At 37.0% G+C, this 72,089-nt stretch overlaps 2 protein-coding genes across 3 annotated transcripts; one reads left to right on the top strand and one right to left on the bottom strand.

Moving 5' to 3' along the window:
* The first annotated feature begins 18,113 nt into the window (after nt 1-18,113).
* LOC131165276 (uricase-2) lies at nt 18,114-49,622 on the top strand. The gene is made up of 8 exons (XM_058122914.1): nt 18,114-18,719; nt 19,822-19,914; nt 25,713-25,788; nt 30,206-30,315; nt 37,848-37,939; nt 38,102-38,275; nt 38,398-38,491; nt 49,316-49,622. The coding sequence occupies exons 1-8, from the start codon at nt 18,513-18,515 to the stop codon at nt 49,397-49,399; spliced, it is 930 nt and encodes a 309-aa protein (XP_057978897.1). The 5' UTR covers nt 18,114-18,512; the 3' UTR covers nt 49,400-49,622.
* A 1,340-nt stretch (nt 49,623-50,962) lies between these two features.
* On the bottom strand, nt 50,963-56,085 carry LOC131165275 (receptor-like protein kinase BRI1-like 3). 2 transcript variants are annotated; one of them, XM_058122911.1, is made up of 3 exons: nt 55,889-56,085; nt 55,669-55,778; nt 50,963-55,368 (listed from the first exon to the last, which is right to left on the bottom strand). In XM_058122911.1, exon 3 carries the CDS (start codon nt 55,083-55,085, stop codon nt 51,450-51,452), a length of 3,636 nt encoding a protein of 1,211 aa, XP_057978894.1. In that variant the 5' UTR covers nt 55,086-55,368; nt 55,669-55,778; nt 55,889-56,085; the 3' UTR covers nt 50,963-51,449. The 2 variants fall into 2 exon arrangements, with proteins under 2 accessions (XP_057978894.1, XP_057978896.1); XM_058122913.1 differs by having other exon boundaries at nt 55,903-56,052.
* Nucleotides 56,086-72,089: the final 16,004 nt, after the last annotated feature.

The raw sequence follows: 72,089 nt of genomic DNA, 5'->3' as shown, positions 1-72,089 counted from the left end.
GACGATCATCATCTACACTTCATTGCTGCGTTCACCTTGTGATTCAAAACTTGTACTAAGGACGGTGTGACCTAACTACATGCGGAACAACATCAAGTCATCCAAATCAATCCCTTGGTAACTTCAGTACTTGTGTTTGAATCCTTTGCTATATCTTGTGAACCCTGCTAGTAGATTAAAATCATATCTTTGAATAACCCATTTAATCCATAGATTGTAATATTCGTACTTGCTAGTTAAAATCAATTGTATGAATATTAGTTTGCTAGAACTTTTATTCTTGAATCTTTGAAATAACAACTATTCAGCATATAACTTGATTTTTTTTGTGAAAGAACCAATTGGGACTTAATTGTTAGACAAGTCATACACCTTTTCAAAATCCTTGAACATGTGAAATAAAGCATGATTTATTGTATTTATGTTCGGATAATTAAATTCTTAAGTTAAAGTGTTTAAGTGTGTATGCTTGTGTGAGGGTTGAATTCTAGGACATAGGTCGACCATTCCCGTCCTACATCACTTGGAAGCTTATTTGAGACCATATAAGCTCTTCATTAATCTGCACACAAGATTCTCGTTACCTTTTACCGAGAATCCTTTTGGCTGTTGCATGTAAATCTCCTCATCAAGATCATCGTAAAGAAATGTCGTCTTCACATTCAACTTATAACGACTTGCCTAATTTACCACATAAATTTTTTTTCTTTCCATAATATCATTTAATATAATAATCCTGTTTAACTATTAAAACGTAATCAACCGGGACCCATGGGTACCAGGGATATACCGGAACTACAACTCTAATACCTAAGTAGCATGAAACATAATTTACAAACATACCATACAACCAACCAAAATACCAGAGTCCTACTAAATCTGTTATATATACAATCATCTACAAAAGACCAAAAGTAGCCTAGGGTCACTTGCCAAAAATAAATCCAACCCTAGCTTTACAACTTACCCTTCCGACAGGGTAGTTCCATCGAACTCTATTATCGTGGAGCTCTATCTGCTCCTCTACCTGGATTTCTTGAAATGTTTATATAGCTGAGGTGAGACACCTCTTGTCGCAACGTCTCGGACCCGGCCCAGAGAGAGAATCGCTCTCTCTCGGCAAGAAAATGTGGGTTCCGACTGCGAACAGGGGAAAATGGAATGTGTGGTTTTGAAAATGTGATTTTTGTGGAAAGCATGTGTGATGGAGTCTCCAATGACCTTTTGAAGTGCGGTTAGAACACTTGATTGCTATCCCGTTAAGGGGAGAATCAGTCCACGTCACCAAAGTCGGGTGCGGGAGTATGGTTACACGAGGGGAAGATATTAGCACCCCCTACGCGCCCGTTCTTACGAACAGTACTAGATTAGTCAAAGATTATCCCTAAAATAAACTTTATAAGCCTTTCAAAACTACTCCCTTTCAAAAATCAAAATAATGAAAATATTATATAAGTATTCTCTCATAACCGGGGCAATCCAGAACTCCAAAGAGTCTATGCCCTTGGTTGCAATCATCGAGAAAGAAAATCCAAAATAGGATACAAAATACACTCCCGGGGTTTGGAAATCTATAGGTTTTTCTAAGTAGGAAAATACTATTTCGGGAGGTTTTTTGAAATTTTTCGGGATGAAAATGATTTTCTGTGCCTAAGAAATATAATGTGATTTTTCCTGAACTTCAAAATAACACACAGAAAATCAATGGAAATCAAAGTGTAAAAATGTTTTTAGGATTTTTGAAATTTTTTTGGTTTTTATGAATTTTCTGAATATCGATAATAAGAAGCAAATGAAAAGGAGAAAACCGGTGTGAATCGATTCGGGGAAGGATGATTCGGTCAAACGTTGATCGATCCAGGGAAAACCAGTTTAAGGTCTTGGTCGAGACCATTCTTCCGAACGAAATTTGAAGCGAAAGCCATAAAAGTTAGAGTTTTGAAAATATGACTGGGAATTTAAAACATATTTTTTTAAATTTTGGATATAAGGAAACAATCCTAACATGTTTGGAGACTCTTCTCGAATTTCCTTCAAAAAATTTTAAGTGAAAATCAATCTTGAAGCTTTTAGAAATTTTTGGATTTTTTTTTTCTGAGAATTTTCCTAAATTTTTATGTGTCTTTTTGAATTTTTTTATGGTTTTTATGGATTAAAAATAAAGACGAAATAAAATGAAATAAAATAGACCGGCAGAAGCTGGTTTGGAAAGGGGGTTGGACCGGTTAAATGTTGATTGGTCCGGGAAGACCTTTTTTAGGTCCAGGTTCGGACCAAATGGAGGGGGGGGGTGCCACATGTCGACTAGTGGATGGATGGCACGCGTGGATGGGATCCGTGACCTGGTAACATCCTCATGCTTGTTGGGGAACCTTGATCGAAGGGTCGGGGAACGAATAAAGGGCATTAAATGCTCTCTGACGGATGCACCGCGAGTCTCGCCGGGGGTGGTATGCGTTTGCGGACGGTCATTGATTGAGGGGTCAGACGGGGGCGCCACGTGTAAACGCACGGTGGCTTTGTGCAGAGATCCCTAACGCCTTCAACACGGCTCGATCAAAGCCGCTGGTGTTGAACGGCTGAGATGAATGGGGATCTCTAGAGCATTCAATGTTGTGGGACGTGCTCACCACGTATCGAAGTCTGAGAGGGGTGCTTCAGGGGGTCTTTGGTGGGACGTGATCTTGGCCGTCCCTTGGAACATGTATCAAACGACTGAGGTGGGTGAGGGAAGTACACATGCCAGCAGCAACCCAAAGCTTTTGACATCGTGAGATCTCGACCGTTGATGCTGCACAGAGATCCAACGGCAAAGATTTGGTTTGCACAGATCACTGTCGTGGTGTGTTCAGTACTGATTTCGAATCAAAGGTCTAGATCTAATCATGCACTAGGTTGATCCTGGGGCGATGGATGTTCCACGTGTCAAAATCCTTTGGTTCCTACACCGATCATATAAAAACCAATAATTTTTTTTCTCTCTCTCATTTTTTAATTTTCCCAAAGTGCTTTCAGTTTCACCTCTCTCCTCTCTTCATTCTTTGGCTTCCTTCTTCTTTATGAAAAACCCTAGATTCTAGACCTGCAAGGACCCCCTCTAATCTTTCTCAAGGTCTCTCTATTTCCCTCTGTATTTCTCGTGAACAGAAATCAGACCCTGAGGTTTGATGGTTCAGTTGACCCTAGAACTGAACAAAAGGTCCAAAACCAAACACTCATTTCCCTCGATCGATTTCCCTCGATTCCCCCAACCAAACTCACTAACACCTATACTTTTGGACTCTGCAGCTTGCCATGAGATTGGAATTCTCAATCTAAACACCCGAGGCTGCTCTTAGAGATAAGGCCTAGTTATGGGCTTGAGGTTAAGATGCTGGTGGCCGATCCTGATAGCTAAGTCTTCTCCCTCCCTCTAAAACATTTTTTTTTATTTTCTCTTCTTGAAATGTGATCGTCCTATCATGTTGTTGTGTGTGAAAACTGGTTTATGTGGATGATCTGTGATGCTTAGGTTGATGGTGAAGTGTTTGATTGGGTAAGGTTGTTAGGTTTTCATACCTTTGAGTGTTAGGCTTCTGGATCGAGATGGAAGACAGGATAACTCACCTTGACTTAGCGGCTGGATGTCGGCTCGACTTGCATAAGTCAACTCGGGCGAGTTGGGAACTTGGGTGAGTCCGAGTGGGGCTGAGATGTGTGGGGTGAGACACATATGGATGGACCTGGGCCTTGAGTTGGGCTTAGGTTTTTAGTGGACTTTGGTCTGAAAACAGGGCCTGGGTCATTTTTAGAAACAAAGTCGGCCCAATTCAATTTTAAAAACCAGGGCTTGGGATATTTTAAAATAGAGGGCTAGACCACTTTCGATTTTAAAACAAGGGCTGGGTTAGTATTTAAAATGTAGTATTTTGAAATGGGTTTGGTTTTGGTCAAAAGATGGCCCTCGGGTTGGTTTTCAAAAAAAGAGCCAGGGGTTTTACGTTCAAAAAAGGGGGCCTCGGGTTTAATTTGAAAATGGGTGGTGGGCCTATTTTGAAAAATGGGTAATGGCCCAGTTTTTGTTAAAAGCTGGGTGGTGGGCTTCACTTACAAACTGGGTTCAAGGGTTGATAGGGTTTGAAATGGGCCTTGGATTGTTAAAAAGGCAGGGCCAGACTACTTCATTCTTAACAGGGCCTGGGGTCTTTCAAAACATAGTCCAAGGTGGGTTTTAAAAAACAGGGCCCTCCTGAGTTTCTTAAAATGGGCCGCCCCGAAGGGGTTTTAACACGAGTTTGGATGGGTTAACGGTAAGGATCTAGACTTGAGCTTGGGTTTAGGGGTCGGGGATCGGATAGAGACTTGGTAATCTAGATATGGAGGCTTCGTTTTCAGGTCTGGATTCAAATCCGAGCTTTAGGAGGTCGAAGTTCAAGTTCACATCAGAACCTAAACTCCAAGAAGGGGTACCTGCATTGACAAATTATGCACAGAGCACTTTACATTTTCTTTGTATTAGGGATGAGAATAAGGATTTTACCTGAAACCTCTCACTCCTTCTGTCACGACCTGCTCATTTTTCACTTTTTTTTTTATAATATTATCAACATCATAAAATCAATACTACATATCCCACAATCCAGCTCAGCAAGTCACCATCCACCTGGACCCGTGGGTACCAGGGATATAACAAAACATACAGCAGAAGTCTATGTAGCGGAAAGTATAAAATCATATACATCTCATCATAATGTGCATAACACATTCTAGAGTCACTATAATCACTATCTCACAGTATATACATCCCAAAAATGAAATCTAGGGACAATCCCCACAAAACCTAACTGTCCCTACCAAAAACTTACCCTTCCAAAGAGGGCAAACAATGGATTTAGATCAGCGGGGCTTTTCCCGCTCTCCTATCAGGGGCTCCCGAAAAATGTATAAGATTTAGGGGTGAGACACCTCTCAGTAAGGGAAATAAACTAATACTAGTGTGTGGCAAAATGAGTATTCCGTGTTCTACATATACTATACATAACATATTCAATACTATTTATCAAGATCTGGGAAACATATGTATGTTAAAACATGGCAGAACATACTGCATTTTCATAAGCATATCTTATCTCATATCATTATAATATTAATATAAAACAATCCTGGTAGGTTAGCTGACTGTTGTCATGTATTACCCCCATATGACTGGGTTGTGTGGCCCGAAGGCAAGACCTGACAATGGTTGGCCGACCACTGCCAAGTCAAACAGTAGTCTGTAGGTCTGATGGGTCTACCCAAACTGGTCCGTGCACCAGGGGTCCGTACACCAGGGGCAATAACAACACACTTCTTGAAAATAACCACATCAACCATCCACTCTCACACCACTTCGTACAGTGGTGTTAACACAGATATCATGATCACGAGGACCATGGACACATAGCAACGGTACCGCGTAAGTGCTAGCCTAGGCCAAGCCAACCAAGTTCTGATATCATATACATATACTAAAAATCGTGATACATGGATATCTCATATCAATAATTATCAAATTAATCATATCATTTTTCACATATACATATTTCATGAAAATCATCGGCCCGTACGCCGAAATTACACATTTTATCATAGTTTGGCCCGTACGCCGGCAAATCACACACACACACACACACACACACACACACACACATATATAAATATCTCGGCCCGTACTCCGGTTTTCCATCATAGAAATCCATATCATCCCCATTCACAGAAAACAGTATTTCACAACATTTTTTATACTCATGCCACACCGAACAAATTTTCCACATATTCAACATATCATCATTTAAATAGTATTTTCCAAATATAAATCATATATATAAATATATTTATTTTTCCTGAAATCAGATGCTACATATATATATATATATATATGCATTTTCTCAAAAACAAAACTAGTTTAGTTTATCCTCTTACCTGATTCCTGAAAAGCCCCTAAGAAAATCTTCCCTGTACCTACAGGGTTCTCAACTCAACACCCTGAAAATGAAAACTCGCACAATTAAAGTTCAGTATTTTTATACGTACAACATTTTCTATAACTACCACTAAGTCAAATTCGGCTTAAAAAGCCTTACCTCAACTTAGGGATGATTCCTAACGTTCCCAATCAACACCCCTGGAAACGAAAACTCTTAATATTAAAATTTAATATTTCAACGCGTATAACGCTTTTCTCAACTGACACAACTTCAAATTTGACTTAAAAAGTCTTACCTTAACTTAGGGATGATTTCCAAATTGCTTTCTCCAACGATCCGCTCTGACAGATTTGTAGAGAATTTCGCCAGGAGCATCGTGGTGGCTTCGGTTTGTCGATCTGGCGTAAAACTGGCTCGGAATTGAAGAGAGAGAGAGAGAGGAGAGAGAGAGCACTTTCAAAATTGAAGCAAGCTTCTTGGAGAAGCTTGCACTATTATGTGTGTGTATATATATATATATATATTAATATCATGATAACTATTAATTAAACAAAGCTTCTTGGAGAAGCTCACTTTAAGATAACTTTTATATATATATATATATATATATATATATATATATATATATATATATATATATATATCATTATTACTTTTAACTTATATGTATTACATATATATCCTAATAACTTATTTATATATATATATGTATATATATATTTTCCTTATCATACTATTTATTTTACTTGTTAATTTAATTAATTTATTTTATTTTATTATTTTATTATTATTATTTTTTTCTAATTTTATTTTTCTCGATTACTACACCTTCTGTCTTCTTCTCCTCCTTCAATGTGTCTGTCTGAGTGTTCTACGGGCAAGGCTCTGAGTGTCTGATCTCCCGCTCCTCTGCACTGAGGACTGTAGAGCCTCTCTCTGTTTTCTGTACTGAGTAGTATAGAGTTTTTTTTTTTTTTTTAATTCTCTCTAGCTTTTTGCAGAGCTTCCTTCCTCTCTCAATTTCTGCAGACTTCTCTATTCTGCAGAGCTGCTCTTTTGTGACCTCTCCTTTTTTAATTTGGCAGAATCTCCCCCCTCTCTCTAATTTTCTTTCTCTTCCAATTCTTGCAAAGTTTCTATGCTCTTTTTTTTTTTGGGGGTCCCTTGCTACAGTGCCGGGACTCCCTATTTATAGGGAGTCCAAGGGTGCATTTTAGTGCCAATTTTCTCAGTAATTCCCCATTAACGGCCTTTGTCAGGGAATAATTTTCTGTGGCACGTGTGACTGATTTGGTTTTTGATCCTGGTTAACCAATTCTCGCCCTTCTGTGCGTAGGTGACTTTCAGGGTCTACGTGGCCAACGGGGAATGGAGGGCATTTTGAATGTTTCCATATGGTAGCATCGAGATGGAGGGAAAGGTATCTTTGATTTATCTATTTTTATTTTTATTCTCTCCTCGTGATTTCATTTTGCTAACTACCTGTCCTACTCCTTTCTTTTACATGCAGGTGACTCTCAGTTTGGCCAGGTGGTGCTCAAGGAGAGGAGAACTTTTAGGAGTTCCAAGTGGAGTGTGGGAATTGGCGGGGGATAGGAACGCACTCCCAAATGGCTGGCAGGGATAGGCTCAACATTTTTTATTTTGTATTTCTTTCTTGATGTATGTGTACCGTCCCCGTGTTACTCTTTTATTATTCTTTTCTGATGTATGTGTATCAATTTTGACCATTTATTTGGCTAATTTTGACCTCAGTCAAACAGGAAATGACTTTAATCCTTGAATGATGTTGACTTTTAAGAACAATACCTAATCCGAGAATGGATAGAGACTATGGTTAATTAACATGATTAGGACTTTAAACAACCAAATTAGCTCATTGGGAAAACTAAAATCAGACCTTAAAGGATAATATTGAAATTTGGAAATTTTAATAGATGACTCAATTTGCTGCAAGGGCTTCAACTCACAATCTTTGGTTTTGAACTTTGCAATCCCCATTTTATTAAGAAAAGTAGAATGACTCCTCTTAATTTGGAGACCTTGGGACTTGGGGTTTTTAGTTGTCAACCTTAATAATCAGAAGATTTAAAAACTTTGAAGGGTAAGCCACTATGAGTTTGAGAAACTTTGGGGACTCTTATCAAAAGAAAATTGTCTTTTGAGATTGACTAATGAAAGGCACTCGACTTTCAACGGGGTCAACAATCCTCAAAATTTTAAACCTTTAATTCCATCGAGGGGGAATCATCTTTGTAACTGAGAGGAACTGTCAACGACAGAAACCCAATGCTTGGCTTGAGAACCAAACAAAATTTGAGTCGGTCATCGGTGCGACTCAACCTTCATTAGGGCCATTCGGGGCTTAAAGTCAAATTCTGTTCCGTTGGTTTTCATTGGGGTAGCCTAGTTAAAATTGGGGCGTCGACACCTCTCAATAAGGGAAATAAAATATTATCAGTGTGTGGCATTATGAGCATTTTCATGTTATACATATAAACAATATAATAAACATACTTGGTAAAATCTATCCATAGCAGAACTGAGTAAAACATGATTGTCATATCATAATAAAGCATACTATATTTCTATACATGAAAATCATCTTATATAACTGTACAATACTGAAATAACACTCAGGATGGATAGCTAGCTGATATCATGTCTTACCCTCACATGACTAGGTTGTGCAACCCGAAGACGGGACCTAGCAATGGTTGGCCAACCATGCTAGATCAATCATAAGTCTGTAAGTACGATGGGCCTATCCCACCTGGTCACGGACTGTCAGGGGAATAACTCCACTCTACACTGAAGCCACATTGACTGCCATCTCCCATACTACTGGTCGTGTGGTAGCACTATCATAATTATGAACATATAGCTATAGAACCGTGCTCTTGAAAACTGAACTATCATACCATCCGGGTTCTTATAACATATAATATGTTTCATATACTGAACATAACTGTTTCGTATTTCATAATAATATCTAACATGTTAACATTTCATAAATTATGTCTTATCATACATGATTATGACATTTGTGCCAACATGAATCTTGGCATTTGCGCTGGCATAACATAACATGAATCACGACATCTGCTTCGGCATATCATAATATATTGAACATAATTTTTCTGTACTATTAAACATTATATTCATAATTGCCTTGAAAACTATCACATCATGCTTGATATGGGAAAAATATTCTATTCTGATATACATAATTATATGGAAATTTAAACTCATGCCATACAGAAATGGGTAACTTCCTAAATGTAAAATCTGTTCCCAAAGATAAAACGCGTTTAAATCATATCCCTGTTCATAACAATGTTTCCTAAACATAATTATATAATATACGTATTTTCCTGAAATTTAATACTGTAAAATAATAAATAATTTCATGAAAAATTTTAACTTAGTTTGTCCCCTTACCTGGTTTACTGAGCCCCCAAAACACTCAATCCAACACTTGCAGTGTTTCCAGCACAACACCCTGAAATTAATATTTCCCCCCCTGTTAGCTTTACCTTGATCCTAAGAGGGGGGAGGGTGAATTGGTATTTTTAAAATTTAATTCCTAGGTCAATCATCTAACACCAGTATATTCACAAACTTATGGTCAATCTACGTGCAGTACTTTATGTCTACCCTGATGTAATCAACTCCTTTACATCAATCACACACACCAAACAGTAAAGAGGGTGCACAGATATTTATCGAGGTTCGGCTCAATTGCCAACGTCCCCACCTTAGCTACAAGCACAAGGATTTACCACTAGACTGCGCATGTAAACGAGTGGAGCGACACTGATACAAACCAAGGCAATTACACAGTGCCGACCTCAACCTTTCCAAAATCCTTACCGAAGCTGGATTTAACCCGCTCCCCCTTAGGCACGCCTAGAAATCACTCAGATTTCCATCAAATGGTACAATAGAACAGTGCTTCATTAAGCGATTTGTCCCAAATGAGCTTCAGTCACATACACACCAAAAATGATTTTATAATACGTAAAGATAGTGTGGTCAAATAGTTTCAAATCTCTCAATTATTTTCTATATCGTGAATGAGTACGTGCGAAGTGTCAACAATCAATCTTTGTGTTTCAAGATGTTCTCATCAAGGTGGTCCAAACAAAGATATTACTCAAGTGTCCGATATTCCAAAGTGCAGAATATAGCAATCCATGTGAATATGGTTCTCTTTTGGTTTGCAAGAAATTGTTCTTTTCATTCATCAAATGATATATATTTGAATAAATATTGCAACAAATATTAATATCACAAATACAAATATATTTTCACAAATATATCAATGTAAACCTCACAAGATATTTGAGTAAGTTTTGAAAATGTTTTTGCAACCCAAAACAAATACAAGCTTCCTAAGATATTGTAATATGAATGCAATACTCAGAAACTTAGGAAAGTCTTCTTAGGATAGGCTTATGAGAAAAGCCCCCTAAGAACACTTAAGTTTAGTTCTCAATGAAAATCGATTGAAATACACAATAATGAGAGAGCCAACCTTTTTGTATAAACACTCAAAACACTTACAGACGATTTAGGAACTTGAGAAGGTAGGCTAGAGTGCTTTTTAGAAAGAATATGGGTAGTAGAGAGTATTTTACTTGAGAGAGAATTTTTAATTTGTTTTCTTAATCAAGTTGCTAATTTTCACAAATGAAGGGGTATATATAGACACCCCATGAATTAGGACCATTGGGGACAAGTATGGTATAATTAGAAAAGATTAATGACCTTTTTAATTATCTTAACCCTGTTTAAAAAATTAACCATGGTAAAAAATTTAGGGCAACCCGAGAGGCCTATAACCAGAACACTTTCGGTCGACCAAAGTTCATATGGCTCGGTCAACTAGGACATTTTTGAACTTGGGACTTGGTCGATCGGAAGTGCATGTCCGAGGTGATTTTTCAATTTTACCGAGATTCGGTTGACCAGGCATATTTGTACTAGGTGATTCGATCGACTAGACAGTTGGGATTTCTCCCGAGGACCCTCGATCGACCAGACAGTTGCAATGCAATTTGGGCTTGTTCGACTAGGTGGTTAAAATGTTGACCTCAGGAGGTTTCGGTCGATCGGAGTTATTTTAACTACAATGATTCAGTTGACCAAGCTGAGGTCAAATTGTTGACCGGGCTAAGGTCAAATTGTTGACCTAGACCGAATTCGATCGATCGGGGCAAAATGAACTGTATGAACTGGTCGACCGAAAGTGCACAAAGTGTGCATTTCAGTCTCATTTTGATTCACAAACACTTTATTCAATGTGTCTAACATTTATGAGTGCAAAGGTGAGTGTCCTATGATCATTTCTGGGTCCTTTTGAAGATACCAAAAAAATCATGTGTCGATCGACCTTCATTGACCGAAGGGTAAACCATAAGGTCTTTCCAAGGTCATTTGTATTATGAGCTTACGTATTTAACCATGCATGTGATGTGTGTGATTATTACATACAGAAAAGCCCTAATTACTATTACAGACCCTTTACATGAATGAATTATAATACAACATGAGAGATAGGGTCTTCAAGCTTCACTTGCTTTGTGTCCATTTTAATCTTGACAATTTTAGTTCTCACACAAAGCCTTAAACACTCATTAGATACAATGAGTGTTTGTCATAATCAAAACCGGGCGTGACCTATAAGGTCAACACCCCCAAAAAAAATTTAGTATAAACCCATCTAAAACCTTCCTTCACCCAGAAATACCAAATACTTTAATAAATATTAAAATAATCAACTTACCCAAATTTTGGTATGATTCCCAAACTTCCCAAATTGAATTTCCGCTCCGGCTATATTATAAAGAATCTCCCCAAGATCACCATGGTAACTTTTGATTGTCAAACTGAGGAGAATCGAAGTCAAATTTCTAAGATGAGGGAGCCGAAAATGTGTGTGTGTGTGTGTGTGAGAGAGAGAGAGAGAGAGAGCGAGAGAGAGAGAGAGAGAATGGTTTTGCGTGAAATTTCCTCGCAAGAATCGGATTTGAGCCTATTTATACACCAGCCTTCATCGATGAGGCCAAGTGGAGAACTTGTCGACGAACACTTATTCATCGTCGACGAATTTCAAGCCCTGAAATAGCCCTCTCGGTAATTCCTCGTTGACGGGACACATGTCCCCGTTGACGATCCCAATAAGTCGCTTTGTCGACGAACTCTTCACGTTCGATGACGAGATCCTGCTGTGACCCCCTTTAAAATTTCCTTTGTTCTCACCTTTCTTTTATTATTTAATTGTTATAATTCATTGGGTATCTACACAACTGTCAAGATGTAAGCCCTCTGAGGCAACAATGCTCAAGAGTGATCTGATGGTTATTAGCTTCACAACTGGTGCAAAGATGTTGGTATAGTCGATTCCTTCCTTCTACTCGAAACCTTTGACTACCAACTGAGCTTGGTATCTTTTAGAGCCATCATGCTCCTCTTTGATCATGTACATCCACTTATTGTGAAGAGCCTTCTTACCTTTGGGCAACTTAGTTAGTTCCCACGTTTTGTTGGAGATAAGGGACTTCATCTCGTCCTTCATCGTAAGCTCCCACTTGCTCGAATCGCTCACCTGACATTCTTCATCATAGAATTTGGGTTCTCCTCAATCTATAAGAAGTAAATAATAATATACCTTTTATTTGGTATATGGAGCCAAGAAGATCTCTTAAGCTCTGGAGCTGGAGTAGGAGGTGGTGGTGTGATGATCTGCTCCACAAGTTCCTCCGCCTAAGGATTCTCAACATTTTGTTGTTGTGTCTCCTTCGCCTGAGGATTCTTGGAGTTTCGGTGTTGTGTCTTGACACCTTGTAGGACATCATCTAAGTCTATATAGGTTGTTTTATTCTGAACTAGTTATGTGGGTTATGTCGTGTGTCTATCCCTATACATCACATTTTCATTAAAGATCACGTCTCTGCTTCTGATAACCTTCTTGTTGTCATCGTCACAAATGTGATACCCATACTCATCTTAACCGTAACCGACGAAGGTGCATTTCCGGGACTTTGGATCAAATTTGTTTTTGACATGATCATTGACATGCATATATGCAACATAACCAAAAACTTTTAAATTTGAAAGTATCACCTCTTTTCCACTTCATACTTCTTCTAGTAGACTGTAGTCCAATGGTACTAATGAACTTTTGTTAATCAAGTATGCTATTGTGTTGACTGCTTCTGTCCAGAATGCTTTGGTAAGCCTGACTAAATACGCATGCTTCTGGCTTTTTCAGAGAACGATCGGTTCATCCGCTCGACTATGCCATTTTGCTGGGGTGTACCTGATACAGTTCTTTCCATTCTGATATCATGCTCATAGTAGAATTTCTCGAACCTGATGTCTTCATACTCACCACAGTTGTCGGTTCTCAGTTTCTTGATTTTTAAACTAGTTTCATTTTCAACCATTGCTTTCCAGATCTTAAAAGCATCAAATACATCTGATTTATATTTCAGAAAGTAAACCCATACCTTTCGAGAATGATCGCCAATAAATGTCACGAAGTAATTCCTCCCACTTGTGGATGAGATGGTCATTGGTCTCCATACATATGAATGGACTAGTTCAAGTCTCTCATTATTTGGGGTACCATTGTATGTCTGGAAAATAACCCTCTTCTGTTTCCCGAGTATACAATCCTCACACATGTCAATCTTTATTGACCGTAGATCACTCAACTTTCCCTTTGAGTGCATCACCCTGAATCTCTTCTCATTTATGTGACTGAGTCGTTGATGTTAAATGTTGTTATCATCGTTTCCTGTAGCAACTGAAATAGACATGTAGGCATTAAAGGTCACATAAAGTGTTCCACTTTTCTTACCTCGTGCAATCGTCAGTGCACCCTTTGAAATCTTCCATTCATCGCCAATGAATGTTGTGATGTATCCCTCATATGCTAGTTGTCTAATTGAGATCAAGTTCTTTCTCAAGTATTAAATATATCTGATATCCTTCAGCTTCCATATGGACCCGTTCATCTTGGTATTCACAATTCCCTTGCCGGCTATGTCGCAAGGTTGATCATTGTCAAGGTATACCTTACCAAAATTACCTGGTGTATACTCCTCTAGGCAATTTCTACTGCAAGTGACATGAAATGAGACTCTAGAGTCTAAGACCTAAGAGTCCTTCTTGTTCTCTAAAGAACATATCAACATATCACCTTTTTCTGAAGCGACATTTGCTTCTATCTTCACCTCATATTCTTTTCTTGAACATTTGCATTGGTTTATGTAATGCCAAATCTTTCCATAGTTTCAGCACTCAATGTTCTTTATGCCCTGGGAACCTTTGGTATTTTTGGATCTGGACCGCCTGGACCTAGATCTGCCGTGATTGTTTGATCGTCCATGCCTGCTTCCTTTCCATGAATCACTCCTTCGACTTTCCATGTTCAAGGTTGAACTTGAAGTGGAAGCATTTTTTGACTGCATCCTAATCTCTTTCGTCAAAATTATGCTGATGACCTCGTCATACTTCAACTTTGATTTTTCTGCGGAGCTACTAGTCATAGTAACGATACCTTTCTAACTCTCGGGCAACTGGTTAAGAATCAGTAGGACACGAATTTCATTGTTAAACTTGATTTCAACCGAGGTGAGTTGATCTAACAACTCGTTGAAATTGTTCAAATGTCTACTAAAACTTTCATCTACGAACACGTTCATGGTAAATAACTTTTTCATTAAGTGTACCTTATTGGCAGCTAATGGTTGCTCATACATGTTGGAAAGCGCACCCATAAGAGACTTGGTGGTTATCATGTGCTTGATATTGAAGGCAACAAACTTTGTTAGCGTCATCTTGACAGATCTGAGAGCTTTTCGGTCAAGCAACTCCCACTTATTCTCCTTCATAGATTTTGGCTTTATCTTCAATGATAAGTGCAATTCCTTACCAAATAAGTAGTCCTCAATTTGCATATTTCAGAAACCGAAATTGGTGCCGTCAAACATCTCGATCTTTGAGTTCTTTTCGTTTGACGTATTGATTTGCCTATCTAGAGATGGAATCAACTCAAACTGACAACACAGTTGGATCTAGAACGGCTGAAAACCTTAGAAATGGTTTAACTTGTTCGAAAAACGAATCTGAAATGATTTCAAAAACTTAGTCAAACTTTTGGTCAAATTGGTCAACTTTCTATTAAACTTAATGAAATATTCTCCTCTTTAACGGAATATACTGACGCTGTTACTTGACGCCATTTGCTGATGTGGCAAAGGTGGGGCTTAGGCGACGTGGCACGGTGGTCCCAACTGCTGACGTGGCACGGTGGGTCCTAGCCACATGTCAATCAGCGGCAATCCTTATCGTTTAAAACTCACTGGACCATCCAGCGAGTTTCGGGACACATCAAAGTAGGAAAAAAAATTACCACCGAACTATTATTTAATATTTTAATATAAAAAAATTAAAAAAAGAAAAAAACTCTGATTTGAGCCCCTTTGAATGCTCGACTAATCCATTAGAAAAATTGATTCGTCTCTCTATTCTTTTCTATTTAAATACCAATATATTGTCTAAAACAAAAAATCATAATCTAAGACTTGAACTCAAACCGTTTTTAAATTTATGATTATTAAAAATATTTACTAATTATATTACTATCTTACATTTAAAAAAAGCGAAATTGTTCAATGCAACATAATGTCCGCCCACAGCATCAAATCAAATCCACTTGGCTTACCTTCCCGCGCACGCATATGCCAGCTCATGAATTGGATTTTGCCCATTGGTAATTTGGTACGCACGCGCTCACCTCCCACCACTTGTTTTGTTCATTGGACGATGGTTGTGTTCCTACGTAATCAAAGAAAGTGATTTTTCATGCTCCATGCTTTTGTAAAGATGATATCATAATAATTCAAAACTTTTAATTTAAAAAATTTAGGTTAAATTCATAAAATAAATAATCTTATTTTATATTTAGAAGAATAAATTTTATATCTTAAAATTTGAAAAGAAATATAATATAAAATTATATTAAACTTCTTTTGTATTATCCAAATTAAGACTTGAAATCCATCCTTCTAAATATTATTTTTAGAATTTGTTTATTTTTGTGAAATATTTTTTATTTTAGTTTTTTGAAAAAATATTTAAATTAACAATTTTTAAAATATTTTTATGACACTTTTATGAAGTAAATGAGTAATAATAAATTGTTCAGACATTATTTGTTTGTGAAAATAATTATAAAAATATTTTTTTATTTTAAATTTTTTAAAATTTATGTAAAATATTTAGAAAATATCTTTTAATTATTTGTCTAGATTTTCAACGAAATTTGGATCTTAAACTTTATTATGTGTGAATTATGCATAGAAGTTCTTCCACACAAATCTAAATTCAAATCTTAAAATTCATGATCTTAAATATTGTCTTATATAAAATTTGTACAATTGAAAAGAAGTTGTCTTTTTTTTTTTTTAAATTTATAATTATTTTAAAATTTAAAAATAAAATAAAAAAATTACCGCACATATTTAAGTAAATTATTTTTTAAATATAAATTTCTAAAAATTTTAAAATAAATTAAAATTTGTTATAATTATTTTTTAAAATAAAAATAAAAAATATTCTTCTCACGACATATAAATTTTAATTTTATGTAAAATTACTATTGAAATTTTCTCACCAGTCTCTTTTGTAAAGTAGGTGGGAACAATTATGGCAACGATCCTTATCATGTTTATATGGAATACTATAAAAATGAAAATTTATTTTAGTATGACTAAAAATTAGGAAAAATTAAATGTCAATGATTTGTAAAATCACATTTTCATTTATAGATTTGGTATTTTTTTTTTCTTATTATCTGATAACCAAATATGAAAACATGAATTCTTTGATATTTTTTTTTTTTTAACAATTTTTGTGTTCCAAATATTGCGTTAAACAATTTGAATTACATCTTTGTTTATAATAATAATTTTACTTTATGTCATGTTTGTTTTGCAAAATAAAATATGATAAGAATGGAATTAAATACGAGTAATGCATCCACGTACTTTTAGAATTCTTCATTTTTCTTCATCTCAAAAGTCGTGCAAACTATCTACATACTCTAACTTTAAACATATTAAAGAATTTAGTGTTTTAGTTTTTTCTTTAAACATTAATCTTACCTAAAATTGTAAAAATTAAATAAAAGATATGAGCGAGATTGAGTTTATTACAAATTTTGCTACATATGCTTATATTAATTTATAAAATTTTTTTTTTACTAAAATGTTAAAATTTATCATATCAATACATCATCACATTTCACTTTAGTTATCAAAAACACGATATGTATGTAACTATTCTACTAATATAAAACTCTTTTTTTTACTCTTATAAATGACATCTTTTATATTAACATTTTTAGCAACATTATTTATGAAAAAAGAAACAACAGTGTTGCCCCTACGGGTATGACACGATGAAAAGACATCAGTAAGTAAAAAAGAATATCGAAGGTTCAATTCTAGGTAAATACACTCGCAAAATCAGTGGTACCTATGGATGGTGAGAGTTTACTTTGTGAGTCAGTGGGGACCGTGGATGGTGAGAGTTTTCTGTGAGCCAGCGGGGATCGTAGATGGTAATAGAGATGTGCCCTGGGGGTTGGATTGGCCGAATGTCCAACTGATATACAGAAGCTGTGTCCACATTACGGACTTTGCCCTGATCAGCGAGAGCTGGGGTGAAGGACGTTGATCCGTAGTTTTGGTGGTAGGAGTTTCTATGTAATAAAAAAAAAAAAAAAACATGAGTGTATATTATATATATATTATATTATTGATAAAATTTTTATATTTTTGAAACAAATGCTGCATCATTGAATATCAACAAATAACCTAAGACAGCCAACAATGTACTTTCAAGATGTTGAACACCCAGGGGAATGAAAAGACAAATGTTGAATAAATTTTTTTGTATTAATTATATGGTATAGGCTAATTATTGTACGTTTTGCATGACACCTTAAAAAAAAGAAAAAAAAAAGATTTAAAAGAAAATTCATCATGTCATTTGATTTGGACAAAACTTTTAGAAGGAAAGACTAAAGGGTTTTTGAAGTAAAATTCAATTATATATATATATATATATATATATATATATGCAGGTCTAGTTGGGGTAATTTTTTTGACCTATTCTTATTTGGAGTTTTGACCTTCTTCTTGCTTAATAGCCCTCACCGATGGCGTCAACTCTGTATCATTGAAATGGGTTTCTGGGAGATGGAGATGACACAAGATCAGAAAAGGACAGCTGACACTTTAGTTTTATCAGCCGTATCCGTCCACCTGGTGGGACAAGACGTTTCTGATGCGAACTTCCTATTAGCCTTATGTCGTATCTATCCACCTGCTAAGACAACAATTGTCTGTGTACTTCCTATTCCTGATTTCCTCTCTCTCTCTCTCTCTCTCTCACTGACGCTATTTATTGGCATCTCTACAAGATCACTGCAATCACTGCCATTTGCCAATCCAAGAAGAATATACAATACCCAGTATCCAGTATAGTCCTATGGCTGACCAGTTAATGGATGGGTTGAGGTTTGAGCAGAGGCACGGGAAGCAGAGGGTTAGGGTGGGTCGGGTTTGGAGGAACCCAGATGGGCGCCACTTCTTTGTCGAATGGAGCGTTGGCATCAGCCTCTTCTCCGACTGTGTCGCCGCCTACACCCGCGACGACAATTCCGACATCGTCGCCACCGATACCATGAAGAACACTGTAATTTAAGACCACTCCTTAAGTTCAACTCTGTTTTTCTTTTTCTTTCGTTTAAATAGTTCCTTGTTTTGTTTTTCCCATTGCTGTTGGGTTGTTTATTTGGTTCTTCGAGCACTGCGTTTGAAGTCCTGGATTTGGGAGTTTGGGAGGGGTTGTGGTTGGCCACGAAATGGGTTTAAAATTTTTTGAGCAGAAATTTTTTTCTACCATTTATTGCCAGGGTATTTGTCTAGACCAAACAGTGCTTTGACATATACACACACACACATACATACATATATTTTATGCACATACATATATTTTATGTGTCGTCCTTGATGCTTAACCTACAGGGTTCGACTTAGTTCAAATTGGTTTTTTGCCCCAAATCCCAAAATATGATAATGAATTCACAGTAACCAGCTTGTGGGCTCAAAGTGGAGACGGGGTTCAAAGTCCTTTCAATGCCTGGTTGAGGCCTTTGTGCTTGTTTCCTCATGGCTTTTGTGACCGTTCATTTATTCTACCTGTTTACCTAGAGTGTGCTTGTTTGGAGGATTGAATAGTTTTAAACACATGCAAATTTGCTATGTAGACCAAATTGTGCCTTGTTTAGAAACAGTGATTTGATTGAGGTTAGAGCCTGTTTTTTTCCCCCCTCCTACTTTTTGGGGGGTGGTGAGGCTTAGGCTTGGAAGAACTTCGATTGAGGCTACAAGTAAAGATTTGATGGCCCTACAACTTATGAAGGTTGATGTCTTGATGGAGTAGAATGGTAGAAAATGATTTAATGACTCGTATAGCTGATCCTACATAGTTGAGCTTAAGTCTTTGTTGTTGTTGTTGTTTTTGTGAGGAACTTAACTAAATTGTGAGTCTTTTTGAGACTTATGGAAATGATAAAGAACAAATTTTGCGTGAGAACATCTCTAAAACATATTAAATTAATCTAGATTTATTGTTCTTAGTATCCAAGCTAATGCACTGCAGCATACTCTGCTATAGAGATAAGTAGATTCTATGATTGCTTCCATTCTTTCGTTACATTTACCGTCTTCTCCTCTTTTTCTTTCTTCTTCTTTTTTGATGATTTTAATGTCAGTTAAACTTGGCTGAAATACAGGTATATGTCAAAGCGAAGGAATGTTCAGAACAACTTTCAGTGGAGGAGTTTGCAATTGAACTTGCAAAGCACTTCACATCATTTTATCAGCAGGTATGTACTGTCAAAAATCGGGTTTAAAAATGTAATTGGATCATAATTTTTAACGTAAGGTCTGTTTTTTGTATTGGCTTCTTCAATCAGATGTAAAAATGTCGTGTGAATGTGTTTCTTTCAGTTGCTGGGTAGAAAGCAGCCAAATTTTGGCATCAATTAGAACATTCTATGTGCTTAAGGAGGTTTCTAGCACTTAGAAATATTAAAACTGCACAGAAAGCAGCCAGTTTTTGTGAGGGCAGGCCTTGGATCAATGGTAAGGTTGCTTCTCTTTTACCGGTTGAGTCCAAGGAAACAATCTCTTTGCATAAAAGCAGTGGTAAAGCTGTGTACACTATGACAGCCCTCTCCCTACCCTCACATAGCGGGGAGCCTTGTGGCCCAGGGATGCCTTTTTTCATGAACTCTCAATTCTGGTACGTCAGCTCCTTTCTTTGCTCTAGAGTATAGAGACTAGAAATTCCTGTTTCAACATGACACAGGAAGTCAGGAATAGGAGGAGATCATGGTTTTAATGTGGCTACATTTTCATACACACCAAGTTGTTATGTTTGATCAATGGAGAAATAAAAGCAGCACAGAAAATCAGGCATCCAAAAGTGGAGCCCTCTCTTTGTTGAGGTTGAAGCTGAATGGTTTTGCTGTGATGTTACAACCCTGCAACTTTGTTATTTAGATTACCTGAAGTTTAAACAACTCTAGAACACCCCTTCAACAACAACAATGACAAGTCTTAAGTCCCACTAAGTGGATTTGGTTATATGAATCCTTTTCTGCCAATCGACTTAATCAAGGGCATTTTCTTCTACTCACTTATGGGCTGTTAGATCCTTTCTCACTACCTCATTCTTAGTTATTTTAAGTTTACCCCTTCCTCTTTTGGTATCATTAATAATAATTAGTTTGCTCCTCCTCACTAGTGCACTACTTGGCCTATTTTAAACTAGGGAGTCACACATAACATTTTTCCTAATTTTTATTGACATAAATATTCTTTGGCCATGTTATCTGTCCTACATATAGTGATCAGACATATTTAACTCCTAGATGTACATTAGCACCAAATACTCAGACCCAAGTCCAAGTAACTAAGGTAGAAATCCTTACTATTGCATTTTGAAATGTGTCGACTTTGTGATTCCTATTGATTTCATAATATGATTCAAGCTAGCTGCAACCTATGGTTCAATGTTTTATTTAGAGACAGTAAGCCCTGCAAAGCTAAATAATGTGATAACTAATAAGCGTGTAAACTTAGGCTGTGTTTCTTTTAAGTTAAAAATAGAATATATATTAAAAGAGAAAGGAAATAAAAACCAATGCCTTCAAAAGTTAAAAAAAAAAAAAACCAAAACTAATTAGAACAAGTCCTAAACTCATTCTCATTGCCCTTTCTTAGCCTTACTTTTATTGCCATCCAAATAGACTTCTTTGCTCGTAGAGTCAAATAACCAGCTTGTCCAATGATTGTCGAGACTTTGTATTGTATCCTTCCTGTTATGTTCATCCACATGAGTCCGAGGTGTGGGCAAAATACCAGCCTCCCTGTGCTCAATCTTCTCTCTTTCCTTGCCTATTTTATGATCCTTAACATTGGAAACACCCTCTAAACTATGTAGTGGTGTCACAGGCTCTTATGCTTGTGTGTGACCACTTGTCTTGTCCACATCAGGTGGATAATCATACCATTAAAACTAGTGTAGGGCTTATTAATGCCTTAAGAAAAAGGAGAATATAACTCCTTGGTCTTATTGATGTTTCCTCATGCCAGAGTGAGATTAGCATAGAAAGATCTTTATGAAAGGGTGAGTATTCATAAATATTTGTATAACTCACTAGCAATAGTAAATGTATTTAGCTACTTGCCTCTCTTGCTAAACAAACGTTGCCTACAGAGGTGTAATAGAATAATTGCATTTCTTTAAACCACACGACTGTCGTGTTTACTACTTGTTTGCTTACTACTGACCCACGTACTTCATATTTGATGTTTGTGAACCTGTTTGTGCAATGAGCTCATGGTTTACTTTCAGCTAACTAGTTAATCTCATGTGGCATAACTACTGCTGCATGGCCCATCACTCAGTGTGAAGTGTCTAGCCCATGACAAAAGTGGAGATGGAGGCACATAGAAACATCACCCTATAAATCATAAGATTCTGATTTATTCCCAAATCAAGGTAACCCTCCAACACAATCAAAATCACTATTTGACACACTCTCATCATTGAACAGATAACCCCATTTCTTCTTATCCTTAATACGGTTTCCCTTACTAACCTGCTTTATTGAATTTATCTTCGATCATTCAAAAGCTCCTCAATATAAGAACTTCACTATTTCTTTCAAAAATTTAGTTACTGACCTTCCCTTAGGTTTATTTTTGTGCCACACATACCCACCTTTGCATTATTCCTTCACTATCTCGAACTCCCGCCTGATCAACAACCAAATTAAAATCCATCTGCACTTCCTGCTTCCCCAGAACCCTTGCACGGCCCCCATCCACCATAGACATGCCACTGAAAATCTCGTATACAAAATATCACTTCCCTACACTCAGCCCGTTGGACAAATTCTCTTGATGCACATTCACACTTTTCTGTCTTGCCGAAGAGGAAGACGAGCCACAAATCTTCTTCCCCACCTGCACACGTTGCCTGAAGCTGGACTTGCTGTATCCATCCTTTATGAAACCCTCCGTTGCACAAATCTCAATTACACTCCCATCCAGCTGTGATATTTTCTGGCTTGGGAAGTACCTGTTTGACGCCCTTTCCACTTGTATGTTGGACCCCCCGATTAAGTTGGACAGCAGCAAGGGCCTTCACAACAATAACTTGATTGGGATCTGAACTCCAGAAAGACTTTGGCCCTCTCGGGAATTGATTTCTACAAGAATTATGCTATCCAATATTAGGTCCAAGTCCAGGGCAGTAATACAACCCAGCTCATTCCACTCCACACATGAGCTTAGAATTCACATTTGATCTTGGATTGCTAAGTTAGAAGACAGTCAGGGTACTTGTAGAATGAGTTAATGTGATCTATTCGTTTCCTGGGTCTTATTGAATTTGAATTTGATTGTAAGTTTTGGCCTTTGGAAAAGAGGAGATTTTTACAAAAACATGAAGTTTATAAAAGTGTAGAAAATTTTAAAGGAAATAGGAGAACACACATGTAGCATTTAAATATTAGTTGATCAAAAAAGTGCCTATATTTGTTTTTCATGGTGAAACCATAATGTGCTGCTTTGTAAGCTGTTTGAATAATAGGCAATCAGTCTGCAGTTATAAGTTTTTAATATAATAATATCTAGAAAGGTGTCATTTGTTAGTTTTGGAGCATTCCAAGCCTATTAATGCAAGTGATTAACAAATGTTTAAGCCTCAAGGCATAAGGCTCTTGTGGTTGTCCTAAGTATATTTAAAGTGTCATGCATGCAACTGCATTGCATGGGTTCCAAACATCTATTTATTATGTAATTGTTCATTTCATTTTACACATATTGCTTATGTATTGTCTTTTAAAAATAATTTCATGGTGTAATACTATATTATTTGTTACATGTTATTGTGGAGGGGTTTCTTGAGAGAGGATGAGAGTTTGTGTCGCACCACGAGCAATGAATGTTCTAGAAAGGGCCTAGAGGAGAACTAGACAATTCCCAAAAAGCTCAAAGCATGAATGGTGGCAGGTGAAGATGTTCTGAGGGCTGAAGGTTCCAAGAGAGAGAGAGAGAGAATGATTTGGGGTGTTTATAGGGGATAGAGAAAGATAAAAAGATGTGAGATGTTATCCTCCAATAAGATAATGCCACATCATGTCTCAATCAATGAGAAGGTGATAAATTATTGGATCATTAGAGTTGTGATAGATGGTTAGAGTGAGAGAAAATTAAACCCATTTAAAAAATGACACACGTAGATGCTTGAGTTGCCTATGGAAAAGCCAGGGTTCAAGACTCCCTTAACGAGTTCAGAACACCAAGCCAAGATTCTTTAGAACATCCTAGGACTGAGATTAGTAGAGGTTCCATCATGTGTCTCTGTCGCCAATTCAGGCGTGTGTTGCCTATTTCCTCCTGCAAGTGTGCAAACATAAGATAATTAATAATTAAATTTATAGTTGTGCAGGTACAAGTTTGATGTTGGCCAAAATCCCAATCTAGGGCAAAAAGTAATTTTATGCATTTACAATTATCAAAGTGATAGTTCAAAAGGCATTAATAAATTACGTTCGGGATTTTTTTTTTAAAGAGTAATTGGTGTTTAATTGGAATTTATTTGATTTAGATTTTTTCCTTAAATATTTAACAATTTAAATTTGTACGGCAATCCCGATACTACTTTGAGGCAAATTTAAATATTATTTTGAAGGACTGCTGTTACCATTTATAGATATCAGCTAATGTAAGGTGTCTTTTTGTGTGTTTAGTGATTAGGCAAAAAGACTAAAAACCCAGCCATTTGTTTGATTCCTCTTTTCCACCCCTTACTCTATAAACAGGAAAAAGTTCTGCTCTTCATATTTTTTAACAACTTTAGACAAAACTAGATCTACATCAGATGGTTAAAAGCCAATGTTTTTCACAGGGATGAGGGAGGAGGGAGAATTTTGTCCCATTTTCTCTCTTTAATTGTGAGAGATTTTTGTGAATGAATATTCCCCAGTGGTAGAGATACCAAGTGATTTTTGTAATTTTTCTATAATATTCCCATCTTTTGTCCAATTATTAAGATTCTTTTATGAAAGTTTTTTTTGGACAGATGATTATATTTTTTGCTTATCACTCCAATAATATTCCCATCTTTTGTCCAATTATTAAGATTCTTTTATGAAAGTTTTTTTTGGACAGATGATTATATTTTTTTGCTTATCACTCCAATAAAATAGGGGCATTCATTCCCTTGGAAGTAAGAGTGAAATCATAAGTTTATCCCTATACTTTTAAATAAAAATGTAAAACCTAGTTTGTCCTATACTTTTAATTGATGCAGTTCAAGACTTGTACTAAAATTGTGCAATTAAATCTGTTGTCCAAATTAGGCAAGATGTTGACAAAAAATCTTCTCCATAGCCTATTTTCTGTCATTAAAAGCTGCAAGATCAGTTGTTCGTTGCAATGACAAATCCAAACCCCTTTCTGTATCGCATTCGCTGGAACTGGGAGATAGTTTGCATGGCTGCTAATGACCAAGGGTTTATGTGCATGGTTTTCGAATTGGGGGTTTATTAAATTGGGTCAAAACCTTTAATGTTTATAATGATGCCTAGTCTGCAAAAATAATTCCATATGCATCTTTGCAATAATGCTGCCAAGCCAGATTTGCAGGAAGGTTAATTGTATAAAATTTGCTAATATAGATTTTGAATAGCCTTAGTTGAACGTAGAAGGGAACTTGTGATTTTTATCCAAAAGACAAAATCAATAAATATAATTTAATTCAAAATGTACCAGTGTCTAGGCTTTTTTGGAATTATGCCAACGTGATTAAATGCAAAATAGGAGGGTTGGTGTACCATATTGGATATTTGTAGACACTAAAAAAATTCTATGACATTGTAAAGAGACATCCCAAAATAGGACGATCATACTGCAATGAAGATATGAAGTGTATTATTTATACCCAAAAGTTAACCACGTAGCAAGAGAAACATGGTGAACACTTAACATTGGCGGGTAGGGGGCAGACTGGTCCTAAAACAATGAGCTTGGATGTAAAAGTTGTGTAGTATTAGGGAAGATTTGATCTTGTCCTGTTTGTTTATTGATTTGTTTCTTTTTCCCATAGGTTACTGCTGCGATAATCAAGATAGTGGAGAAGCCATGGGAGCGTGTTGTCATAGATGGTCAACTGCATGATCATGGTAAATCTTTCCTGTCACTTGAAAGAGATGATTAAAGAATCTTTTTGGAGTTTGTGTATGTTAATAAGTTGATATAGAGGTTACTTTTATTTTGCATGTGTTTTATCTCTTCTATTGTTTAGCTTGGATATTCATTGCTGTTGAAAGTTTTCTTATTTTTTTTCTATTCATTTAGGTTTCATTTTTTTTTAAGAAGAAACAAGAAGTTAATGCCGAAAAAGTGTTCCTAGGTGCACAATAACTAAATTTTCATAGGACATATTTATCACATTCATGGTACAAAGCATTAAAGAAGGTGGTGTTTGGGAAGCTTTGTGGATATGGCCAAAAACTGCTGGGGTTCTTTTTCAGTGGAATGTCCCCCCTATGGCTGTTTGGTAAAGAAACTAAAGATTCTAACAGGAAAACTGAAGGGATGGAATAAAATATGTTTGGGAAGAGTGAAGGTCAGGTTGGGGCAACTGCATGATAAAATAAAATCTTGATGAGGAAGGAGACAGAAATTGGTGGGAGAAAAAGATTACAAGACCAGCCTCTTAATCAAAAACTTCCTTGGAGGTAGAAGTTTTAGACCTTTGTGGTTGGCTTTTTTTTTTTGGGGTTTTGGGGGGGCGGGGGGGCACATCGAAGGACAAACTGTACCAAAAGCATTACCACTGAAGGCATGCATTACTATGAAGAGGAGTTTGTGGACTTTATGAAATTCTGTAAAAAGAATCAGTTGAGAGACAACCTTTGTTGGACAATTTTGATCTCAATAATATCATCGTGAGGTAAGGTCTTGGCTTGAGAGGCCTTTGCCCAGTGAGAAAGTAGTGTCAGCTTTGAATTCTTGCCAAGGGGATAAAGTCATTGGGCCTGTTGATAAAAATACGGAGAAACCCTGCTGAGATCTTCTCATGGGGTCAAGTAGTTTGAACATGAATCAAATTTAATCACATCTCTGCACATCCAAGGCACATGAAACAAATGAAACCCCATCAAGTGAAAGGTTCCAATTTCTCTCATAGAACTTGGTGACAGACAATCCATTCGCCTGCATCTAGGCTCATGCTCCAGGATCTGGGAAAACTTTACACCAATTAGCTGCTGTTTGATCAAGGTAGTCGAGAAGAGCCTCCACGACATTTATTTTGTTGATCCCCAAGAAAGGTGTTGCTGTCAATGTCAAACATTTTGGTTATGGAGGTGCTCTATTACTTATTTAAAAAATGCAATAGATGGGGTTTTTATTTTTGTATTTGGAGTTGGTCTATCAAGTAATTCTAGCATGGAGGTGTCTGTCTTCTTTTTTGCAGATGACACCTTTACTTTTAGTGGGGTTGAGGAGCAATTTGGTACTTTAGGACCTTAGGTGTGATTTCTATGGTTTTAACGTTTGTTGGGGCTCAGGATTGATGTCAAAGAAAGTGAGGTCTTCATAGTGGGAATGTTAGGAGCTTGGAGATGTTAGGAGGAAACTTTGGGTATAAGGTAGGGAAACTCCTAATTACATCGTGTCAGATTGTCTCTTGGGGCTTCTTTCACATGCAAGGCAGTTTGGGAAGGGGTTATGGAGGGGTTTGAGGAAGCTTGATAGTTGGAAAAGGCAATTTTGTTGAAAGGGGCAATACTCACCAATTTAATGTCTTTATTTTGGTCCATGCCTTCACATTATTGCACCTAGTAAACATTGCCTTTTGCAAAAACCTTTTCCTCTTATTGTATGATGTTTAGAGTTTTTTGTGTCTATATTTGCTATATTCAGGTGAAGAGTTACAAAAGCTAAATCTGCTAAGGGAAGGTTAAGAAGGATAAGGGAGTTTTGCTAACTTCACTCCATAATTAGCTAAGAGTTCCCCTTCCACCGCCTCCCTGGTCTATATGAGTTCACTCTTCCCCAAATTCACCTTCAAGCCTAAGATTGCTTCAAAGTGCAACAAAATGCATCTTAGATTCACAATTTCATTCAATTATTCACTGCAAAAAATGATGGTGTCGTCTGCAAAAAGAAATTAAGATATATCTATACTTGCTTGCGAATTTCTAGCAATTGAATGGTGCCACTATCTGCTTTGGCTAGCATTTTGCTAACTGCTGGGAACTTCAATAACCAAGATAAAGAGGAATGGGGAAAGAGGATTCCCTTGCCTTACTCTGCAGGAAATGGAAGGAATCAGAAGGTACGCCATTAGTGATAATGAAAAAGATGACCATTGAAATATACCATCAAATTCATTTTCTCCACCTAGATCCAAAGTTCAACTTTTACATGACATAAGTGAGAAATTTCCATGAGATGTAATTGAATGCTTTCTCTATGTGTAGTTTACACATCACAATGTTACTTCCATATTTTAATTTACTATCCGCTATTTCATTAGCTATAAGGGTTGCAATGTTGCATTAAGAATTTAGTGACCCTCCACAAAGGCATTTTGGAACAATACCGGCACTTCTCTTAATCTATTAGCCAAGACCTCAGCTATTCATTTTTCGTTTCTATCAAGTCAACAAAGGTATTTCAACTCACAATATTTCTTGTTTCATTGAATTCCTTAAACACCTTCCCCATGTCATTCTTGAAGGAAGGCCATACGTAAACCAGTGGGTCCTAGCACCTTGTCATCACTCCCCATTACATTCCTAGAGTGCCTCCATCTCCATTTCTTTAAAAGGATTTTCCAGCCAAAGGCAAGATGGAAGACGAATTACCTGTCTAAGGGAGGTAGGCTCAATCTCATTGAGTGTACTCTCTCTAATCAACCTCGGGATTATGCCACGTTTGTTGTTAGAGGATTGGAAATTATCCAGAGAAATTTCCTATGGGTCAGTATGGAGAAGGATTTTAAATTTCAGTTGGTGAAATGGAGAGAGGTGAACCAACCCCTTTGTTAAGGACCTAAGGGGGACTTGGATTAAGAGCTTAATTGTATTCAATAATGCCTCTTTGGGCAAATGGCTTTGGAGATTTATAGTGGACTGGGTGTGGAGGAAACTACAAATGAGTAAATATGAATTATGAAGTGGAGCGTGATGGGTGGACTGCTAAGGAGCCTAGAGGATCACAGCTGGTGGGAGCGTGGGAATGCGTAAGAAAAATTGCTGCTGTGGTGAGGCTCCTCTCAAGAAGCAGTTGCCATGACCTTTTTAACCTGGTCTGGGATAGGGAAACCTTGGTTATTCTAGTTATCAAACTTTAACTGGAAAGATTGTGTATAATGACATTTGTTAGGAGGATTGGGAATTAGAGAATCTTGCCAATTTTTTTGATTACTTATCCTTGAGCCAGGTCATCCAGGTAGGGAGGATGATTTAAGGTCAAAAAGTTCCTCAAGAAGTGGAATTTTTGAAGCCATATTGTTCTTCTGAACCATAAGCCCTGGGACAGATCAGAGTGGAGAAAAGTGATTTTACCTGGAAACTAGTTGGAAGATCATTGCGCCTCCCCTACTTACTTTCTTCACATGGGAAGCACTGTGGGAGAGGATTTTTACTTTTAGTATCCTTCAGAAAGAAGGGGTATTACAGGTGTTCTATGTTTGAAGAGCAGGCCAAGAGATTCATATTCTCATAAACTGTAACTGCCCTGAAATCTTTGGGCTTATGCAGCAGCTATGATTGGGATTTAGTTGGTAGTAGACGGGCTATAAGTGTGGAGCTGTGAGCTTGGAAAGGAATACAAAGTCACAATTTAAGGAAGAAACTCATATAGCTGATTCCTCTTGACTATTTTTGGGTTGATGTGGAATGAAAAATACAAAAGAGATTTTTGAGTGCACAGAACTTTCGATCAATAGTATTAAAGATAATTGGACTAAACCTCTGTATTTTTTTATGAACAGGCAGCATTTTGTTACTACCAGGCTGCCATTGACTTTGTTGTTTCTTTTGTAGTGCAAGCCTAGCTTCTATACTCATGCTGCACCCTTTTTTCTGCCCTTAGTGGTTCTTTTTCTTTTTCCTATTAAAAAAAAAACAAAAAAAGGCTAAAACCTCCTAGTTGGATTCTTTTGTGAATGATGCATTTTGTCACTTAACATTTCGATTTTGGTCATTGCACCATTAGGTTCACATAACGTAGGTCAGCATTATGGTTAAAATAATTGCTGTAAACTTAACTAGTTTTTCTTTGGTAAATACAACAATTTATTTGTACTTTAATTCAGCTAAGATGGTTGAGGCGGTTAAATTCTTAGTTTAAAAGGTTGATGGATTCAGGGTCATCCAGAACTACTAAATTGAACTTTGCTTTTGAGAAGCTTAGGCTTCACCATTTAAATTAAACTTTTTTTTTTTTTTTAAAAACAATTTATTGACTTCGTAAAATTATTGTTATTTTTAAATTATTGAATTGTTTAATAAAATTATTAGTTTTATTTCAAATTACATTTTGAACCAAAAAAATTGTGCTTTGTAATTGTTCTTTCTATTTAAGGTTTTAAACTTGGATCTGAGAAGCATACAACAGAAGTTATGGTAAAGAAATCTGGTGCTTTATGGGTGACTTCTGGTATTGAAGGATTAGCTTTGCTAAAGACAACCAAGGTAAACTCATGGTTTATTCAGCATACTCCATATCATATATATTCTCATTTTTTTATATTTCTTTTTTCAACTGAGTTGCTATATCATTGGGGTGACAAACACACATCCTATACTCTTTTTTTTTTTATCAGTAAATGGTAAATTATATTGATCAAAGGGATATGTACAGAGTAACTCTGGGCATACCCCGAGCAACAAGGCCAAAGCTCCAATCAAAACAAGCATCATCAAAACTAGGAAAAAACCTAGAACAAGTACAATCAAAACCTGGGTATACCCAAGGCACAAAGGCTTAAGCAAGCAGCATCAAAACTAGGAAAAACCTAGTAACAAGTACAATCAAATCTGGGTATACCCAGAGAACAAAGGGAACACAAGATCAATAGACCTCAAGGAGGCCTAGACCCCTTATTCCTATTCTTACTTTTCACAGGATGAACACACCATCCTTGCACCATATCATCCCCTTGATTTTTGCCACCAACCGTAGCCACAAGGGGAGCTTTTCCTTTATCCTTACTCTTTTCAGCTACATCCTTACCATGCAAAGAGAGGGGAAATTTGCTAAGGTCTCTTACTCCATGATTTTCCGTATCAGGAAGAGAGACTTTATCTTTATCCTTAATTCTTTCCAAATTCACTCTCCCCTTGTATGGCAGAGGTAGCATTAGTCTTTACTGTTTCTTTGGACCCTGCAGCGTTTGAACCACCACAAGAGCTTTTAATCTTACCACCATCTTCCACTATCTTCACTTGGATGTCATTGGTTTTACAAGAGTCCAAGCAAACATTCCATGACCCCTCATTGATGGTAGGACCTTTCTTCTTTTTACCTTCATTCTGATCTTGTTCTTTCTTATTTTTGTAGTTCACTTCTGCATGACCAAGTGTCGCGGTCCGACTATTTTCACACCGTTGTGAAGGGCCGTGCGGCACTAGCTAAAGCACTCTTGTTTAACTAGCCAACCTATCGTTTACCAACATTCATCCATGAAGCACTTTCATTAGCATTCATTCAAATAGCAGCGAAAATAGTAATCAATTCATGAAAGCCGTGGCAAGCAAGTAGTAAACATTGAAGCAAACGTAATTCATTAACAAATCCTCCGTTGACATGGTGTACTTAGCGAGGGAGGCAAGTAGGCTAAGTACGTTGACAATTGCTAGTGAGTTTTACAATGACTGATGAACACTCACCCTCCCTTAAAGAGGTTTTTATGTAATTATCATCCTGACACTAGGAAACATCAAAGTGACCGAGCAGTCATACTGCCTTATTTGGCATACAAAGACACTACTAGTAGAAAATAACCCTACACTAGTATTTACATGATAGAAACCCATCCCAAGCACACGAGATAAGCGGTCACAGGCAAGCATAATGCCCTGAACAAGCTTAACTCGTGACATTCTCCCCCACTTATGCGGTCGACGTCCTCGTAGACTTTGGCGGTAGGTACAACCGTTGATTATCTTCCACAGAAATCCAGCTGATTTCTTTGTCATCAAGGAATTTCCACTTCACTAGGAACTTCCGCTGCTTCTTCCTTAAGGATATGAACTTTCTGTCTGCAAGGATCTCTTCAACATCATGTCTGTCAGGTTGCACTGTCTTCAACTCTACTCTATTAGACTGACTTTTGCTTAGGTCATTGGTGTTAGCGTTGAATGGCTTGAGGCAGCTGACATAAAACTGCGGTCTTCTCCCCTTATCTGCTCACTTCTTCATTTGCTCAGAAGCTTTCTTTAGATAGGCTTAGGCAAACTCTACATTCTGTCTCCCTTCACTGGTGAAGATGTACGCCTTGGGACTCTTTCGTCTGTACAGCTTACTCACTGTGTGAGGTAACAATGGCAGCTGGCCTGTAACAAGCTTAAAAGGGCTCTTGTTGGTTGTTGAACGCCTTTGGGCGTTGCCACAGAACGGAGCCACATCAAGTAGTTGCACGCCATTCTTGTGGTTGTTGTTGACACAATGGCACAAGTATTCATCTAGTAGCTCTCTGAATCTCTTCATCTGTCTGTCTATCTGTCGGTGATAACTCGAAGAGATGTCAAGATGTGACCTGAAGATCCTGAAAAACTCTGTCAAGAAGTTGTCAGTGAACATTAAATCTTGGTCACAAATAATAACTTGAGGAACACCCCTATGTTTCACAATAGTCACAAGGAACAATTGTGTCGTCTCCTCTGCCAAACAGTACTTTGGTGTGGTCCTGAAAGTATCATACTTCTTCCGCTCCCCCTTGTCTTGTTGGCAAGTGAGACAAGTTTTGGTATAATCAACCACATCATCCCACGTGTGCGGCCTATAATACCTCCCCAATAGTCTGTCATTGGAGTCATTCTCCGCGAATGCCCCTCAACAAACTTCTTGCAGTATTTAGTAAGGCCAAGAAAGGAACGCAACTCCTTCACTGTCATGGGGATCTTTCATTCTTGAATCATCCTTACCTTCTCCATACCCCTCCGGATACGACCTTGTTCAACCACTTGACCAAGGAATTTGTTGCTCCACCGAGCGAAAGAGAAATTCTCCTTCTTCACATCCAGACTGTTTCCCCTCAGCCCGTCGAACACCTTCCGTAGATGCTCTTCATGTTTCCTTTGAAACAACACCGATGCACCCAATGGTGTTTTGGAAGGGCGAACACATCCCGCTTCCCATTCATGAAGTTGTTTCCCCAACTCTACTATCTCAAGAGGCGCAATCTGACATGGCCCTTTAGCAGATGGTTTCACTCCTGATAACAACTGGATCTTATGCTCCATAGTCCGTCGTGAAGGCAAATTGTGAGGCAGCTTATCCAGCAACACCTCCTTATCCTCATCCAACACTACTTGGATGGTTGTAGGCTCCATCTCTTGGCCTACTTCTTTGTCTACCACCACTGTGGCTAGACGTGTCTGCTCATCTTGACCCAATCCCTCATTGAGTTGTATGGCTGAAAAGGACTTCCCGTCGTCTCCTTTCGTTGCAAAGACTTGCACCATGCACGAGTGATCTCCCATCAAACATAAGGAACCAGCTGAAGGCATCAGCACTGCCCTCGTCCCCCTTAGGAACTCCATTCCTAGAATGACTGGAAAGTCATCCAATGACACCGCTGTGAAATTCGCATGACCTTCCCACTGTCCAAGCTTTACAGTAACTTGCTGGGCTACTCCCAGAATAGGCTGGGCTACAGAGTTAACTGCTTTCATGCGTCCTGTATCCTTCTCTAAGGATAAGTTGAGTCTCCATGCTTCCAACTGCGAAACAAAATTATGAGTAGCCCCCATATCCACCATAGCGCGAGTACTCTTCCCATTTATCCTCAAGTTCGCAAACATTAACCCTTTTGCTCGTGTAACTTTCGGTGTTTTTTCTTGCTTTTCCAATGCGCTCACCAGCCGCACTAAACCCACCCTCGGGGCATCATCCTCTTCCTCCTCACTTTCCACCCCTTTTCTCGAAGTAGAAGCTTGTAAGGCATTGAGTACTCTCTTGTGTTGACACTCACTCATTTTGTGAGATCCACCACACAAGTAGCACGAAATTTTACTCTTCCCCTTTCCATTGGGTGTGTTGAACCCTTGAGACGACGAAACTTCTTTTGAGGTTGATGATTTGGAGTCGGCTCCCCCACTCTTGGGTTTGCCATTCTTGAAAGACTTTCCACTGTTTCCCTCTCCGGAAAATCGTTTGGACGAAGCAGTATCATCACCAGCATAGTCAGTCAAGCGTTCTGTAGCCACTTGTGCAGTTGACAAGTCTTGAACTCTTTGCCTATGAAGTTCAGTTCTTGCCCGCGGTTTCATCCCCTCTGGAAAATAGAACAACTTATCCTTCTCCGACATATCTCGAATATCCAACATTAAAGCAGAAAATTGTTTCACATATTCCTTGATTGACCCCGTATGCTTGAGATCTCTCAGTTTTCTCCTTGCATTATACTTAACATTTTCAGGAAGAATTGGGCCTTGAGCTCTTTCTTCAAGTCTGCCCAACTATCGATTACACTGCATCTAGTTTCAATCTCTTGGTACTTGGTATGCCACCACAGTTTAGCGTCACCAACCAAGTACATGGTCGCAGTATCCACCTTTGCCTGTTCTGAGGCCATCCTCATAGCGCGAAAGTACTATTCTACATCAAACAAGAAGTTCTCTAACTCCTTGGCATCTCGGGCACCCCCATACGTCCTGGGTTCTGGTACCTTGGTCTTGCTAACTCCTGGAGTGTTGGAGTTCTCGATAGCAAGAACCATCAGATTCACCTTTGCATCTAGATCAGACATCCGCGACTGCAAAGTTTCAACTGCATGACAAAAGTTCTCTGACATGTTGCCTATCAAACCTGCTTGATGTTTTTGTGATCTCATCACTTCATCAACAAGTTCTCTCATCTGGGCCACCTCCGCGGTCATAGTGTTGGTTGTTGTTGTCTCAACCTGTGCTTCCAACACGCTGATCCTCTCAGCAGTGTTTGGTGCCATGGTCACTTACCAAAGCTTTCCAAATCCAATAACGAAGGCAATTGAATTCACGTAGCAACTCAACCTTGGGCTTCGAAGCCAAGTGTCACCGACTTAGCTCTGATACCAAGTGTCACGGTCCGATTATTTTCACACCGTTGTGAAGGGCCGTGCGGCGCTAACTAAAGCACTCTTGTTTAACTAGCTAGCCTATCATTTACCAACATTCATCCACGAAGCACTTTCATTAGCATTCATTCAAATAGCAGAGGAAATAGTAATCAATTTATGAAAGCCGTGACAAGCAAGCAGTAAACATTGAAGCAAACGTAATTCATTAACAAATCCTCCGTTGACATGGTGTACTTAGCGAGGGAGGCAAGTAGGCTAAGCACGTTGACAATTGCTAGTGAGTTTTACAATGACTGATGAACACTCACCCTCCCCTAAAGAGGTTTTTATGTAATTATCATCTTGACACTAGGAAACATCAAAGTCACCGAGGAGTCATACTACCTTATTTGGCATACAAAGACACTACTAGTAGAAAATAACCCTACACTAGTATTTACATGATGGAAGCTTAGCTCGTGACATCAAGCATGCTACAGAACTTATAGAATTTAGGCACATTCTCATAAGACACCTCCTGACTGAAAAACTGACCATTAGGCAGACGGATTCTCACACTACTCTTTAGTTCTTTAGCAACATCAATCTCTACCAGCGCCTTGGCAAAGGAAATACTTTCCCTGTTGGTTGTCAGTTTATCTACATGAACTGGTCGTCCCAAAATAGAACAAATCTTCTTAAGAGCATTCAATGTCCATAATTCAAGGGGAAGATTTTTCAACTGAATCCAAACAGGCATAATGCTCAATTGCTCATTATTAAACTGAAACATGGTAGGCAACCTTTTAAGAAACAAAGGTCGTCCAAATGCAAGATAAGGACCACCTTGCAACACATGAAACATGTCCTCCTCTTTGCAAAACTTGAAAATAATCCAACCACTCTTATGATGAAAAATCTCAGCCTTAACATACCAAGATTCAACAATCACATTGAGAGCAGCTTTACCTGGAAATTTGCCTGCAAAGTAACCTGCTAAACAAAACTTCCACTTCGCTTCAGGATCAGCCAAGTCCTTATCTTCAATAAGTGCCTCTTCACCACCCAAATCAAAGACAGGGGGAGCACCACAATTTTCTTGGTGTCTGTTCATAGCAAACAATTCAGCCCACGACACCATCTTGTCCCCTTTCATGAAGAACTCTTTCTCCCCTCCTTTTTGTGGCATTCTGACAAACGTATTAGCACCATTTGTGCCCACTTTAACACCCTTTGTGTCATTCTGTCGAGCATTTGGTGCACTGGTAACTCTGTTAATGTTGATAGTGCTAACAGCAGCAGCCTCACCACTGTTACTAACCAACGCCTTACTGGCAATGCCTTTACCCACCACACCATCTTGATAAGCATCATTGCGGTTTTCTTTCAAGCCCATAGCATTCTGTTTTTCAAGATTTTGGCAAGCCTGAGCTTTGTCATCACAATCTGAGCCATCGGAAGAGACTTCTGTACCCTGCGTAGCAGAAGCTTGCTTCTAAATTTCTGAACTTGCTACACCCTTTGCAGCATTTGGACGAACGACTGGAGCCCAAACCTTTTTACTCAAGTGAACTTTGAATCCCAGTTCCTTAGTGACATTTTTTCGAACACCTGGTGCATGCACACCTGAAGCACACACACCAGACCCAACTGAAACAGGAACGACACCTAAGGAATTTTCCTTCCCATCGGGTTGATCCCCTTCAAATCTTCAGACTCACAATCAGTGGACGTACATTCCATTTGTTCTTCATCATTTCCATCCAGATCATCAGAGGACGAATCCCGTGGGATCTGTTCACAATCTCCATCAGATTCATTTTCAGTTTCATATTCAGAAGTAGCTTCTTCACTGCGAGACTCGGAATCTACCTCCTCCATCTTCGGTTTGCTACAGGAAGCAGTATTACCCACTCCCGTAGCCTTCTGCAAATTCATATCTGAATTTTCCTTCTGCAATTTCAGATCTGAAATTTCCTTAGCATTTGAGACGATTTGAGAAATGCAAACTGGGTTTACAATCTCAGTGACTCTTTCTTTATCTTCTGAATCATCAGGGGAAGCTTCCTTCTACTTCAAAGATGAAAATCGGTTGGCGACTGCAGAGAGTCTCCCAACCTCCTTATGAATCTGTTGAATATTTTTTCCTGCCCGAAGGGAACGGTTACCACCATTATTTGCGATGAAATCAAGGGCAGTAAACTGTTTCTGAGGTGATAGACTTCCAATATTTGGGAAGGCACCAAATCTGGTTTACTTTTCGTACCCAATTTCTACAAAGCAAATTTAAAATAGAGGGTTGGAAGCGTGGCTTGTGATCATGATGAATGAAAATGTTTTTGGGTCTAGCTGAGTATTTCTCCCCTGCCACTCTTGCTACTTCATCTTCCATAGAGAAATGGATTACCATCTCATTTGCTGCCGTTATGTCATTTCAATAAATGCATAATAAATATGTTTTTTTACTAAAAAATTTCAACGAATATACATTGTATAAGTGAAGAGAAATATACTAAAGATGGCCACCTAGGTGGTGCCGATTCATTAGATAAGACTGTCCCAGCATGTTCTGGGTAGTGTCAGTATGGGGACGTTATATGTTCTCTCCTACTGCATGGACACAAGCATAAGAGGCTGTGGAGGTTGCTTGCTCTCTTGTTAGGTTCTCTAATGTTTCCAGGGAAATATTCAATTGTTAAGAGAAGCCTAAATGATCATACTGAGTGATAGATTGGCATATTCTTTCTGTTTCTTTTTTTTTAAATTTTTTTTTTTTGTGCTAATATATTTTGTTTACCATATGTTCTCTTTTCCTTAATACACTTCTGTTATTGCTTAAAAAATTTTTAATTTTAGTTAGCATCTACTATAATCTCAAATGATGCTTGCAAAACTAAAATGTACTCATGATGCACTTGTTCATCCCAGATTAATGCTCACCTTGGAGTTTTGCTTTTTGAACAGTCAGGTTTTGAAGGATTCATCAGGGATAATTACACAATTTTACCTGAAACACAAGAGAGGATGCTGGCAACAGAGGTCACTGCATCATGGAGGTGTACATATTTTTCATCATGTTGGTGGAAAGATAGTGAAAACTGACAGTATAATAATTTCTTTGTCTTGGTTTTGGAGTAATTTGCTCCCAGCATTTAATTTTTCTACAGTATATTGGTTGTAGAGGAGTATATGAGATAAAGAACTTTCTGAGAATGCAGATACGCTTTTGAATCTCTTTCAAACATCCCTCAAAACCCACTTTACTTCTCCGAGCAATACTCAAACATGAAGAAGGTTTTGGTTGACACGTTCTTTGGTGCTCCGAAAGAGGGAGTCTACAGTCCATCCGTTCAAAGCACTTTGTATCAGATGGCAAAGGCTGTTCTTAGCAGGTATGTCTCTCCAACTCAGGCACACATGCATGTGCACACACTGACACACATACAGGTACGGAATCATATTGCAGAGTCCATCTGCATGTTTTATATTGAATCTTGATTGTTGATGTTTTCAGGTGCCCACATGTATCATCGATCCAACTAAAAATGCCAAATCTCCATTTCCTACCTGTTAATCTCTCAAGCAAGGATAATCCTACTATTGTAAAGGTAAGATTTCTTATTTTTTCTTATTAACACACGAGGAAAAGGATAAAATGACAGAAGCAGAAGAAAGAAAGAAAAAGAGTGTGATGAATTATCAGTGGAAATATGTTAAAATTGACAAAAAATTTGTACAGAGATCAACTTACAAAGAGCCAAACAGTAAAAATTTACATGAAATAGGGTTGGTTTTTTTTTTTTTTGGCCATATGGTTGTTGCTTTTATGAGTCTGCCAGTTCAATCCTAGCCATGATTGTTTAATTAAATTAATAAATTTTCCAATACCGAATATTTGCTGGGGCGCCCCCTACGAGTGATGTATTGCAATTGTACCACAAGTGTAGCAAAAAGTGGGCGAGGGTGGGCTAGGTCGTCTTGTGTCATGGGCCGACTATTTTCACACCTTTGTCAAAGGGCTGTGCGGTGTTATCTAAAGCACTCTTGTTTAACTAGCCAACTTATCGTTTATCAACATTCATCCACGAAATACTTTCATTAGCATTCAATCAAATGGCAGTGGAAATAGTAAGCAATCATGAAAGCAGTGGCAAGCAAGCAGTAAACATTGAATGTACGCAATTCATTAACAACACCTCTGTTGACATTGTGTGTTTAGCGAGGGAGGCGAGTAGGCTAAACACGTTGACAATAGCTAGTGAGTTTTACAATGACTGATGAACACTCACCCTCCCCTAAAGAGGTTTTTATGTAATTATCATCCCGACACTAGGAAACATCAAAGTGACCGAGGAGTCATACTGCCTTATTTGGCTTGCAAAGACACTACTAGTAGAAAATAATCCTACACTAGTATTTACATGATGGAAACCCATCCCCAGCATACGAGACAAGTGGTCACAGGAAAACATAATGTCCTGAACAAGCTTAGCTCGTGACACTCCCCCACTTATGCGGTCGACTTCTTCGTAGGCTTTGGCACTAGGTACACTTCAACTTTGTCCACGAATGATTGCATATCTTCCGCTGAAATTCAGCTAATTTCTTTGTCATCCAGGCATTTCTACTTCACTAGGAACTTTTGTCGCTTCTTCCTTGAGGATATGAACTTTCTGTCTGTAAGGATCTCTTCAACTTCACGTCTGTCAGGTTGCACTGTCTTCAACTCTACTCTGTTGGACTGACTTCTGCTCAGATCATCGATGTTGGTGTTGAACGGCTTGAGGCAACTGACATGAAGCTGCGGTCTTCTCCCTTGATTTGCCCACTTCTTCATTTTAGTAGAAGCTTTTTCCAGATAGGCTCGGGAAAACTCTGCATTTTGTCTCTATTTTTTTGGTGAAGATGTACGCCCTAGGACTCTTTCCTCTGTACGGCTCGCCTACTGTGTGAGTATTAGTGACTGCTGGCTTGTAACAAGCTCAAAAGGGCTCTTGTTGGTTGTTGAGCTCCTTTGGGCATTGCCACAGAACGGAGCCACATCAAGTAGTTGCACCCAATTTTGGTTGTTGTTGATGAAATGGTGCAAGTATTCTTCCAATATCTCTCTGAATCTCTTTATCTGTCTGTCTGTCTGTCGGTGATAACTCGAAGAGATGTCAAGATGTGATCTGAATATCTTGAAAAATTCTGTCAAGGAGTTGTTATTAAGTCTCGATCAAAAACAATAACTTGGGGAACACCCCAATATCTCACAATAGTCACAATGAACGTACCATACTTCCTCTACTCCCCCTTGTCTTGTTGGCAAATGAGACAAATCTGGGTATAATTAACCACATCATCCTGTATGTGTGGCCAACAATACCTCTTCCCCAGTTGTGTTGTCATTGGAGTCATTCTCCGCGAATACCCCTCAACGAACTTCCTGAAATAGTTAGTAAGGCCAAGAAAGGAATGCAACTCCTTCGCTGTCGTGGGGATCTTCCGTTCTTGAATCATCCTTACCTTCTTCGTACCCCTCCAGATACGACCTTGTTCAACCACATGACCAAGGAATTTGTTACTTTGCTGAGCGAAAGAGCACTTCTCTTTCTTCACATCCAGAGTGTTTCCCCTTAGCCCGTCGAACACCTTCCGTAGATGCTCTTCATGTTTCCTTTGAAACAACACCGATGCTCCTAACGGGGTTTTGGAAGGGCGGACACATCTCGCTTCCAATTCATTAAGCTATTTCCCCAACTTTACTATCTCTGGAGGCGCCATCCGACATGGACCTTTAGCAGGTGGTTTCACTCCTAGCAATAACTCGATTCCATGCTCCACAGTCCGTCGTGAAGGCAAATTGTGAGGCAGCTTATTCGGCAACACCTCCTTGTACTCATCCAACACCGCTTGGATGGTCATAGGCACTAGCTCTTGGCCTACTTGTTCATCCACCACCACCGTGGCTAGATGTGTCTGCTCACCCTTTCTCAATGCCTCATTGAGTTGTATGGCTGAAATGGACTTCCTGTCGTCTCCTTTCGTTGCAACGACTTGCACCATGCACGAGTGATCTCCTCTCAAACATAGGGAACCAACTGAAGGCATCAGCACTGCCCTCGTCCCTCTTAGGAACTCCATTCCTAGAATGACTGGAAAGTCATCCAATGGCACCGCAGTGAAATTCGCATGACCTTCCCACTGTCCAAACTTTACAATCACTTGCTTGGCTACTCCCAGAGTAGGTTGGGTTACAGAATTAACTGCTTTCATGCGTCCTGTATCATTCTCTAAGGAAAAGTTGAGCCTACATGCTTCCAGTTGTGAAACAAAATTATGAGTAGCCCTCGTATCCACCATAGCACGGGTACTCTTCCCATTGATCCTTAAGTCCACAAACATTAACCCTTTTGCTCGTGTAGCTTTCGGTGCTTTCGCCCGCTTTTCCAATGCGTTCACGTGCCGCATTGCACCTACCCTCGGGGCATCATCCTCTTCCTCCTCGCTTCCCACCACTTGTTTCAAAGTGGAAGCTTGTAAGGCATTGAGTAATCTCTTGTGTTGATACTCACTCACTCTGTGAAGTCCTCCACACAAATAGCATGATATTTTACTCTTCCCCTTTACATTGGGTGTGTTGATCCCTCAAAACGACGAACCTTCTTTAGAAGTCGATGCTTTATAGTCGGCTCCCCCACTCTTGGGTTTGCCTTTCTTGAAAGACTTTCCACTGTTTCCCTCTCTGCCAAACCCTTTAGACGAAGCAGCATTATCACCAGTGTAGTCAGTTAAGCATTTTGCATCAGCTTGTGCAGTAGACAAGTGTAGCAACCCTAATTTTTCTTTAACATAAGATGTAATATAATGAATAAATGGTCAACCCGAACCCGTGGGTAATGGGGTCACCTGTCATCCACAGCGGAAACCTAAGCAGCAGTAAAAATAAATTCTCAAACATCCAACCACAAGACATAATTCCAGAGTTTACTATATCATCAAAATACTGTTACTATATACAACCTCCAAAAAGTCAAAATAACACTAGGATCGAATAACAAAAACTCTCGATCCTAGTTCAACGCTTACCCTTCTAGTTGGGAAGCTCCAATCACTCAGCGGCGGCCTTGGCCCGCCGATCTCTCTGGATTTTCTGAAAATCATTTAATGTTCGGGGGTGAGACACTTCTTAGTAAGGGAAACTAAACTAAATACAGCTGTGTGGCAACATGAACATTTAATGCAATTATACATATATAGTACATTCTGTGTATCAGAAAACATTCATCATAATGTATTATGTTCTCATAAACTTTCATATTTATTAATAAAACATAGCATACATAAACATCTGTTATAACTGTAATACTTAAAATATACCCAGGATGAATAGCTAGTTGGTGTCATGTATTACCCCCCATGATGGGTTGTGCAGCCCGAAGGCTGAATCCGACAATGGCTGGCCGACCACTGCCGAATCAAATATGTTTGTAAGTATGATGGGCCTGCCACATCTTGGTCCGGACTGCCAGGTGGACGTCCACACTCTACTGAAAGTAACATCGACTATCCATCTCCCATCCCCTCGTGGGATGGTTAGCACTAATCTGATGTAGATATCTGATCTACACATATAGCTACGGTACCGAGCTCCTGAACTGAACTAAACTAACATCCGGATTCTGATAACATATAGTACATGGTAATATAGAATCTTTCATAATTTCATAAGTACGGCCTCGTGCCGATAACATAAATACATTGCCTCGCGCCAAAATCGTTTTAGGTATATATCTATTCTGAAAATAAATCATTTATCATATATTCGTTAAATTCATCACAACATAACTCATCTTTTCATAATACCTGAAATCATGCTTTGTTCGTAAAATTCTTCATATCATAATACATTTCACGTAAAATAATATTCATGCCACACATGTGCTGATAAAAGTCATACTTCATACTCTAAAATCGTGATTTTCTGGCATCTCATACATACATATACACCTTAACATCATAGCAGTATTTTCCCAAATCGTACATTCCATTCGTAATAAACAAATATAACATATGCTTTTATGAAAATAAATTTACTCATAATCAATAATAATTTACATGGAAAATAATTGCTTTAATTTATTCCCTTATCTGGCTACAGAGAAAGCCCCCAAAATATCCTAGGCTAACCCCCGTATGATTTCCTGATCAATATCCTGAAACTCAAAACTCCCAGTATTAAACATCAGTATTTTCATGCATACATCATTTCCTATAATTACCATAGAGTCTAATTTGGCTTAAAAAGCCTTACCTCAACTTAGGGACGATTTCCAACTGCATTTTCCCAACAATCCGCTCCGGCAAACTCATAGAGAACTTCATCAGGAGCGTCGTGGTGACTTCGGATTGTCGATCCGACATATATCCGGCCCAAAAATGATGAGAGAGAGAGAGAGAGAGCAGAAGGGGAGAGAGAGAGGGCGAAGGTGGCTTAAGAATGAAGATAAAAATCGGATTTTTGATATATATAGGGTCAGATTCGTCGACGAGACACGTCACCTCATCGACGAGTCCTTCATTAAATTTGTCGACGAGACTCTGTATTCGTCGACGAAATTCAGAGCAGGAAAAACCCTCTCTCAGTATTTTCTTGTCAACGAATCCTTGTATTCGTCGATGAATTTTTTATTGCCCTCGCCGACGAACCCCTGCATTCGTCGGCGAAGTCTACGGCCTCCTTCTGTTTCTGTTTCTATTTTTCTCCTTTTAATTATTCAATTTCCATTTTTATTCGGGTTGTCACATCAAGTCTTGAACTCTTTGCTTATGAAGTTCAGTTCTTGCCCACAGTTTCATTCCCTCTAGAAAATGGAATAACTTGTCCTTCTCCGACATATCCCAAATATCCAATATCAAAACAGAAAATTGTTTCACATATTCCCTGATTGACCCACCCTGCTTGAGGTCTCATAGCTTTTTTCTTGCATTATACTAAACATTCTTAGGAAAGAATTGGGCCTTGAGCTTTCTCTTCAAGTCTGCCCAACTATCGATTACACAACTTTCATTTTCAATTTCTTTGTACTTGGTACGCCACCACAGTTTGACGTCACCAACCAAGTACATGGTTGCAGTATCCTCTTTCACCTGTTTTGAGGCCATCCTCACAGCGTGAAAATACTGCTCCACATCAAACAAGAAGTTCTCTAACTCCTTGGCATCACGGGCACCGTCATACGTCCTGGGCTCTGGTACCTTGGTCTTGTTAACTCTCGTGGTGTTGGAGTTCCCCATAGCAAGAACCATTAGATTTATCTTTGCATCTAGATCAACCATCCAAGACTGCAAAGTTTCCACTGTATAGCGAAAGTCCTCTGATATCTCACCTAACAAACTTGCTTGATGCTTTTGTGATCCCATCACTTCATCAACAAGTTCCCTCATTTGGGCCACCTTCGCGGCTATAGTGTTGGCTGTTGCCTCAGCCTGTGCTTCTAGCACGCCGATCCTCTCAGCATTATTTGGTGCCATGGTCACTTACCAAAGCTTTTCAAATCCCACAATGAAGGTAACTAAATTCCCGTAGCAACTGAACCTTTACTCTGATACCAAGTGTCACGGGCCGACTATTTTTACACCTTTGTGAAAGGGCCGTGTGGCGCTAGTTAAAGCACTTTTGCTTAACTAGTCAGCCTATCGTTTACCAACATTCATTCACGAAGCACTTTCATTAGCATTTAATCAAATGGCAGCGGAAACAATAAGCAATCATGAAAGAAGTGGCAAGAAAGCATAAACATTGAATGTACGCAATTCATTAACAACACCTCCGTTGACATTGTGTGTTTAGCGAGGGAAGCAAGTAGGCTAAACACGTTGACAATAGCTAGTGAGTTTTACAATGACTGATGAACACTCACCCTCCCCTAAAGAGGTTTTTATGTAATTATCATCCCGGTACTAGGAAACATCAAAGTGACCGAGGACTTATATTGCCTTATTTGGCTTACAAAGACACTACTAGTAGAAAATAATCCTACACTAGTATTTACATGATGGAAACCCATCCCCAGCACACGAGACAAGCGGTCACAGGCAAGCATAATGCCCTGAACAAGTTTAGCTTGTGACACCTAGGTACGGTGTCAAATATGAGAGGGTTCTTGTATTATTATGGACGTGGGCAGGTAAAGAAGCTAGTTCAAGAAATTAGGATTAGATTAGCAACTTGGAATATAGGGACATTTACGGGTAAAAACATGAAATTATGGACACAGTGATTAGAAGAAAAATTAATATAATTTTCCTTCAAAAAACTAAGTGGGTGGGGGAGAAAGTTAGAGAAATTGATAAATTAGGATTTAAACTTTGGTACACTGGAAAAGAAAAACATAAGAATGGAGTAGGAATTATTGTAGATAGAAACTTAAAAATAGCATTGTTGATGTAAACAAAGTAGGGGATAGAATTATAAAAATGAAGATGGTATTAGGCTAAGAGATATTATTAGTGTTTATGCTCCTCAAGTAAGCTTAGCAGAAAATCTTAAGAGACAATTTTGGAAAGATATGGATAGTATTATATAAGGCATACGAGGGACTGAAAAAATATTCATAGGAGATCTGAATGGATGTGTTGGAAGGGATAATAAAGGTTATGAGAGAATACATAGAGGATATGGATATGAAAACAAAAATGAGTCTTGGGAGATGATTTTAGACTTTGCTATGTCATATGATTTTATTGCAATGAATACTTGCTTTAAAAAGAGAGAAGAACACTTAATAACCTTTAAAAGTGGACAAAATAAAAGTCAAATAATTTTTTTTTTTTTTAACTAGGAGGGTAGTCCGATTATCATCAAAGGATTGTAAAGTTATTCCAGCTGAAGGCCTAACCACACAACATAGAGTTTTAGAGTTAAATATATGCATTAAAAAATGGAAGAAAAAGGATAAAATAAACCAATGTAAAAGAACTAGGTGGTAGAACCTAAAGGGAGAAAACATAATAAATTTAAAGATAAAATAATGAAAGATGGGGATTAGACTATAAAGGATGGGATAGATATAAATACTCTTTGGATTAGATTAGCTAGCTCTATTAAAAAGATAGCAAAAAAGATTTTAGGTGAATCAAAGGAAAGATTCTCGAATAGCAAAGAAAGTTGGTGGTGGGATAAAAATGTCTAAAAAGCTGTAAAGACAAAAAAAAATTGGTATAAAACGTGGCAAAAATGTAGAAATATGGATAACTTTGAAAAGTATTAAGAGGCAAAAAAAAAATGCAAAAAATGTCATTATTGAAGCTAAATAAAGATCATTTAATAGTTTGTATAATAGATTAGATACAAAACAAGGGGAAATAGATATATTTGAACTTGCTAAAGTTAGAGAAAGGAAGAGTAAGGACTTAGGAAATATAAAATTTATAAAAAGTGAGGATGATATTGTCTTGGTTAAGGACGAAGACATAAAAGATAGATAGCGAAGTTACTTTAATAAGTTGTTTAATGGATCCCCAAATAGAAGACTTAACTTTAGAATTGACAAATGAGGAAAAGACTAAAAATATAAGATTTATTTGCGAAATTAGAGTTAACAAAGTTAAGTTTGCACTAAAAAAATGAAAAATGAAAAAGTTATAGGACTGAATAACATCCCAATTGAAGTTTAGAAATTCTTAGGTGATAACGGAATTATATGGTTAACCAATTTATTTAACACAATTATAAAAGTTAAAAAAATGTTAGATGAATGGAAAAATACTTTTAACACCTATATACAAAAATAAAGGAGATATTCAAATTGTAATAACTGTCACGGAATTAAATTTATGAGTCATACGATGAAATTGTAGGAAAGGGTAGTTGAACAAAAATTAAGGTTAGAACGAAGGTCTCAAAAAATCAATTTTATACTTGAGAGATCTACCACAGAAGCTATATATCTTTTAAGAAAATTAATGGAAAAGTTTAGGGAAAAGAAGAAGGGCTTACATATGATATTTATTAACTTAGAGAAAGCATATGATAGGGTGTCTTAGGAAGTTTTATGGCGGGTTTTAGAAAAAAGAAAAAAAGGTATATGCAGTATGTATACTGATGTCATTAAGGATATGTACGATGGAGTAATGATTTGTGTATGAACTATAATTGGAGAAATTAGAGAATTTACAATCTCCACAAGTGTACATCAAGGATTTGCTTTGAGCCTTTATCTTTTTGCTTTAATGATGGACCAACTGACTAAGAGCATTCAAAATGAGGTTTCATGGTGTATGTTGTTTGCAGATAATATCGTGTTGATTGATGAAACTAGGGGCAGAGTACATGCTAAGCTAGAATTATGGAGAGAAGCTTTGGATTCTAGAGTCTTTAGGATAAGTAGAAATAAGACAGAACATTTGAAATGTAATTTCAATAATGGTAGGAGGATTTTTGGAAATAAAGTTAAACTTGATGATGATGAAATAAATAGCACTTGTAGATTTTGATACCTTGGATCTATTATGCAAGCTGAAGGAAAAATTAAAGATGATGTAATGCATAGAATCAAAGCAGGTTGGGTAAAATAGAGAGGTGCTTCGAGTGTGCTTTGTGATTGTAGAATGCCCTTAAAATTAAAAGTGAAGTTCTATAAGAAACCATAAGACCAGCTATGCTACATGGATGAAAATGTTGGGTGACGAAGAAACAGAATATCCAAAAAGTAAAAGTTGTCGATATGAGAATATTTAGATGAATGAGTGGTATAACACTGAAAGATAAATTAAAGAATGAACATATTTAGGGTAAGTTAGGTGTAGCTCCTATAGAAGATAAGGTAAGGGAGGGACGACTCAAATGGTTTGGGCACTTGCAACATAAGCCAAATAGTGTGCTAGTGAGGAAGAGTGAGTTAGTTACTATGGAGGGAAGTTGAAGGGTAAGGGTAGACTTAAAATAACTTGGAATGAGATAGAAAAAAAAATTTAATAGTGATGAATTTGTTAAAAAAAATGGTTCATGATCGCATAAATTGGCGGAAAGGATTCGTATAGCCAACCCCACCTAGTGGGACTTAAGGGTTAGTTTTTTTGTTGTTGATGCAGTGCCCTAACATTTTTGAGTTTTCCATGAATTAGATGAGAGTCCAGTTTTATCATGGTGCTATTAGCCTCCCTTGTCTTCGAGCGGCTTACTATTACTAGTTTTCATGTTACATAGAACAACAATTAGCTTGCACATTGTGGTGGGATTTTTTACTTTGCATCTCAATATAAATAAAAAATCATTGCATATGACTGGAAATGGGTTTATGTGCAGGATGTGATAATGAGCATTTCTTCACATATCATAGCAAGATACAATTAAATTTGTGTGCGTGAGAGAGAGAGAGAGAGAGAGAGAGAATCTTATCTTAGTTAACTTTTGTGCGAGGAGATTTTGTAATGTTCTTTCACTCGTGTTGTTGATCAAGAATGTTTTAGAAATATAAAATCTACATGCAGTGAAGAGGATTTTAAATGTTAAAACAATTTATGATAAGTAATGTTGTAGAATAGCCATTTTTATTTTCTTTTATTTTTTATTTTTTATTAAATTTTTTTTATTTTTATCTGAAATATAGAAATTGTTCATAGTTGGAAAAATGTGAAAAGAGACATCATCCACCTCATTGCTGAGGTGGCAAAGTCATATGCTTTGGCTTAGATTAGTTGTCATGCTTGAGGCTTGCATAGAAAAACTGGATCCTTTTCTTCCATGAATGAGTGCAAAAATTTCTAACTAGGAAGCTACCATTGTAGTTTGTCCTCCTTTCAATGTGGAACAGTTGTCAGTAAGGCTAACTTAAAAGACCTGTGGAAAGTCATCAATGTTTGTGCTATAAATGGAATCATAGTACAGGGAACTGTGATCACCTATGTCTTTTTATATTTTTGATATGCATTTATTTATGCGTTCAATGAGCATGGTTCATTTCTCCAATGTCTATGTATTGTACTGTGAAGACATCTGTCATGCATTTTTGTTTGGATATTGAATTGACCGATGCATTGAATTAGCATACACATGTTTGTGTTTATAGCACCTGCACGTGTATAGACACTTCAGAAACAGGTTTGAAGGGCTAGAAATAATTGCAAAAGCTAGCCCCTCATAATGTCATGTTTTACTGTTCAGAGTTTGAATCCTATGCATTTTGTATCATGTTCTGTTCAAATTAGCACTTTTAGATTCAAAGCTCAAATGCCATGCTTCGAAGCACAGTAAGGTTCTATCAATACAAAATTTAATTATAATAATTATGCAGCTATAACATCAAACATGAATTATTTGTTGCTTTTAACTGAAATGGGATTTTTGGCTATGCCTATGCATCCCTATGTTGATACTTGTCTTTGAAGCTTATACTGTGTGAGCAGCAAAGAATTTCCTGATACATTATATTTGATGGGTTTTGCAGTTCAAGGATGATGTGTATTTGCCAACTGATGAACCACATGGATCAATTGAAGCTAGCTTGAGCCGCTTCCAGTCAAAAATGTAGTAGCAGTTGTCTTGTACATTAAAAAGATTCTGCCAAAATACAGCCTGGTCCATCCCTGACTTTTAATGTTTTTTTAGCTGCAATTGTGTATTTTCCTCTTCATGGTTTATAAATGTTGCCGAAAATAAAAGGCTGTAATTTAAACTGTAAAATGCAATGGGTCATTGTTTTAAGACTCGCAAACAGTTTTTTTTTATCCATAGGCTATATGTTCTTTGAGTCCTGTTGCTGCCCAGCTCCTGGTTGGAATTGACATCTCAGACTTTAAAATGAGCAAGATTATGCACAAAGAGCGTTCAAATGACACGTTAAAAATAAGGATTTTAAGTGGCTGGAGCTTATAATTCTTGCTATTCCATGGCATGATTAGGAAAAACATCTTGCCAGGACTGATCATTCATTTTACATCTTGGAAAACAACAGGGATATGGCATGGATGGCAAGCTGACCAACCCCAAATGTGTGGTTGGAATGGTTAAAGCTATTATGTATTTAGCTGGCAGACAATGCAAGCATCATATGCTTCAATTTGACTACTCATGATTTCATCCAAAAATAGAGGCTTCAATGCTGCCTGCCTATCAAGAGAGAGAGAGAGAGAGAGAGAGAGAGAGAGAGAGAGAGGTTTATGCCACTGCATGCGAAAAAGTCCATCTTTTCACCAAGGACACCCATAAGCAACAGTTTTCACTAAACTTTTCAAACAACATTCTCAAATGAAAAGGCTCCTAAAATGACCCTTATGAATCATGATGCAAAGTCATGCCATTGAGTCATAATTTCTGGATCACGTGATCAAGGAACATCCAGTAAGTTAGAGAAATGTAGCCACAGCAATACCAAAGGAAACAAAAGAAGAGGACGGAGAGGTCTCGAATTGCTAAGGAAACATAAAAGAGGGCAGTGAGGTCTCGAATTGATCTTTCAAAACACAGGTCAGATGCTTAGAATTGTTTAGAATGGCTTAATGTTTTACTGTCAACACAAGGATATAATCTCAAAATTAGACAGAACATTGTTATTAATGCATTCTGTTGCTGTTTTCATCAAATAAATATGTATTCAGAAACTTATACTAGTTGCAGATCTTTCTTTAAGCTACTCAAAGAATGACAATCATCTTTGGCAAGATCTCAAGGATGACCATTAAATGAGCACTGAGGATCGTCACCATTGCGTGACCTAATTTACCGTGGTGACCTAGTTTACCACTGAAATGCAAGATTCTTCACCCCAAAAACTCCTTTTATTTTTTAAGCCCAACTGGCTGAAATGAAAACCAAAACTCTCAAACTCACAACCATTCTCCTACTCACATGCAAGAGCATTTCCTCAGGGTAACAGAAGCACCAAGCAGTAGGTACACATGCACAGGCCACCATAAAGACCACAGAGAAAGAGGAAAGCAACTCAATCTAATGCTTGGAGTGAGTTGTTTCCTGATCAGCCATTTCGGTGTGTGTGCACGCGCAAGTGTGTATGTGTAATCACATAAAACTTTCCTACAAGTTCAATAACTAGGAAAAAAAAAAAGAGAGAGAGAGAAAGAAATAGGCAATAGCATGGCGAACTGAATGCAAATGATACATTATAATTTCAATTTCCCAGAAGTGCTACTGCTACAACTTTACAAAACCAAGTGCTCACTTCTCAAGTTCTAGGTTCTATGAACAACAACAATTGCAAATTAACAAACAATAGTAAAACATCAGTCAGCAAAACTGTGACGGAGAAAACCAAAAGCTAATGGCAAAGGAACAGAGTTTTTTTGAAGTGTTCAGTGATTGATATGATGATCATAAGAAAGAAAACACAAGTTACCATCCTTGAGCAGCTGAAAGAGCCATTACTTTGTTCTTCCTATGTTTCACTTCAACTTCTCTGCCTCATTCGGTGTTCTATTATTTACAGTGGGCAAAATGAAGGATAAATCATGTCTTCAATTTAGGGGCTCAAAACACCATTACCACATCTGTCTAGTCATTGCCCAGCCACACTCAGGATGACGAACACAAAAGCTTTAGTCCAATCAAAAGTTGAACAACATCGTCTAAGGCTCTCTTTCTTGCAATTTCTCAATTACAGTGTCTTTCAGAGAAAGACCATCAAGAATATCATTTTCTGTATCAGCCTGAAGCTCTTTGAACATTGCCATTACCTGTATCATGGTAGGCCGCCGAAATGGCCTGTCATCTAGGCACTCGAAGGCAATTCTAAGGTACTGGAACAATTCAGCTTCACCAGATTTACGTGTCATCAATTCGGGGTCCAGTATCTCGTAACTTCTCTTCTCTCTATGTAGCTGCTTTGCCCACCCAACAAGGTTTGTATCATCACCAAACTCAGATGGGTCTATTGGCTTCTTGCCAGAGAGAAGCTCCAACAATATGACACCATAGCTGTAGACATCACCTTTGGTTGTGCACCTAAAGCTTTGATAGTACTCTGGGGGAACATATCCAGGAGTTCCTGCAAGGGTGCTCACACTAAGATGTGTGTCCAAGGCATTCACTAATCTCGCCATGCCAAAATCAGAGACCCTAGCCTCAAAGTTCTCATCTAGAAGAACATTGCTAGATTTCATGTCACGGTGAATAATGTGAGGTATGCAGCTATGGTGAAGGAATGCAAGACCTCTAGCTGATCCTATGGCAATCTTCTTTCTTGCTGCCCAGTCAAGCCCTAGGGTCTTTCCTTTGGCACTATCATGAAGAACAGTGTCCAGGCTCCCCCACCTCATGTACTCATACACAAGAAGCCTCTCCTCTCCAATCTTGCAGTAACCGAGCAAGGGAACCAGGTTTCGATGCTTGATTTTCCCAATAGTTTCCATTTCCGCCATGAACTCTCTGTCTCCCTGACCTGTGACATGAATTAGTTTCTTAATTGCAACAACACAGCCATCTCTCAATTGTGCCTTGTAGACCTCACCAAAACCTCCGGTTCCAATCAAGCTGTCAGCACTGAAACCATTGGTAGCTTCAAGCAAATGGGCAAATGTTAGCTTCCGCAACGGTTTCTCGAATGTGGCAACATTGATGCTCAGAGGCTCTGGAACACCAGAAAGCTTCCAGCTGCTGCTACCTGAAGTTGGAAGGCTTTCTATGTATTTTTCCCTCTTTTCCTCTTTCTGCTGGTGCTTCTTCACTCGGTACAGAGCTAATGTAAGCCCAAGGATACACATGATGAAAAATGCAATGCCAATGATCACCCGTGCTTCCACTGATTGCTTGTCAGATGGTGGTTTGAAACTCGGCATATGGCTTCCTGATCCACACGGGGGCAGCGGTACTCCACAAAGGCCAGAATTGTTCTCATATCTGGATGCTGGGAAAGTGGTCAGTTGACCTCCAGAAGGAATGACACCGGAGAGGTTGTTGTTCGACACATCAAGATCACTAAGAAAAGAAAGATCCCCCAGTGACCCAGGGACATACCCTTGAAGATCGTTATGAGAGAGATCTAAAACGCCAATGGCCTTCAAACCTCCAAAAGTGGCAGGAATGGTTCCAGTCAGCTGGTTGTGTCCCAAGTTCAGAACATGCAAATAGCTGATGGACCCAAAATCCTCGGGGATGGTTCCTGTCAAGGAATTGTAGGAGAGATCAAGATATATCATACTGCCATTGCTGGTGAATGTGTAAACTGCCTGACCAGAGTAAATTCTAGTCAATGGACAAGAGTGGACAAGAGGAAAACTTTCAAGCGTCGCTTCACGGATCCCCTCAAATTCAACCAGTCCTCCAGCACCTCTGCAAGACGTTCCACCCTCATTTCTCACAAATGCAAACTGCTTCCCAGAAACGCCTCCAGGCATGACCAGGCTAGCTTGGTCCGCAAGCTCCGGCGGCAGAGGTCCAGACAGATTGTTGCTATTCAAATCAAGCCAAATGAGGCTCCGACAGTTGCCAAGCTCTGGTGGGATAGCTCCGGTGAGCGAATTGTTACCCATTTGGAGGATAGCAAGGTTAAGGAGATTTCCAATGCCAGCAGGAATATCTCCAGTCAGCCTGTTGCTGGAAAGTGATATCCATATCATGTTGGTGCAGCTGGCAATGGACAGTGGAAGGCTTCCGGTTAGAAGATTGTTGTTGAGAATCAGAGTCTCTAGGTTACCTCCATTGACACAAATGCCTTCTGGGATACCACCTGTGAGCTTGTTTGCCCACATAACCAAATCAGAAAGATTCGGTAAGGTCCAAATTTCCGAAGGGATCGAACCGGTCAGGCTGTTGAAACTCAGATCAATAGTCCTCAGACTCTTGCAGTTTCCGAGCTCCGAAGGCACACCTCCTGAGAGGTAATTGTTTGGTAGAAGTATCTTTTCCAATGCTAGGAAGTTTGGGGAAGAACAGAACCCAGCTGGAATGTTCCCAGTGAAAGCATTGGCACCCAGATGCAACACCTCAAGTTTGGTACAATTGGTGAGAGACATTGGCACAGAACCACTTATGTTGTTGAATGGCACATACAGATATCTCAGACTTGGGAGCTTACTTACAACAGTAGTGAGGAAATTTCCAGATAGCTGATTGTTTCCCAGGTTTAAACTCTGTAAAATCAAACACGAAGCAAAGCTCGGCGGCAACCCACCAGAAAGTTTGTTCGCCGAAAGATCCAACTCCTGGAGAGTCCCACAAGCCTGTCCCAACTCCGGAGGAATGTCACCGAAAAACTGATTGTGGGCTAGATATAGCTTCTTCAAATTTTTGAAACTTGCCAAAAATTCACCCGGGATCTTGTTCTGCAGCTGATTATGGGCGAGGTCAAGAGTCTCGAGAAAATAACATTTTCCCAGGCTAGTTGGAAGTTCAGAACCAGTAAGACTGTTCTGCGACAAGTTAATTAAAGTGAGGTTGTTGCACTGTCCAAAATCAAGGTTTGAGAATTTTCCTGAGAAGTTGTTCTGGGAGAGATCCAGATGCTTGAGAGATGCCGGGGAATCCGCCACAAATCTTGGTGGTATCTCCCCTGAAAGTAGATTAGAGGAGAGGTCAAGGATTGAGAGGCTTTTGCAGGAAGAAAGAGAAGAACCCAGTTCGCCGGTGAGTTTGTTATCGGAGAAATTGAGCAGATTCAGGTTCTGGCAGCTAGAGAGAGAGTAGTTCAGGAGAAAAGAATCAGAAATCTTGTTGCGAGAGAGGTCAAGCTGCAGGAGAGAAGGACCAAAGTGGAGATTTCCCCCGGGAATCGAATTCCTTGAGAGATTGACATAAGCCAAACGATCACAGGAAAAGAAAAAGGATTTCGCCGGAAGATGGTCGGAGAAATTGTTCGAGGACAAATCCAGGGTCTCGAGGGCGCAAGAGCCGCCGACGGGGGCTGAGAGATCGCCGGCGGAGAAATGATTCCCCTGCAGATGAAGACGCTGGAGAGCCGGCAAGCCGGCGAGGTAAGGAAGGTGGAGGCTGCCTGTGAGGCCGGCGTTGCTGAGGTCGATGGCGGCGACGCGGCCGTCGGGAGAGCAAGAAACGCCTTGCCACGAACAGGGACTGCGAGAGCCGGAGACCCAGTTGGTCAAAAAGCCATTTGGATCAGACTGAACAGAGTATTGCTTGAAACCCAACAGCCCCATTACTTCGCCATTGCTGCTCTGCTCTGAAGAGAGTCCTCTGGTTTCCGTTGTCTTCATCAGGAAACGAAAAAGAAGCCAAAACAAAAGTACCATTCTCTCCTGTATCTTCATTTTCTTGTTTTCTGATCTTTCTCTCCTGTCTTCTTCTCAAAATTTCATCAAACAAGATTTCTACTCCTCCTCTCTACTGCTCTCTCATCATTTTTTTTTGCTAGATGATACAAAGAACTCTAAACAACACCTTCTCAAAATTTCATCAAACAAGCTTCTTCTTCTTCTTCTTCTTCTTTTTCCTCTTTCTTCTTCTAGTGTTTCATTTTCAGATCTGTTCTGGATTCGCTGTTCTCAGTCTACTTTCCCCGCAATTTCTACACAGGATGCCTGCTCGCAGAAGCTGAAATTAAAGTAAAAAGAATAAAATAAAATAATAAGCATAAGAATAGTATAACTGTGGAAGAGAAGTTGGTGAAAATCACTGTCAAAGATGGATTGCTCGAATAGAAAATCAAAACCCAGAAAGCGGCAATGCTGATTATTATAATAAGAAGAAATTAAGTGAATATTATAATAATTACAACAATGGGTAAATCAGGAAGAGAGAAAGAAAATGAAAGGAATGATCTTGAATCTTGCTGGAACGGAATGACCAGGAAAATCATGTGAGGTGGGAGGAGAGAGAGGAAAAAGAGACTACCTGGTGTTATCCCATGTAAGGATGTGGGTGTGGCAGGTTCAGTCCGAGGAAGAGAGACAAACTTGGTAGCATGTACATAAATGTCGGCTCAGCTGTCACTCCAAGAGCCTCTGAGATTCGATGGATCGAGTGAGACAAATGCAGATTTAAATTTAAATATGCCCATCAAAAAACAAGACAGCTCTTCTCACAAAATTAACCACACGCACACCGCACTCACCCTTTTTGCCATACCAGGAAGAACTCTGGATCCAGAAGAAGATGAAGAAGCCGAGAGAGAGAGAGAGAGAGAGTGAGAGAGAGAGCTGCTCCTGCTGGCTGCTTTACGGGAGTATGGTGAGGAACATTAGTAGGGGATGAAAATGGCAGAAACTAAACTTCAGCAAAGTAAAGGCGCTTGTGGTTAGACCATTGAACACTTTTCCCTGTTCCTGTGTGTGTGTTTTTTTGGGGGGGTGGGGGGGGGGTGGTTTGTGGTAAAGTGTCTTGGTTGAAAATTGACTTACCCAATGGCCAGCATGCACGTTTCTCTCTTTCCTATAACTTTAAATCTTTTTTTTTTTTTTTTAAATTGTAAGTATCCAGATACACAAGAAATTTTTTTGGGCTCAAAATGCCTTTTTGGACCACAAATGGCAACTATTATTGCAATGACTAATCTCATTGCATTATTTTATATTTTTGTTGTTTGAATTTTACGCCTAGTTTTGAATTTATAATAAATAAACAAAATATAATTAGTTTAATATATTTTTTATTTTAAGTTTACAAAATTTGTATTCAAGGTCCAATTTCAAACTCTCAAATACAAAATCCGATCATGATACTGTAAAAGTACTTTTATACTGTTTAACAATATTTTTCAAAAAAAATTGTCTGATATTGCTATGAACCGTAATTGTCACGCCAAACACGTATTGATATCAGAATGATTATGACAAATCTTTTTTGATCCAATTGGTAATGTAAAAGTTATGTGGGTATTTTTGGAGGGGGCTTTAGGGTTTAGCCCCACAAAACAAAAGAGATGGGCACAAGAAGCAACCAAAAGGAACAAAAGAAATGAAGAAAGAGGAGGGGGAGATAAACAGTAATGTCATAAAGACAAAAGCATGCAACAACAAATAATAATAGGTGTGGGGAAATCATGCATGCATATCCCCAGCCCAATCCCACTAAAATCCACATAAGGAGAATAATAAATAGCAAAGGCATGCATTAAGAAAGACAGCAAGAACTCATAGCATCTCTCCACCCCATTTGTTTGACTTCTGTATTGCCAGCTGAGAGGCACCCCCCTACCCCTATTCAACATTTTAACTCTTCTTTCCTTCTTTATATCTCCTAAATATAAAGACAAATCCTTGAAGTTTTTAGAATTTTCACTTTAAAAAATATTATAAATTTTTTATAATATAATTTTTAAAATATTTTTTATCTTAAAAAAAATTATTTTTTATTAAAAAAAATTTGTAAACTTTAAAAAGGTCCATCTTTTTATTAAATCTAAAGAGAGATTAGTATCTATATATAAAAATTCATTAAATGATTTGTAATTTTATATTATATATATTATGTAGGAGTGAATTGATTGGGTGTTGGCTATGTAATATTTGTGCACGTTGGCAGGGCATACCTAGATAAGGGCCGATAGGGGCAGGTGTCCACCGACTCAATTTTATAAAAAATGAACTTTCTCACAATTTTTAAGAGCTTAATTTATATAAAAGGCCCTCCCTCTCCCTCTCCCTCTCCCTCTCCCTCTCCCTCTCCCCAACCCAAAAAATGATATTATTATTATTATCATCATCATCCATGTGAATACAAGGAAAGAGATGAGGACGACTACCCCATGGATCCATTAAAAATAATAATGGTGTACTCTCGCTAATTAGTCAAATTTTACAAATAATTTATCTCAAATGTTGACACATAACACAACCATTATTTTAAAAAAAAAGACAAATTACATATCAACATCTTAAATAAGTTTTCTATATATATATATAATTTTTGAAAAAAGTCCTTACAAAATGGATCTACCCAAATGCCCCATTACCATTTTCCTAACCTCTATGTGCCATTTTAATATATTTCAAATGACTATTTTCACTCTTAGCTGTATTATTACTTTGTATTATCAGTCATTCTACTTAATTTATACTCGCAATAAAGAGAATTTTCCAATCTACATGTTTTGGCTGAAATACTTTAACCATCATCTAGTTTCATTTACTTCAAAATGCATGCCATTAAAATAAAAAAGCTAGTTTCTTTAATATGGGAGAGGGCAACTTAAGGTTAAGAAAAAATGAGATAAATTTTAAAGCGACTTATGTATCTACCTTTTCAACTTTTTTATTATTTCTCTATTCTCTCTCTAAATATTTTTGGTGACTATATACCTACCCACTATCTTCTAAATAACTACACACCTGTCTCATTCATCTATCGCGCCCATAAAATGTGAATATCGTGAACTATTTTTCATAAAAAAATGTGTTTATACTTTCATCTTATCCATCTCATGTCACTATATTTAGTCTAACATTGCAAGTCATCAATATTGTATAACAACAATTAATTCATGTGCTAATGGTGCGTCCACCTGCCATTTTCTTATTAATGATTTTATAATGGTTATAATAACTTACTAATTTATATACGTTAAAAAGGACAACAACTAAACTTGCAAGTAATTACCCTCAACCAATTGCAACTGAAAAAATAAGGAAAAAAATTTGTATGTGTGTGTTATTGTTGTTGTTGTTGTTGTGTGTGTGTGTGTGAGAGAGAGAGAGAGAGAGAGAGCATTTGTATGCTAAATCATGTGTTATTAGTGTATTCCCTTTAAATTGACTAGCACAATTTGAGAAAAATAAATGATAAGAGATAGAGAGAGAGAGATAGAGGGAGAGAGAATAATCATATACTAAGTCATGTATTACACAATTTTTTGGTACATTGACTAGCACAAATTTAGTTTCATGCTCACAAAAGTTGTGAATTATTTGTTGGATTCCATTAGGACTATTTGTATTAAGAATTTTGTTTGAAAAAAGAAAAGAAAAGAAAAATAAGAAGGAGGTGTATTTTTAATTGTATTTTCTTTTTATATCAAATCGTACTAAAAATAAAAATTATATTTAAATATGATTAAAAAATTAAAAAATTGAATGTTAATTAATTATATGTAAAATCAAAATTTTATTAATTAATTTATCATATATACATTTTTTCACTTCCTTAATAATCATACATGAAAAAGAGAACTTCTTTATATTTTTCCTTCCTTTCTCTCATATTTCTCAAGTCCCAAAGGGATCCTTAAGGTAGTATTCGGAGGCATAGATTTTGAGACTTAAAATTATATTTTAATACCTATTTGCATGAAATTCAATATAACTATATATTATATTTTGTCCAAATTTATACAAATTCAAATTTAAGGTCCAAATTTCATGTGCCTAAATGTAAGATAAATATATTCATTTATGTGAGTGCACCTTGATTTTAGATATGTACCTACCTATTTATTAGGTCCGGGATATCAAAAGGTCTAGTATACCTATAAATAGATTCATATAGTCTTACCTCTAGAGAATATAGTTTTACACAACATATCAACATTTTCATATCATCATTTGATGCTAGAGAGTTTAATAACAAAAGAAATGTGTTCTTTTATGTAGCTTTGATCTTTCTTCCATTTTGTGCAAAATTGGAGAAAATCATACGATTCAAATTAGGCTGCTGTATCTTGGAGGAGACAAATCAAGTGAAATTCTACTGCACTGATTTACAGCTAAGTTAGAAGCCTTAAAGAGAACGAGATATCCGTTCCTCAGCTTTTTTGCAAGTCCTGCACTATAAAAAAAACATTGTCCCTTCCAAATCAAATACAAATGAATTTTCCCCCATTCACAATTAGGTATTGGGTATCCACCTCCTTATGTAGTACAAACCTCTATATAAATAAATAAGGTCATCATCTCACTGGTTAAAAAATCAACATTGAAAACATGCAAGATCGAGTGATTGATGCACCAAAGGTGGAAATGATCCATGTTAAAATAATATAAGTACCATAGTTGAAATAGTAAAAAAAAAAAAAATCAAGAACTCAAATTTTTTGAAAGGTACAATAACTAAAGTATTTAACTTTCCTCATTTGAAAAAGAAATATCAAATCTTTTGACCACTAGAATTTTTCTAAAAACATAAAAAGTTGTAATTGGGTCCATTAAAATTTCAAAATAAAATTATACATAATATAAGACAATAAGACGAATAATAATATCATCATTCCAATCTTTATACTCTCATCCTATATTCACCTTTTAAGATATTATCCCACAACCCAATCAATATATATTCTCTCCAATATTCAGAGTAGCAGGCGCCGAAGTAACCCATATCATACTCTCAGGAAAAGTTCGAACGACCTTTAATAAAAGGGTACTGTACCTGAAACCGACACAAGTGGGTAGATAGAGAATACCTAAGGGTGCGAGACAACTCTCTCTAAAGAACTCGGTAAAATAGCCCCGTAACTTCCACTATTATTTATATGTCTCAAAGTTTCAAATTCATAACTAGAATGACGTCATCGTTTGAGCACTCATCTCCCAAATCTTCTTTTCTTCATCCTCAACCTCCTCAAACACTGTTATTTTACATTTTTTTTTTTTAACTAAAGGCCACATTAACGTAACTTACACAACCAAGGCTACATTATATCTCACATTTTTTTTTTTTTCACTATATTTAGAAATTAACTTGATATCTCTAACATAACAGCCTCTTTAATTCAATTTATGTAACTCTCTTGTTGAAAACAACATGATATTTAGTATTTATCGAAAGTTATTTTTTATAATAATTCAATCGCCCTATTGAACTAACTCTTTGTCCATGATAAGAACTAAAACGATGATTTATAATTTGTTGGATTAGTAAACTCAAGGTTTTCTTTATTAAATGTTAGGATTCGTGTCTTGAAAACTACAACTTGATACTAGAGAAAAAAAATTAAGTATACTGTGTATACACATAAGATCTAACATGATTTTGCCATATGCCCATTTAATAATTTCTATCATTACTAAATCTTAATCCCTTATTGTTGGGGCATGAGAATGAAACAGATCGATAGTTAAATGAAATGAAAAAAATTATACACCGGGTTGTAATCCGATAACTTAGTCGAGTGTCTAAACGGATCCTGATTATCGTCGTCTTTAAAAAAAAATTAAAAAAAAAAAAAAGGAATAATGATGAACAGATAAATTTTTGAAAGATGGGGAGGGGGAGCAGGGGGGGCGCCGGACATGGGCAGTGCGGGGATGTATTTGGTCGTGTGCCAAAAAATATGAACTGCACGCCGCTTGGTTTGCAATTTGTCGGCTTAATTTGGCTTCGCAGTATGCGACCAGGAGTGAACTTCATCGGCCCTCTCAAATTTTAATTTTTTTTTCTTAGAAAAGAACTTCCCCAATAAATAAAAAATTATATTTGTAAAAGATTTGGGAGAAAGAGATATTTTTTAATTGTAAATTACTGTGATTTCACGTGAGTTTTATTAAAAAAAAAATTTGTGAAATTGTAAACAGAGTATAATGTTTAGATACATTAGCGCTTATATTTCTTCTATTACGGTTTTTAAAAATAGCCCAATATATGAAATTATTAGACTAAACGGTATTGAAATGGATTGATTGTGATAATTATCTTATTCTTTCTTTGATGCATTAGCTTTGACTATAAAACGAACTTTACCATAAGTGATCAAATTTAAATGCCCTAGATTTAATTTTTGATCCATCAAGCTTTAATTTAATTAGATGCTTATTAAGGATTTTCCGTACTAATATCTTTTATTAAATATAATTAATTAATTATTTAGGTATTTATCATGGCACACGTGGTGTATGTTTCTAGATGCCCATAAATAGTAGGTAAAATTTGTGTATAAAAAAATTAACTTTTTTTTCCCTTTCATTCAATTAAAGATTATATATCGAGCTGTATTAATGAATTAAAGTCCAAGTACAATAATGACTATTAACTAAAATATTGAAGAATATATTTCTCTTAATAACGTGTTCTTTAAATAAAAGAAAAAAAAATATTACTATCTATATAATTTCTTTTTTATAGACCCAAGGGATTGTTTGACATCACTGTCTAAAATTAAAGAAATGAAACCAAAAATTAGAACAGAAAATAAACTATAAATCAGCAACTTGTTTGGTTGACATTTATAAAATTAATACAAATTAAAATTTTAATTAAAAAAATACTCATTTTCGTATTTAAATCAAAATATTATAAAAATATGATTACAATAATAAAATTGCAAATAATATAAAAATAAAAGTATTCTAATTATTTTACTTAATTCTTCTACTTTCAAAATTTATTTTACGGTAAAAATTTTAGTATACATGAAAATTGAAAAATAGTAAAAGTATTTTGTAGGTGTCTTTATTATTATTCTTAAAAATGTATGCATATTTTTATTTTAATTATATTTGAATTTATATGATCATTTAATTTTAATTTAAATTTAAAAGTATGTAAAATGAATAATTTAATTCAAAAAAACTATTTTTAGATATTAAAATTTTTGATAATAGGCTGCTAAAACAAATGAAACCATAGAATCTGGTTTTCAGTTTTTTGGCAAACAGCTGATAGCCAGCAATAGAGATATTAAAACTTATAATAGAAACAAATGCATTTTTATAATTTATTTATTTTATTGTGGATAAATAAAAACAGAAAACATGAAACAATAACGACACCAAACAGACTTAAGATGTTCATATTTCATCATCAATCATATGAATTCATCAGCAAAAATCTACAGCTATAGCTAAAAAATAGAAAAAATTGAGATTCAATAAAAAAAACAATACACTTTCACATAAAATGTGCATATCCTATTACAATAATAATTAAACTTGTGTAATATAAATATTCACTAAAATATTATAAAAATATATATTACTTTGCAATATCTTGCAAATTATTAGAATTTAAAAGAAATATTACAAAATACGTCAATGCTATACGGTGAAATATCAACTATATACAAAAGAAAAATAAAATCATATTAACGAATTTTTACAAGAATAAGGGGAAAATGATACACAAATATCGAGCATATAAAACATACATATTTAAAAAAAAAACATCTCAGTAATAAAAATTAGATTGTAATTTCAAACAAATTGAAGAAATTTAAATTTAAATGCTAAATTGGTGGATTTTCAGTTTGTATTGTTGTCTTGCATGCGTGAAGGGTGGCTCTCTCGGTTGGCTTCTTAAGGACAATTTATTGTTTTTGCGTCTTCCTCCTCTCTGTTTTTTTTTTAGTTTTCTTAATAGGAGAAGGTTGAATGTCATAGTCCTATGCCATTACATGCTCACTTGATATGATCAGGTTGAGTCCCCACCTACTCCAATCTGATCCTTCCAAGTGAGTTTGTGATGGTTATAGGCTCGTGTGGCAAGATTGAGACGTGTGAAACAAAGTGAGCCCAACCTACTTGATCGAACCTGGTCTTACCTCATGGGCCCATGATGGTCATAAGCTCGTGTGATAAAATTAAGATGTATGAAGCAAAGTTAGCCCCACCTACTTGATTCAACCTGGTCTTATCTCGGGGGTCCAAGATGTTTATAGACTCGTGTGGTAAAATTAAGATGTGTGAAGCGAAGTGAGCCCCACCTGCTTGATCCAACTCGGTCTTACCTCGTGGGCTCATGATGGTCATAGGCTCATGTGGTAAAATTAAGATGTGTGAAGCAAAGTAAGACCTATCTACTTGATCTAACCTGGTCTTACCATGTGGGCCCATGATGGTCATAAGCTAGCGTGGCAAGACTAAGATGGGTGAAGTAAAGTAACCTCCAGCTACTTGGTCTAACCTGATCTTATGACTTTGTGCCTATATTGTTTAGCATTACTGCTCCTTATAATATTTTTTTAATATTTCATTTATGATGATTCCTTAATTAAACTTCATTTATTTTTTAGTTCTTATCTAAGTACTCATCTTAACTAGCAATGACTTATATATAATTTTAATATTTTTCCAAAAATTCTAATTTTTTTTAAAAAAATCCCAAATAAAATCTGCATGCGGTTTCTTTTTTAAAAGTAATAAGTATTTGCCATATAAGTCCATCAACTAAAAACAGCAAAGTATTAAAATTTAGAGAAAAAAAAAAGAGAACAAATTATTTTATGAATAATATTTTTTAAAATATTTTAGCATGTACTCATTATTACACTTAAGTTTTAATTTATTATAAAAATGAAATGCTTATTTTATTAATTAAATAAAAGAATGAAAAAATTATTTTACTAATGATGCAAAATATTTTTTAACAGAAATAAATTATAGCGTTAATCAGTAATTATCAAAAACTCCCGAGATTACATCTCAAGAATTTATTTTAAATGTTTATTATGAAAATTAATTTTCGTTGACGTAAGTATGGTGGGGTGGGAGTGGGGGTGTGCAGCGCACAAATATAATATAATATAATAAATATAATAATTAAAAAGCAAAAAAATAATAATGGAAAAATGGGAATATTAATATTATTTTTAATAATAATAAAATAAAAAAGAATGGGAGGAGAAAAAGAAGGGGGAATGTAGGAGAGAGCAGAGAACAGCGGAATCCTCGCAAGGAAACGAGGCAGATTTTTGGACCCTCCCCCACCTTTCATTTGTCCCTTTTTTTTAAATCATTTAATATTATAATATATACTTTTGTCTCATCTCATTGAGAACAATGTTCTATTTTTGTTTTTCAAAAAAAAATTTTGACCTCCCCTCTGCCCCCTAAGCTTTTATTAGCATTGAGGAAGATTTTCGTAGATCGAGTGGGCCCCACGCTGAGCTCCTCCGTTCTGCCACTGCCACACCCGCACGAGCGCCTCCCTCCAACTGTTGTCCTCATATAAAATATAATATTTCATTATATAAATAATTATAATATTTTGTGTTCCCAAATTGTCATTTTGTAAATTTTTAAGAATTGTTTGTTTTAATTGGAGGTGGGAAAAAAAATAAAAATTAAATGAAGTCAAATCGAATCAAAAAATTTGCTAACCCATTAGAAGTGTATTATGTTATTTTTTTGTTTCACATTGGTAGAATAGTTTCACATTGGTAGAAAAAGTTGTTTTGATTTTTTTTTTTGTTCCATATTGGTGAGAAGTATTTTTTGGATTTGAGGTTAAAGTTAAATAAATAGCTCAACTCTCCATTTATAAAACACATTTCAAAGTTGTATTTTGTCAAGAAATAGTAAATTGATCGTCAGCACTCGAGGACGTAGGTAATTCTGTACCGAACCTTATCAAATTCTTATCTTATTTTTTTTACTGTCTTTTATTATTAGTTTTTGCATTTACTTTAGTTTTTTATATTTTCAATAGCATTAGTTGTAGTATTGATGTTTAACACAAGTGGATTTTGGATTCTGGTTGTTCCACATCAAAAAATTAGTTGTAGTATTGGTGTTTGACACAAGTGGGGTATCCGACACAACAATTGGTATTAAAGTTAGGTTGAATAGTGTCAATACGGAGGTATTCCTTTGTTAGGGTCCTTGATTCCACGTTTGATGCCTAAGAAAAACCTTGTCTAAGGGAGTGCTCAGAGACCATTGCAGCTCAGTTGCTTTCTAGAGGTTGACCTGGTCAAAGTGAAATTTCATAGGATAAAATAGAGTACACACAGTTGGTACGTACTATTCATCCTAGGCCTTTTATTTTGTTGGTTGCTATTTAATATATAGAAAATGGGAGAAACTAGTGCAACAGTAGAAGAAACTCTGTCCACACAAACTCCAACCCCTTCGGTTTCGACATCATCGTCAAAGACGATAGCTAATGCTCGGTTTGAGGTGGAGAAAATTGATGTTACCAATAATTTTGGTATGTGACAATGTGAGGTGATGGATGTCATTTATCAGCAAGAGTTATATATTGCTTTGGATGATAAACCAGTGGATATAGGTGACAGAGATTGGGAAAATATCAATCGTCAGACATGTGGTACGATTCGTCTGTGTCTCGTTAAAAATAAGAAATATTGTGTTATGAGGGAGACACCTGCAAAGAAATTGTAAAAGACATTGGAAGATATATTTATGACCAAGAGTTTGAAAATTTGGTTCTATTTGAAAAAGAAATTGTTTCGTTTCTAATATCAACCAGGTATTTCGATTAATGACCACATAAATGTTTTCAATAAAATTTTGGCCGATTTGTTAAATTTGGATGAAAAGGTGAAAGATGAGGATAAAGCTATATTATTACTGAACTCTCTCCCTAATGATTATGAACATTTGACCACCACTTTATTGTATGGGAAAGATAAGGTTGCTTTTGATGTTGTTTGTATTGCATTGATTAGTACTGAATGCAGAAAGAAGGATCAGAGGGTCCATAAGAAAATAACAGAAATACTAACAATAAGGGGACGTTCTCAGAGTCGTAAGCCTAGAAGGAGAAGTAAATCTCATGGGAGACCTGCTAAAGATGAATGCGCCTTTTGTCGTGCAAGAGGGTATTGGAAGAAAGATTGCCCAAAATTGCAGTAGAAGAATAAGGGTAGAGCATATTCTAAAGTCAATATTGCTAATGATGATGGAAGTAAGTCAGTTTTTTCTCTTGTTAGAACATCTTAGTCACATTATTTTGGCGAGTGGATTTTGGATTCTAGTTGTTCTTATCACATGTGTCTTAATAGGGAATGGTTTTCTAATTTTGAAGAATTAGATGGTAGGGTTGTTTTTATGGGAAATGATAATGCCTGTAAAATAACTCACTTGACTGTGTTAGGTATGTTCCAAGTCTAAAAAAAAAATCTGATTTCATTGGGTACCTTAGAATCTAAAGGGTTCACTATCACTTTGAAAGATGAAATCTTAAAGATTAAATCAGATGTGTTGGTGGTGATGAAAGGAATAAAAAAAAATAACTTGTATTATTTGCAAGGTAGTACAGTTATTGGCTCAATAGCTGTTGTTTCTGAGAAAAATATAGGTTCAGATATAACTAGGTTATGACATATGCGATTGTCACATGTAGAAGAAAAATCTTTGCAACAATTAGCTATGCGAGGTTTGTTGAAGGGTGCAAAGGTGTGCAAACTTGAATTTTGTGAGCATTGTATTCTGGGAAAACAGACTAGAGTGAAATTTGACACTGCAATCCACCAGATTGAAGGTATTTTAGACTACATCCATACAGATGTATGGGAGCCCACAAAATGGCTTCATTGGGTGGTATGCATTATTATGTCATATTTGTTGGTGATTTTTTTAAAAGAGTTTGTGTGTATTCTATGAAGAATAAAAATGAAGTGTGTGATATGTTCCTTAAGTGGAAAAAATTAGTTGAAACTCAAATTGGCAGAAAGATTAAATGGCTCAAATCAGATAATGGTGGTGAATACAATAGTGACCCATTTATGAAGGTATGTTAGGATGAAGGTATTACTCAACACTTCACAGTTAGAGATGCACCACAGTAGATGGGGTGCAGAGCGCATGAATCGAACTTTGCTGGAGAAAGTTTGATGTATATTGTCTAATACTGGGTTAGACAAAAGGTTTTAGGCTGAGGCTGTTAGATATACGTGTCATCTCATCAATTGTCTACCATTATCTACAATAGGGGAAAAAACATCCTATGAGGTATGGTTTGGAAAGTCTGCTAGTGATTATGATTCTTTACATGTATTTGGTACTATGACTTATTATCATGTTAAAGAATTTAAGTTGGATCCAAGAGGCAAGAAAGCAATATTATTGGGGATAAGTGCAAGAGTCGAAGGATATCGTCTTTGGTGTCTTGACGAAAAAAATGATTTTAAGTAGGGATGTGACTTTTGATGAACATGCGATGATGAAAAAAACAATACACAAGGAGTCATGAGTTGAAGAGAAGACCAGTGATACTCAACAACAGGTGGAGGTTGAGACAATTTTGGGAAACCCAATGAGAAATGAGACTACACAAGGTGACTCTCCAGTTACGGTCGGGAATAGTGTACAAGAAGAGGAGATTTCAATTCAAGAATCTTCAGAGCAACAAGAATCAATTATTTCTCAGAGGCCAAGACGAGAAATTTGAAAACCTGCTCGGTATACTGATATGGTGGCCTATGTACTTCCAGTTGTGGATGATAATGTTCCTTACACTTCCAAAGAAGCAATGAGGAACTCTAAATTGAACAAGTGGAAAAGAGCGATGGATGAAGAAATGCAGTCTCTTCATCAGAATCAAACTTGGGAGCTAATCCAGCTGCCCAGGGGTAAGAAAGCAAGTGGTTGCAAATGGGTTTACGTAAAGAAAGAAGGATTTCTAGATGTAAATAATGTTTGCTTCAAAACTAGATTGGTAGCTAAGGGCTACGCACAGAAGGAAGACATTGATTATAATGAGGTATTTTCTCTAGTTGTTAAACATTCTTCCATTTGAATTTTGTTGGCTTTGGTAGCACAATTTGATCTTGAACTAGTTTAGTTTGATGTAAAAACTTCATTTTTACATGGTGATTTGGAAGAGGAAATCTATATAACTTAGCCAAATGGATTTCAGGTTTCTGGAAAAGAAAATTGGGTATGTAAACTGGATAAATCGTTGTATGGTTTAAAACAGCCTCCAAGACAGTGGTACAAATGATTTCATCAGTTTATGATGGGTCACGAGTACATAAGAAATACACATGATCATTGTGTTTATTTTTACAGACTACAAAATGAATCTTTTATATATTTACTCTTGTATGTTGATAGCTTCAAAGAATAGGGAAGAAATCAACAAGTTGAAAAGTCAGTTAAATTAAAAGTTTGAGATGAAAGATCTCGGTAAAGCAAAGAAGATATTTGGCATGGAGATTCGCAGAGACTGAATGAGAGGAAGAGTTAGTTTGTCTCAGAAACAATATTTGAAGAAGGTAGTATAGAGTTTTGGCACGTCTGAGCAGTCAAAACCAGTAAGCACTCCTCTTGCACCTCATTTCAAACTTAGTGCTACTTTTATCTCCTAAATTAGACGAGGAACGTAAGTATATGTCACAGGTTGCTTATGCAAGTTTTGTTGCTAGTCTGATGTATGCAATGGTTTATACTAGACCTGATATTTCACAAGCTGTTAGTATGGTGAGCAGGTATATGTATAACGACTCGAAGAGTAACGGTATTTAAATAATAAAAGAAAGGGGAATGAAAACTGGAAATAGAAGGAGGAAGTCTACGACATTGCATTTTGGAAACGAAAAATCCCGAGGAATTCTCAGCTCCTCGTCGACGAAGGTATTAGAGAATTCGTTGATGAATATAGGAGACTCGTTGACGAAGGTAGAGAATTCGTCGACGAATATAGAGGACTCGTCAACGAAGAAATACCGAGAAGGGATTTGAGCTAACTGAATTTTGTCGACGAAGACTGAATTTCGTCGACGAGATTATTGAAGAATTCGTCGACGAATGACGTGGCTCATCGACGAATTCCCCTGTTCTATAAATATGAAAATCCAGATTTTGACTTCCTAAAGAAGCTAAGTTTTCCCTCTCTCTCTCTCCTCTTTGGTTTTCTCTCTTTCTCTTTCTTTGATTTTGGGCCGGATTTGCGTCGGATTGAAGGTTTGAAGCCACCATGACGCTCCTGGGGAAGTTCTCTCCAAATCTACCAGAGCGGATCGTGGGAGAAAGCAAGTTGGGAATTATGTCAGAATTGAGGTTAGACTTTTTAAGCCAAATTTGGCCTCAGGGTAGTTATAAGAAATGTTGTGAGCATGAAAATACTGAAGTTTAATGTTGGGAGTTTTCACTTTCAGGGTATTGGTCAGGAAATCCTACGGGAGTTAGAGAAGATTATTTTGGGGGCTTTCTCGGTAGTCAGGTAAGGTGATAAACTAAACTAGTATCTTATGAAAAATGCATGTATATTTATAACACTTGATTTCTGGAAAGAAAGTATGTTTATATATATATATATATATATATATATATATATAAATATAATTTATATTTGGGAAATATGGTTAAAATGATGGTATGTTAAATATGTGGAAAATATGTTTAGTGTGGCACAAGTATAAAATGTTATGAGATATTGTTTTTTGGAATTGTGATTATGATACGGATTTTTATATTGGCAAAAACCGGCGTACGGGTCGGGATTTTTATGATGTGATTTTTCGGCATACGGGCCCTGCTATGATGTGATTTGCTAGCGTACGGGCTGTGCTATGTTTTCCGGTGTACGGTCCGTGCTATGATGTGATTTGCTAGCGTACGGGCTGTGCTATGATTTGCCGACATGCAGGCCGAGCTATGATAAAATGTGTAATACTGGCGTACGAGCCGATGATTTTCATGATACACGTATATATGCAAAATGATATGATTGATGTGAAAATAAATTATATGAGATATCTATATATCACAGTTTTAGTATATGTTATATGATATCAGAACCTGATTGACTTGGTCTAAGTTAGCACTTGTACGGTATTGTTGTTATGTGTCCATGGTCTTCGTGATCATGATATTTATGTTAACGCCGCTATACGGAGTGGTGTGAGATTGGATGGTCGATGTGACTTTTAAGAAGAGTGTGTGGTCGCCCCTGTTGTGTGAACCAGGTTAGGCAAGCCCATCGAACTTATATACTGTATGTTTGACTTGGCAGTGGTCGGCCAACCATTGTCAGGTCCCCCCTTCGGGCCACACAACCCAGTCATGTGGGGGTAATACATGACACCAACCAGCTAACCTACCAGGAATGTTTTTATGTTATTATTATTATATAAGATGAAATATGCTTATGAAAATGCTATATGTTCTGCCATGATTTGATATGTATATGTTTTCCCAGATTTGACAAAACAGTAACTGGATATGTTCTGTATGGGATATGTATAACAAAGTTTACTCATGTTGCCACACACTAGTATTAGTTTATTTCCTTTACTGAGAGGTATCTCACCCTTAAATTCTATAAACTTTTCAAGAGCCCAGATAGGAGAGCGGGGAAAGCCTCGCTGATCTAGTGCTGTCTACCTGCCCTTTTTGAAGGATAAGTTTTGTAGGGTTAGTTAGATTTTTGCGGGAAGTGTTCCTAGATTTTGTTCTTTTGGGATGTATATACTAAAATACAGTGGTATAGTGACTCTGGTATTTGTAATAATATGATGGATGTTTGTATTTACAATATTGTGAATATATGTTTCCTGTTGTTTAGGTTTCCGTGTTGTGCTTTGATTTATTCATGGTACCCATGAGTCAAGGTGTATGATGACCTGCCGAGTTAGGAATTATGATATTGATTTTATTTTTAAAAAAAAAATGTGAAAATTGGGAAGGTCGTCACAATATGCATGATTCGGGTAAAAGACATTAGCAAGGTGTGAAATGGATTTTGAGATATATTATGAATACGATTGATGTTGGTATAGTATTTGAGAAAAATAATATTATTGAATAACGGGTTATTGGATATGTGGCTTTTAATTTTGTAGGTGATCTAGATAAACGTCGATCAATTGCTGGATATGTTTTTACATTTGCTAATGGTCCAGTCAGTTGGAGGTCTACCTTACAGTCTACCATTGCCTTGTCTATAACAGAAGTTGTGATACCCCATGGAAGAAAGTCTTAAAAGGATTAGATGTTATTACTCATATCAACAAGGCACACCTTTCTTTTTAGGAGCCTTTCCTTTCCATAAGAACTCCACGGTTAAGCGTGCTTGGTTTGGAGTAATTTTGCGATGAGTGACCTTCTAGGAAGTTTTCTCAAGAAGTGTATGAGTGAGGACAAAATACACTGAAAAGGATATGTGTTGGTTTGTGGGACTAGTGTAGTAACCGGGAAAAAAAATAAAATTTAAAAAATAATAATAATAATAATAAAATAAAATTAATTAATTAAATTAACAAGTAAAATGAATAGTATGATAAGGACAAAATATATATATATATATATAATAATAATACAAGCTTTTTTTTTTAAAAAAAAAAAGCTTTGAAAAGTCAAATAAATTCAAACCACAAGCTTAAGCTTTAAAAAGTAAAAAAAAAAAAAAAAAAAATCCAATTTGAATTGGATTCATTTGGTGTGCGTGAGTGCACTCTTCTTTCTCTCTCTCTTCTCTCTCTCTCTCACTCTCTCTCTCTCTCTTCGATTTCGGGCTAGTTTTACGCCAGATCGACAAACCGAAGCCACCACGACGCTCCTGGCGAAGTTCTCTACAAGTCTGCCGGAACGGATCGTCAGGGAAACGAAATTGGATTTCATCCCAAATCCAAGGTAATACTTTATATTCAATATTTGCATTTTTGATAGTTGAAGAAAGTGATATACGCGTAAAAATATTGAACT

The sequence above is a fragment of the Malania oleifera genome, chromosome 10, assembly GCF_029873635.1.
Source record: "Malania oleifera isolate guangnan ecotype guangnan chromosome 10, ASM2987363v1, whole genome shotgun sequence".
Taxonomy (NCBI): domain Eukaryota; kingdom Viridiplantae; phylum Streptophyta; class Magnoliopsida; order Santalales; family Ximeniaceae; genus Malania; species Malania oleifera.
Note: the sequence above shows the minus strand (reverse complement) of the source record. Positions and strands in the feature narration are given on the sequence as shown.

Excerpts from the sequence above, each read along its gene's own strand:
- LOC131165276 (XM_058122914.1), top strand. The coding sequence starts at position 18,513 with ATGGCTGACCAGTTAATGGATGGGTTGAGGTTTGAGCAGAGGCACGGG. Across the intron at positions 19,915-25,712 it reads TCACATCATTTTATCAGCAG|GTTACTGCTGCGATAATCAA; the intron begins GTATGTACTGTC and ends TTTTTCCCATAG. Across the intron at positions 25,789-30,205 it reads TGGTCAACTGCATGATCATG|GTTTTAAACTTGGATCTGAG; the intron begins GTAAATCTTTCC and ends TTTCTATTTAAG.
- LOC131165275 (XM_058122911.1), bottom strand. The coding sequence starts at position 55,085 with ATGAAGATACAGGAGAGAATGGTACTTTTGTTTTGGCTTCTTTTTCGT.